Source organism: Amborella trichopoda, chromosome 2, assembly GCF_054954075.1.
Source record: "Amborella trichopoda isolate Santa Cruz 75 chromosome 2, AtrichopodaSantaCruz75HAP2 v2.0, whole genome shotgun sequence".
Lineage (NCBI taxonomy): Eukaryota > Viridiplantae > Streptophyta > Magnoliopsida > Amborellales > Amborellaceae > Amborella > Amborella trichopoda.
This window is the reverse complement of record NC_142337.1, coordinates 1,946,260-2,011,290: the sequence shown is the minus strand read 5'-3', so window position 1 is coordinate 2,011,290 and position 65,031 is coordinate 1,946,260. Positions and strand designations below refer to the sequence as shown.

Below are 65,031 nucleotides of genomic sequence, written 5' to 3'. Positions count from 1 at the left end.
AAAGTTTGGGTTCCAAGGCTTCCCGGGAACTTAAAACGTCTCATTTTAAAAGGCGAAAAGAAACTTTGGGGAAATTTGGGGTTCCCACTACTATAGCAGTTCCCGCATAGCCAAACACGGAAATGTTACAGTATGAGAAACATTATATTTCGAAAAGTTTTCTTTCCTGCAAACAATCACGTATTAAGAGAGACAAAATGTAGTGAATATCAACCGTCCATTTAAAAAAAGAAATAATGATGTAAATCAATGCCTTAGGGTACTTGTTTAACCCACAAATTTTGTATAGTCGAATTTAGGAAAATAAGAGATCGATTTCAAGTTCTTGAAAGGCTAGATATAGCCAGTTATGAAATGGACAGCCTCTGATCCTCGAATTCAAAAAGAGTTGTATTTTAAATTATTTCTCTGAGATTATCTACAAAGAAATTATTTATTTTTCGTACATGGAGATCTCAATTTTTCTTGTCTCTTAAATTTCAAAGTAAGCATTCGTAAGAATGTCATTAAATAGGTACAAAATTCTAAAAAAATATTCTTGGATTTCGTGACTCACCAAGCCATCCAATTTGATATCAAATGAGTGGAAATGATTATGATATCCAAGTACAAAAGATAAATGGCATTTTTGTAGATAATCCCTATTTTTCTTCACCTTCTTCATCATAGCAAGAATAAGGTTTGTGCCAAAATTTAAGGTTATTAAATGCCCTTTAAGGCCCTCAAAATAAATGGGGAATACTGCAGGAATCTACCCAAGACAAAATGCTTTTTGGGATTTCCAACATTGTTATTAGAGGTTGAAATGAGAACCCTATATACCACCCAAGCCGAGAAGGAAGTTTGAAAACCCCACCTTAGCTGCCATATTTATTTATTTTTATTTTTTATTACTATTATTTTATCTTTTAGGGTAGGCACTATCAAACTTTGAAACACCCTAGTCTGGGATATCTCCTCTTATTATAGGGAGTAAAACCTAGTAGTTAGATTTTTAAACATCAAAATGAGGATTAATAGTTTTATTTTAGGATTATATACCATGAGACCATTTATCTTTGTTAGATAGAAGTCACAATTGATACAAGCCATTAGATGTTAAATTGAATAGCTTGCGGCCTAACATAAAGTTCGAGAAATTTTTATTGAACTTTAAGTCTAGTCAATGACATACTTAAAACCTGATGGACATGAGAAATGGTCTCTTTATATACTTTTTCTTTTAAAATTAGAAATATAGAGCTTGCAAAAACATAAGATTATATATTGTGAGACTACTTTCCTTTAAGATAAAAAGGTTACACCCTTACCCATCAAATACAAAATCATTGGCCTAGCGCTGTTTCACAAAGTATGAGAAAAACTTTCTTAAACTTCAAGTGCCATCAATGGCAAATCCCCCATCTGCTCATTTGCCTCGATGGCTATTGTGATTGTTACAATTCAAAATTTTTGGACAATTCGATCTAAAAGTTTTGGAATACAAATCTAATTTTATTTTATTTTTTCGAAATACTTAGATATTGATTCTGAAGTGGATCTCAAGAAATTTTGGATAAAAAATCATGTTCTTTGACTGAGGGAGTAAATGTATAGTACGCTCCTCCGTGACTTTTCTATACGCATTCGAAATAAAATATTGCCCTGAGAAATGGTGTTCTAATTTATGGCTGGTTCTTGAATTAAAATTGTTCTTTATGTTGATAGATAAAACAATTAATATAAAATTATTTTCAATTTGCAGCTTGGAGATATGGTATTCTCAAGGGTTGGTGCTTATCTCAGGACTCCTACCTAATGCAGAAGTATCCTTGGATTCCATTTCAGTTTGGTAAGTTCCTTTCTTCTTTTTTTTTCTCTTTCTGGCAAGAAAAGAAAAGAAAATGTATTTAATATGGAAATTTGTCAAAATGCATCACATTATATTCATTTTTTAATTAAATTGGAAAAGATCCGAATCAAAATACATGTAATCAAGATTAATGAGTTGGAATAGTTGAATGTGGGTAAAATGTTACATAATTGATAAGTTGGGTATATTATGATTAGTTACCCTTATTTAATTTTTACAAATTTAATTTTATTGTATTGTTTATTTCATTTTAACTTAATTTCCTATTGTTCATGTTTAACTCCTGTTTTTTCTAATTTAAAAATTGAGAGAGAAGTGAAGGAACCAATCTAGAATTTGAAAGGTGGATTTTATTTTTTAAAATTATGATTTAATGGGTGACATGTTTGTTGTTTATTTTATGGGAAAGTATATGATGAGACTATTTATCTTTGGTGTAAGGTGGTCACAATACATCTTGACCACTGGATGGGAAATTGGGTGGCTGCATTTATTTCATTGACCAAGCTCAAAATTAAAAAGAATTTTTCTTGAACTTGTGATACACCCAAAGTATCAACTTTCACATTGGATGATTGTAAGTAATTGTGACCTCCCTATTTTAAAAGTAAATGATCTCATTGTATACAGTTCTTTATAATAAATGTACATGTTAGACAACTTATACTCTTGATTGTTTCAATTATACATTATGAACTACCTTAACTGGGATATGATGCTCATGTTGGGCATAAGTTATGCAGCAAGGTATATATGCATTATAGAATCTCCCATAATTTGTTTTTGCCCGTGTATATTTGATATATGTATGATACCTACCTATATTTAAGTTCCCCTACCCTAAGTTTCTCCTTCTCTCTAGTTATTAATGAAAATCGGATAGAGACCTTCTCTCTCACTGACTTACCCAAAAAAAAAAAAATTCCCCTTCTCTAAACGGTGAAAACAGGCATCCCGAGGCAATTTGACTTTCACCTGGTCGGGTTTTTTTGCTACCTTCCAGTGATTGTGAACTTAGAAATTTCTAGTCCTAAAAATTTTCATTATTAAATTTTTTAATAAAGATTATATTTATTATTCTAAATTATTTCCAAAATCTAGGCACTAATAAGAAAAAAGTAAGGAATTACTTTAATTTAGCGTTTATTTTTAAAATATATTTTATAGTGGAAACATTTGGAGTAGGAAATTCGAAGTTCACCAATAAAGTAGTGAACTCTAAACTTGGATTAGGTGGACTACAACCCGACCATGTTAGTCCAGGACATGATCGAAACCCAGTTGGGCCTAGGTCAAGTAGACCTAGACTCTGTTGGGTCCAAGTCAAGTGTCAAGTGGAGCCAGACCAAACCTTGCCCTTCACAACTTTGCTTAATATCTCAAGTTGGAATACATACACATGTTATTCTTGGGCTGCATGCCTTATTTATGTATATATGCATATATGTACGTATATGTATGTATATATGTATTATGCGGGTGGAAAACTTGTAAATTATTTGTTGATATAAAGAATAATTTGCAGCATCCGAGTCGGGAACGAGCTCAGGGCGCAGAGGCCGCGAACCGCAAAATTCTCAGTGGTGGTGGTGACAACTACATGTTTTATTATCAGCTTGATTTTGAGCATTGCAGTTTTGGTGTTGAAGAGACCATTGAGTTTAGCCTTCACTAGTTCTGATGAAGTGATTGAGGCTGTTCAAACCATGACTCCTCTTCTTGCATTATCCGTGCTCCTTAATGGAACACAACCCATTCTCTCTGGTACACTAACAAATCCTTCAAGCTTGTGTATGCATATATCTTTTACATCCGGCTTTCAGTATTTATTGTTAGTAAAGTCCGTCCATGAGAGAGAGGACTTCCACTTTTGACTCATCAAGGGCAATATCGGAATGTATGCCATTAGACTGTTGTAGTGAATAAGAGAATAAAATGGGAGAGATAAATTTAGGGAAAATTACAAATAACTCGTAAGGTTAGAATTTTTATGCAAGGTACATCAAATTTTTTCTCACTTTTAACCTCAAAGTATACTTTTTTGACAAATACACAGAATAAAAAATAAAAAATAGTCTAAACTACCCTCCTTGGCTTTTACCCACACTTCTCTCTCCTCAGTCCCACAAAAAGGCAGTCCGGCGTACTCTTTGGGTGGTTTAGCAGTGTAATGTCAGTTCAGTAAATAACAGTGGTGGTCAAGCACTGATAAAGAACGGTCTGGCAATAGGCCCATGTGTCTGATACTACCAAGAAGCGGTCCGGCAATAGGCCCAAACTGCGGTCGGGCAATGTCAAAGAGCGGTCCGACACTTTTTTTAGTTTGATGGGGTCTAGCAATGTCAAAGAGCGATCCGACAACCCATGTAAGCACACGTGAATGTCCAGTCAAAATTAAATTTTATATACAAAAAATGTATTTTTTTTATACTTTGGGGTATTTGCTAGAAAAATATATTTTAGGAAAAAAATGAGAAACAAAAATTTGATTGGAGGTAACTTGCCTAAAAAGTCTAGTCTTGAAGTTATTTGTAATTTTCCCATAAACTTAGTAGTCGACAGCTTCATTAGAGATATGCTCATGTGGCCCCTTTCACTCTCTCCTCTCCTCTCTCTCCCTTTCACTCTCTCTCTCTCTTTTCACTCTTTCTTTTTTTCTCTCTCTCTTTTTCCCTCTTCTCTCTATCTCTTTCTTTCTCTCTCTTCTCTCTCTCTAATTTCTAAAAAATACACTTTAACTATCTTAACAGGCAAAAGAGAGGACTTTATAGATGTCAAATTTTGGGATCCAGTTTAGAGTTACTAGTGAAAAAAAAACCTACGAATTCTTAAGAACTAATGCATGATTGTTTAAAAATTGGATGGTCTCTCTTCAATCTTTTTGAAAGCTTTTTTCCTCAAGTACATGGAGAACGTGTATCAATTTATTCACCTTTTTTCTTTTTGTCCTTTTTTTTCTTTTTTATTTTTTATTTATGTTTGTTGCATGGTTTAGGAGGTTACGGCCCCAAAATTTTGTGCCATAGAGTTACACCTAGACAAGGTTTTACCCAAGGGAGTAAATATACTATGGGAAAAGTATCCAATAAGATTGTATGTTTTTGACACAAGGAGGTCACAATTGACATTGATCATTAGATATAAATTTTAGCTAAGGGTGTGCAACTGGTTAGGTACAAAAATCAAATAAATTTTCTCGAATTATATGATACAACTATAGCTTTCAGATATCACATCCAATGGTTGAAAGTGATTGTGATCTTCTTAAACTAAAAATAAATGGTTTTATAGCATACAATTACTATACATATGCTCCGACATATAATCTTTTAGCTTACTATAAAGACCAGCTAAGGAATTATAAATTTGTTAATGCAGGAGTTGCTATTGGTTGTGGATGGCAAGCCTTGGTGGCCTATGTTAATTTGGCAACTTATTACCTAATTGGCCTTCCCATTGGATGTTTTCTTGGCTTTAAGACTGAACTAGATGAAGCTGTAAGTTGGCATACAAAAACTTGAGAAATAATTAATGCATATTAATTTTTATTTTTATTTTATTTTATTAAATTTATTAATATACACATTTTAGATGAACTATTTAACATTTTACCTGATCTCATTGATTTAATTTAAAAAAACTTATTGGAATAATTGAAAATGGATAGAACGTAAAATACTTGATAAATCCGACATATTTTGATGAATTCTACTTTTATTTTTATGTTCAATTCTCCTTTTATTCTTAATTTATTTACTTTTTATTTTTAATTCAATTTGGACTGGGGATTTGGTGGGGGCTGATTAATGGAGTGGGACTACAAACTGCAATTCTTATTGTTCTAACAGCCAGGACCAACTGGGATAAAGAGGTAAATCTAGTAGTAAGCATGATTTCAAAGTTTTTCTCTCTTCTGCCTGTTTCCAATGAGAAATCCGACCATCCAAGAATGAAAACAATCCCCTATCCTTTCCTTCTTTCTCTCTCCAATAGCCTCAAATTGTTTAAACTCTCTCTCTTAACCTCACTTTGTTTAAATTTACTCACTCTAGTAACCTCACATTGTTTAAATTTACTCTCACTCTATCTATTGGGCAAGCTTTTTATGATTCCTCTACAATACAGAAGTTCTATCTTTCCCTTTATCCAACTGTCCATTCTGAATAAAGGGCTAAGATTGCCCCAATCTCAATGTCACGTCTCTATACTATTATATTTTAAATTTTTTTTTATAAACCATTTTAACACCAAATTTTAGCCGTCCATTCTTCTATTAAACTTGCGCTAGTGAAAAATATAAAAAAAATATTTTCAATAAAATAAAATAACCAAAATACCCTTGAAAGATTCAATGGGTATTTTAGTCATTATATTTTATCAAAAAATTATTTTAAATATTTTTTATAGATGTGCCCCAATGAGAAGATTCCATGTACCAAATTTCATATTCATACAATTTGTATAAAAAAAAACTAAAAATAAAATATTTTGAGACATCGGATCTAATATCAAACGGTGAGTGACTCTCTTGATCAAAATTGGATGGTTGGATGGTAGGGAGAGGATAGAATTTCTATGTTGTAGGGGAAGCATAGAAACCTTCCCCTATCTAATAATCTCACCTTATTTATATTTACTCTGTCTCCTCCCCCTGTAAACCAAAAAAATAATCTCACATTGGTTTCCATAAGGCTTATGAAACCAAAATAAAGCCTCATCTCAAATCCTTGTCCGGAAAGCACTTTTGGCAACGAAATTAAATTTGAAACTAAAAAATCAATAAAGATCTTGTAGATCTATTAACACTTATATTTAGGGCAAAATGGCGGTCTAAATAATTTGTTACTGTTGGGCTCACCCAATTGAGAGCCATCTTGCACGAATGAGGATGGATATATGGAATAAATATATGCCAAAATTGATATGTGTGTATGAGTAGAAAAAAATTGCAATAAAGTAAATAACTTATTGGCATCGAGATTTTACGTCGTTTACCTTTTGAGTCTATGTCCATGGGAAAAAAGAAACAAATCCACTATAAAAATTATGGTTACAATGTTTTTTTAAGAAACAAGTTTTTTTAGACTCTCTGATTTCTTCCATAAGCTTTTCTCTCTCTCTCTCTCTGAGGTTCTTTTATCTGTTAGATGTTTTTTTGTTCTTTTCTAGAGGTTTTATCTCTCTTTTTGAAAAAAATGGTCTCACTCTCTCTTTTCTTCTTTCTTCTCTCTTTAAAAACATTGTAACTTTCTCTCTTTTCTTCTTCTCTATAAGAAAATGTTCTCTATATTTTTCTAATACACCAAGAAAAATCTCACATTCAATAGAGGAATACACAAACTAAAAAAAACCTAAACGCCCATATTTTCACATTTTATATAGGTCAATGAGATGAGTATCTCGTAACCTTTCTATCCCTTTTTAATTAATAGATAAGAGAAGAAACTCTACCCCAACAAAACCATCATCACCTGAGATCTTATTTGGGGAAGATGGCTTGGTCAATGAGTAATTTTTTTTGACTTTTCAAAACTACCCTTTAGGACAATTTCCCCTTCCACAATGGTATGGGGCATCCAACAATTACAATATATATATTTTTAGAGTTTAAAATCCTAGTTTTTTCTATTCAAACCAAGATAAACGATGTAATGGTTTTTCAATGCTTAAAATGTAATTTTTAATGAGTTATGAGATGAGGCTTTACTAATTTTGATAGAGTTACAGCTCTATCAATCCATTTTCCTTCACTCACACACTCTCTCCTAACCTCACATTATTTAAATTTACTCTCACTCTAATAACCTCACATTGTTTAAATTTAGTCTCTCTTTTAACCTCACTTTGTTTATATCTACTCTCTCTCATAAGTTCACATTATTTAAATTTATTCTCTTTTTTGGGTAAATTATTTAAATTTACTCTCTCTTCTATAATAACCTCTAATAACTTTTTATATTTTTTTCCTTTTCTTTTTCAGGTTGACAAGGCGGCTGCAGGAATAAAGCGCTCGAATGATGAAGCAACATTTGAAAATGGGGCGGCGGCTTAAAAGATTGTGTACAGCTTCTCTCTTTGGCGGTTGCTGATTATGTAACCGTGTTGTTATGATCTTGATCATTCTTGATTGATTAATAAAAAGTATGGAATATTGTCAAGAAAAAAAGAAAAAGAAAAAAAAGAGGACAAGTCCAATAGGCATGTACCCTGCCAAAAAAAAAACACAAAAAAAAAAAAAGATAAAAAAAAAAAAGTTAAAATAAACCAAACTAAACAAAAAAACCAAACTAAACAAAAAATAACATAAAAAATCAAATTACATATAAAAACCAAACTAAACAAAAAATAACATAAAAAATCCACATGAGCTAAAAAAAAATGTAAAACATGAATTTAGGAGAACTAAATATGAAAGTCCAAACGTTAGGGATACGTCAAAAAATTCAAAAAAAAGAAAGAAAATATATATAAAAAAGGACCTATGACAATAACAAGTAAAATATTACCATAAAAAATCCAAATTACATAGAAAAACGTATACATTGGTTTTATAATTTAATACATTTTTTATATGACAATAACAACTCACAAATTACCGTAAGAAAAATCCAAATTACATATAAAAACTTATATGTTGGTTTTATAATTTAAGAAATTTTTGATAATTTTGTAATAACCCCTACTTTTACCCGAATACTCGGCTCGGAAATTGATTGGTGGGTTACTTGGGGCTATCAACTCCAAAAACGTGGATTAAGAGAGCGGTGGAGGAGAGAAGAAGGGGCAAAGATTTTCTTCTTTGGAGATGCAAGAGAGAGAGTGAAGGGGAAGGAGGGCTTAGAAAGAGAGAAAGTAGGGTGGCAATGGACTTAGACCCGGGTTCGAACCCGACCTGGGTCCGGGCATGGGTCCAAGAGTTGGAACCCCCATAGTCCAGTTGCCACCCCTAAACAGAAGGAGATGATTTTTCACTTAATGAGAGAATTTTAGTATAAATTCTGAGGCAAAGTTCACTAGTCAATGAATAAGAAAACTTTTTCAGGGTAATTGATGTATGAGACTTTGTACTGGAGGCATTATAGGGAGTATAGTTTGTCTGGGGGTGATTCAATAATTTTTCCTTTTTCCAAGTTTCACTTCAAGCTCCACTCCCATATATGTATAAATATACAGGAGCATATGTTTGTGACCCCTCTGCTTATGAAACTAGGACTAACACCTCATATTCAATCTACCATATCTGAAAAACCTATGTATTTTCATGCTATTTTATTTTAATATTTTTTTATAAGACGTTTTTATCTAAAATTTTTGGGTGGCGTGCACTTGACATGCACCCACCAATAGTAAATATATAAAAAAACGAAAAATATTAAAAACGCCTGTAGGTAAAATGTTACCGTTTTTCGCCACAGCCACAAACTTGCTATGTCTGTAGTGGTTTATTGAATGGTTTCACGTGATTTTTTGACCGTCATAGACCTAGTATGTCCGTAACGGTTCCACCACAAACATGTTAGGTCTGTTGCGGTCGAAAAATACACGCCACTTGATTTTTTTGGACGGTGATGAGCCTATGGGCGAAAACACTGTTTATTTTCACCCATAGGCATTACATAGTGTCTTCCATAAAAAAATACACCAAAAATAAGGGTGTGGTTTGCATAAGGTTACAACGTTAAACAATCAAAGTAAAGTGCACTTCCAAACATTGTCATGAAATGCAATTTAAGTATAAAAAATTCTTAGGATGGTGCGAAGATATATTTTTATTTCGAATTATAAAATTTTAAACTCTAAAAATGGTTCAAATCAAGTACATCTATATCATCATCATTTTAGCTTTTTTCTAATTAATTGAGATCTGTTACATGAATTATGATTCTCTATTCTATTCTCTTCTATCGAAGGATGTGGTTTGTATAAGGCCGAGGCTCACCTTCAAATAGTATTAAAAGATTTTGTTTCAATACCGGAAATCTTTATTTTGGCCTGAACATCTATTTTCTATCTTTAATTATAAAATTTAAAGCTTCAAAATTACTGTAGATCAAGCACATCTACGAACACTTGAAAATCTTGAAACTTGACACTCAAAAAATGCATTACAAGATGCATTATTTCCAAAACTTAAAATATATTTTTTCTCATGTCCATGCATTTTGAGGTTGAGATGATCAATTTAAAGATTTCTGGACATCAAAACAACCTCTTCAAGTGAAATTTGTGAGATCCACCTTAATTTGATTTTTTTAGAGTCTCACACTTATATAGACCTTTTCCTTTTTGGAATGATTTCATAGGCGAACCTTAAGTGGCCACTTTGTTTGAACTTTTTCCAAAAACTAATGACTAAAACTTACCCTCCATGTCAGTGAATGTTGACCGTCGTATGGTTCGATTTGGGCCTTCACGCTCACAATTGTTACCCATAAACATGCATGGAAATATGAACGCAAGTGGAACGCACCTGCGGGAGTATGCTGTACAACAACTCCTTTAGGCAAAAGAGTAACATGGAAAGATTTTTATGTTCCAAAAGTTTGAGATCCATCTAAATATGGTTAAATGAATATTTTCAAGGAAATAAATTTATTTTTTAAGTTCTTGAACACCTAGATCTCACTTTTTGAAGATTAAACAGTTCTTGTTTAATCTCGGGGCATTGATTTCTTTTTTGTTTAGACACATAGAGGATCCTATTTATTTATTTCTTTTCTTTGGGGCTGGTTATTAGGTTCTAAATCTGCATTCCAAAAACTTAAGGTCCAAAAAATATTCCGAACATGAAGTTTTACCCCAAGGGAATATGCAGTATGCTCGCCTAGGAGTTACAAATCTTTTCACTAGAAGTATTTCTCCTCTCAACAAAAATAGTTTTAATAGAGGCAATGACCAAATTGGGCCAACTAAAATAGAAGTTGGACCTAACTTATTGAAAAGTGGGGCAAAATTTCATCTATTATCCAAGTTATAGCCACTAAAATTTCATCGATTATCCAATGTATAGCCTTTAGACTTTGGTCTAAAAAGGTGATGATCTTAAATTGTCCCTAAGCTTATCTCATGCTTGGGTAAAAAAAGACTAGGTTGTTTGAGGTTGACAGCCAATGTAAAATTTTGTCAAAACTTAAGCCGATCTCAAATAATATAATGATGATGGTGATGATGATCCAATGTATGGTTGACATCCTAGCCATGAGACTGAAACAAAATAAAAGTCAAATGACAGTTTTTCATTGGGAATCATCTCATTAGAAATTATTGATGTTTACCAAAAATATTAAAAAGAAAATCGCATGTGTGATAGTCTTGTAGAGCACACAAGGCACTTCTTCGGCAAAAGATGGATTATTTTTAGTACTTCCAACTCCATTTCTTTTTCGGATGCATTATCATTGTGCAGTTAATATATATCAACCAGATATGAGAATTGATAGGCTTTGATGTTGTTTGCCGTTGTTTCTTTTTCCAATGCATATCAATAATCTTCTCTCCTGTAATTATTCTCTGAATATATATGCTATTATGGCACTGGAACTAGTTTGAGTGTTGAGTTTTATTTTGCCTATCCAAAATGCCTTTTGCTCCAAGATCACTCACTTTTGATTTTCAGATCTATCTAAGCTACGGGCCCACAAGCACAAGAAACGAAAAAAAGACCTACATAGGTTTTCTCTTTCCACGATCGCAAAAAATCACTTTTTTTTTTTCATTCACCAAAATTCCTGCTTGTGATTTCTGTTTTTGTTTTTTATCTCTCTGATACGCGGTTATTTTGCTGGGTGCTAGTCATCGGTAATCTTAAACTGCGTCACGATCTCTACTTTATTTGTCTATGGAAGGTGCTTTATTGTCTCAAGCAAGCTCCATGTGCTTGGTTTATCAGTTTCGTCTAATGAACTGCCAAAAGGGGAAAATCGTCTCAACATATTTAAGAACAATACGTTCTGATGAAGCATCCAGGCTATAGCTTTCTTATTTCTTTGAGCTTGTAGCTCTTCACCACAATTATGTTATCCTCACCATTCAATGGCAACACATGAGCATCTTGAGTTCAACTTACAAATAATGAGGTGATCGATACACTTATCAAGCTGAATATTCAGCATGAACAGAGTATAGTTTTACCTTTCTGATAGACTACATATACAAGTGTTTGTATTGTAGAATTGTGTCGCTATCTCAAGAATCAATGTCTGTTATGCAAGTCATGTAATCAGTCCCTTCAGTCACCTCAGATATCTCTCTTGATGGTTGCCTTCTTATCATGTAATGCATTTGTCAATGCATGGCATGAGGGCTTCATGTGCAGTTCTCTTAAGATCTTCACTTGACAGCCTATGCATATTTCGATTGGACAGCAGCCCAGATAGAAGGGAATCCACAACTTGGTACTGTCATATCTTTGCGATTTTGCACCTTATTGAAATGTTACCATTTGTCCCTTGTTGTCTTCTCAGGCCAACTCGTAAAGCATATGTTATTCTACTTAACACATTCGCCTTAACTGGGATGGTAGAGGAGGCTAGGACTCTGTTCAAAAGCATGAGAAGAGATAAGTAATATTTTCTTCTCATTTAATTTCTGTTTTGCATGAGCATCAATCCATGATTGATCGACCCTATTAATGCTCGACTCTCTCTCTCTCTCTCACTCCAGGTGCCACCCTGATCTACATTCATATACCACCATGTTAGCTGCATATGTGAATGCATCTGATATGGAGGGAGCAGAGAAGTTCTTCGTGAGAATGAAGAGCGATGGTTTTGAAACCAATATAGTGACATATGGAACACTCATGAAAGGTAGCCAAAGAGAACAATCTAGAGAAGATGCTGGTTATATATAATGAGATGAGGATGAATGGGATCAAGGCAAATGAGACCATCTTTACAATTCTTATGGCAAGCAAGATTTGGGAAGTGCCATTGTATGGTACAAGGAGATGGAGTCCAATGGGTGCATGCCTGACCAAAAAGCAAAGAATATCTTCTAGTCTCTGGCAAAAACACCAGAGGAACAAAAGGAAGCCAAGGAACTGGTGAGAGATGCCATGAAAGAACACCTTGATGGAACGGTTAATGAATTGTATCTTGTGTCCGATGACGATGATAATAGCAATGGTGATGGTGGTGATGATGACGATGACGGTGATGATGACATTGCAGCAGAATATCCTTTTGTGGGCGACTTTGAAAAAGTTGCACAAGAATAGAGGCGACAACTATCCATAGTTCCTGTTGACACTAAAAGGCAAGAATCTCTATAGTATAGCAGAGCTGATTTGAACTAGTTTCCATGTAACATAGTCACAAACTGATTTTCCTGATATCTTCAGCTATTCACCTTTTTGAGAAGCCTTTTTTTTTTTTAAGAAAATATTTTGTGGAATTTGATGTGAGAGTCACACATGGATGCCTACATATTTGCATGGATTTATTGGAATTTAGTCACATGATGGCAACTTGTTGGGAATTTCTCTATCAAGTTTCATCAAAGAAATGACAATCACAGGGAGTTAACTACAATGGTATTTGGATCCATTCTTTGATATCATTTTGTAGGACATCATTTTTGTCCAACAACTGTTTCTTCTATCATAATCTTTTCTTCATAAAATGACAAGTCATTCAAGAAATTTGTGAAATGAGGGGGCATAAAACTAACAATAGGACAACACATTCACGTGCCTTTTAGATACTTAGGTGAAGTATTTCTAATTTTGAAGCTAATATTTGCTGCTTATCTGGAGTCTACACACTTCCATTGAAGTCTGGTATTTAAAGAGATGTATTAGGGAACTGTTGATTCTATATCTTAAAACATCTCTAAATGAAGTATGCAAAACTGTGTCCGAGGTGTAGGGTTAAAAAACTAAAGGTTGTATCCAAATCAAATCATGATAATCTGTCATTTTTCTTTTTACATCTAGATCATTTGATATAACTTTGATTCCCTTGAAACAAAGATCATATGAACAATTGGTGAAAGTTAAAAAGAAATTTTAGGGGTACTCCCTAATATCATGTGAAAGATCTAGCTTTCGATCATCCATTTTTCTTATACCTACATAATTAAAAATCACTTTGATTATCCTTAAAACAAATATTACATGATAAAAATGGTGAAAATAAAAACATAACTTAGGAATCCTCTCTAATATCATGGAGAATATCAATCTTTGGATCATATCCTATAGACTTCAATGACTCTGTTAACCCACTTAACACTTCAAAGATCTCAATTGATCTTGAGTTCCTCTTGTCTGAAGAGTAAAACTTAGCAACACGACCACTCACCTCAGTTGAACTCCACCCTGGTATCTTTTGAATCCCTCTCTCTCTCATCACCACCTTCATTCTTGCCGCCTCTTTCCACCTCCCTGCCGCTGCATAAATGTTAGATAGCAACACGTAATTTGCAGGGTTTGTAGGCTCTATCTTAATAAGTTGCTCTATAGCATATTCAGCAACAATGACATTACCAAATGTACGACAAGCTCCAAGTAATGAGCTCCAAACTACATTATCCACTTCAATAGGCATCCCTTTTATCAACTCCAGTGCCTCTTCAAGCCTTCCGGCTCGGCCCAAAAGATCAACCATACATCCATAATGCTCAATTGTAGGTGTAATATGGTAGTCATGGGTCATAGAATGGAAGTGTCTAGAGCCTTCATCAACCAAACCGGCATGTGTACATGCACATAAGATCCCGACAAAGGTTATGCCATCCAGTCTTTCTCTCTCCTCTCTCATCCTTCTAAAGATTGCTAATGCTTGCAGTCCATGGCCATGCATTGCGAGCCCACCGATCATAACATTCCAAGTGACCAAGTCTCTCTCTCTCATCTCCTCGAACACACAAACCGCTTTCTCTATACACCCACACTTTGCATACATATCGATCAATCCATTAGAAATGAGTAAGTTTCCCTTAAATCCATTATTGTTAGCATAATTAAAGATCCATTCACCCATCTCCAGAGCCCCTAATCTAGCAGAAGCTGACAATACAATCACCAGAGTCGCATCGTTAGGCTTTGTATTCAACCTCAGCATCTCTCTAAACATATCCAGAACCTCACAGTGAAAACCACCATGTGCATAGCCCCCAAGTATAGTGCTCCAAGAAAACACATTCCTCTCATTCATCTCTCCGAAAACCTTTAAAGCTGACCCCAAATCTCCATTTTCAACATAACCCACCAAAAGTGTGTTCCAAGAAATTACATCTCTCTCCCCCATTGAATCAAAAAGCTCTCGAGCCGCACACATGTCCCCCACTTTCGCATAACCCGCAACCATGACATTTGAAGAGATCACATCATTCTCGGGCGCAATATCGTAAAGGTAACGAGCAGATACCAAATCATTAGAAAGTATATTGCCCTGTATAATTGCGGTCCAAGAAACCACATTTCTTTGAGGCATTTGATCAAACACCCAATGAGCCGAGATAATCCTTCCACAATTTGAGTACATATCAATCAATGTTGTGCCCACAAATATGTTATCTTCGAGCCCGGTCTTAACAATTATACAATGAATCCATTCTCCTTCTTTAATGGCCAATAATTTAGCACAGGCTCTCAGAACGAAAGGGAAGGTGAAATTATTAGGTCCAACATCTCTAGAATGCATGCATTTGTACAACTCTAGTGTTTCTAAGAAAAATCCATTCTCTACATATCCTTTGAACATGGTGTTATAGAGGACCACATTTGGTTGAAGCATTTTGTCGAAGAACTGACGTGCGTAATCCATGCTATGTTTAATGGCACAAAAGGCGACGATTTTCGGGGGTAAGAAGCAATTCTGAGAGAGATTTTGAGTGAAAATTTGGGCATGAATCTGGTAGAGTTGCTTAAGGGTGCTACATCTTTGCAAGAGGGAGGTGAGTCTCTCTTCTATGAGCCTACCATGTGAGAGCTTAGCTAGTTTTAGAGTGATCTTCCCTATTTTAGCAGAGGTGGAGTAATTGAGAGGAGGTAATGCCTTGAAACAGTGAAATTTCCTCCGGGTTAGTAAGTGGAAATACCCATAATCATTTATATAACCGTCTCTAAAATTTAGATTGGTTGCCCTTGATTCATGGACTCTTCAAGAGATTGCAAACCCTATGAAAGGGTCGGGTCAGGGTCCAGTTAACCTGTACCCTACAAGATCCAGAGTTAGGTTTGTGTCCTACAAGGTCCCGAGTTAGGTCCATGACTTACACATTGCAGCGCTGTTGCTCACGGGAGCATGCGTTTATATTATGTTCTCAAGGGAGTATACTGTACATTTACTCCTTTGGTTAGAAGACTTACTTGGAAAATTTCTGCTCGAGCTGCCTAAAAATACCTCCGGATTTTTTTCATGGTAGGATTATTTTCGTAGTGTTGTTTATGTAGTGTACCATCTCTATTTGTAAAAAGAAGGTTGCAATGTTTTAGACTATTTATTTAGTTAGAAAATAAAGATTTAACATGTCTTTTAAGACAATATAAAAATATGAGCAGCTTTTTAAGATATTATCAAATCTATGTCGTCTAAATAAAATTGATTATTTCTACAATGTTATAATTTTATATAAACTTTTTCATTTTTCACTAGAAAAATTTAGATTTTTAGTTTTCTACACTTGATCTCACCCTTCAAAAATTAAACCGTCTCTATTTAATCTTGAAACATTATTTATTTCAAGCCCATAGAGAATGCAATTTAGAAACGGGTGAGGTTTGTATAAAGAATCAAACCTCAAATGGTCAAAGTAATGCGTACTTCAAAACTATACCAAAAGATGTAATTTGGGTACTAGAAAGCCGGTGGAATAAAACATATTCTCGGCTTTAATTATGAAATTTAACGCTCTAGAAATAATTCCAATCTATTAGATCTATAAACAATTAAAATTTTAAAAAATGGAGGATAATGCATCACATCGTACAATATTTTCCTGCATGACACCTTGATGTCGAGATGATCAATTTAAAGGCTTTTTAACATTAGAATAAACTTTTCTGTTCGGCTTTTGAGGTGCATATTACTTCCATGGTGTAAGATTGACACATTATACAAACTTTTTCTTTTGGAAAATTTTTAATTGAGTTCTCATCTGGATGAAGAGTTTACATCTTATAAAAAAATGAGGTCCTAACCCTACATGGACAATATCCTCTTTGCCATTTTCAAATGCAAGTGTACTTTTTTTTGGCTGTATGTTAGTTGAATAACCATGGCATGTTTTATTCTGTTGGCTAAGGGAGTCATTTGTGTAAACACAGGGGCAACTTGTGTCAACCAAAACTCACAGCTAACATTTTAGTTGGAGCCCCAGTTTTAAAGTCCGGGTTTCCATGAAGCAGGAAACTTTGAATGGACGGTCAAGATTCTCCAGGACGCGGGAATCGTGAATGGACGGTCGAGATTCTCTGGTTGGAATTTTCCCTATCAAATTTAGCCCTATTAATTTGAAGGCGCCGCATTATTTACTCTTTTTTTTTTCTTTTTATAGCACCCATCAAGAAATAAATTTTCTCTAAAAAAAAAAAAAAAAAGTAGAACCCATCTAAAAAATGATTTTCTCAATAATAATAACAAAGCACCCATCTATAAAATAATTTTCTCAAAAAAGAAAAGAAAAAAAAAAAAAAAAAAGCAACAATCTATAAAACAATCTCACAAAAAAAAAGAAAAGTAAAGAGCACCCATCTGAAAAACAAAATGGATTATTTTAATGACTTGTAAAGACCACATGGTAGTTGATGTCCACCCCTTGAATGTTTGGTATGAACACAAAGTCCAAGTAAGTAGATGTCTGAGGGATTTCCTAAAGGTAGTTAGTTGTGAAGCAATTCATAAATTGCCGTGAACCAGACCTTAACCCATTTGAGCACAGCACTAGAGAGGCATAGAGAGGGCTTCTAAGGAGGTCCAAGCTCAGTCTTCAATGGGTGATCAAGCTGAGCCATTACTATCTCATGGCGTTTTGGACACAGACCGACTCGAGGACCTATTATCGAGCCATCAGCTCACGTGGGTTCAGCTCGGGAAGGCAGCGTGGATGGAGTCCAAGTCCTTGTGGATTCTCTCAGGTCCATCTATTGTAGTCTCTCTCTTCAATTTCATGCTAAGTGTTGTCTCTCAAATGTTCACTGGCCAACTTGGTGAACTTGAGCTTGCTGGTGCCTCCATTGCTAGTGTTGGGATCCAGGGTCTTGCCTATGGGATCATGGTAGTGTGATGTTTTCACTCATTATCTTCCTTCTCTTTTTAAAATTAGGTAATTAGTCAATTTTTATCTATTTTTTTATTGTGATACTAATGCAGAGCCTTATAATTAGGGCCGGCAACAGGCCTGGCTTGGGCCAGGCCAGGCCAGCCCTAGTCCCCATAGGACCAAATTGGGCTTGCCCCAGCCCTAACGGGCCAAAGATGCCATGCCCCAGGCCCTACCCTACTCTATCAGGGCCTGAAAGGAAAAATTAACAAAAAAGAGGGCCGGACCAGGCCAGGTCGGACCGGGCTGGCCTTAGCCCAAACCCCACCCGGCCCTGCCCAGCCCTGCTCAGCCCTCAGGCTGCATTTTGTGGCCCAAGCCCTAGTTTTTAGGGTCATATTGTGATGAATTAAATTTGTCATAACATTACAAAATTGCTATCAGCAATAAACCTTATAGCGATAAAATAAAAATAAATTCAATTTATCATTGCTATCAGCAATAAACCTTATAGCGATAAAATAAAAATAAATTCAATTTATCAGGTATTTAAATGACCTATGCTAATTCAGACGACATTCAAGTTCCATTAATTCAATTAATCGGACAATTTAGTATCGACCTGTAAAGAATTATTTGAGTTTCTACAGGGCAGCCATGACCGGGCCAAAGATTTTATAGTTAATCCTTCGGGCCAGCCATGAACAGGCCTAAGATTTTATAGTTAATCTTTCAGGGCCAGCTATGACCAGGCCTAGGCAAGGGACTATGTTCCAGCCCTACTTGGTCGGGCTCTTCCCCTTTGTTGTTTTCAAATAAATCAATAAATTTTGAGAAATTTATCAAAATGCAACTGAAAGATTAACTATTTAACACTTCCCATTTGTGTTTAATTCCAAAGAGCACATCATTATCAGAACATACATAATTATGAGTTGGAATAATTGAAAAATGAGTAAATCGTTAAATAGTTCTTAAGTGTATTTTGATAAATTTACCTAAATTTTGAAATTATAGGTGAACATTATTCAAGTTTCCAAAATCCACAAAAATCAGTAGAAATCTTCTTAATTTTGAAGAAATTGGTATTAAAACTCAATTATGGCTCTAACTGCGGCATTCTTTGAAAAAAAAAAACAGTTGGGCATGGCAAGTGCTGTACAAACAGTATGTGGGCAAGCTTACGGAGCGAAAAAATATAGCATGATGGGGATCATATGCCAAAAGGCCATGATCATCATGCTCCTGACCTCCTTCGTGCTCTCGTTCGTCTACTGGTTCTCTGGGCCCGTGTTGATAGCCATAGGCCAAACAGAGGACATTGCAGCTCAAGGCCAGATATTTGCTAGAGGTCTCATCCCTCAGCTCTTTGCATTTGCTCTGAACTGTCCCCTGCAAAGATTCTTACAGGCTCAAAATGTGGTGAACCCCTTAGCCTACATGGCCGTAGGGACATTTGTGCTCCATGTGCTCCTGACCTGGGTTGTGGTCTATGTCCTAAGTTGGGGGCTGTTAGGGGCAGCCCTTACACTGAGCTTCTCATGGTGGGTGCTTGTGCTCCTCACCTGGTTCTACATTGTCTTCTCTAACAAGTGCAAGGAGACATGGACCGGGTTCTCGTGGCGGGCGTTTTCTGGGCTTTGGGCCTATTTCAAGCTCACAATCGCGTCCGCGGTCATGCTATGGTGCGTATAGATATGTGTTATTTACCAAACTTTAAGTTTTAAAAAAATATATATTTGAACTTCATAGCACTCCCCAATACATCCAATTTGATATCTAATGACTTGAAATAATTGTGACATCTTTATACTAAAGATTAATGGTCTCATAAGATACAATCCCTTTTGTATACCTCACTATCACCAAATGAACAAATTTAAGAAAACAAGAAACCAATTTCAAGTTCTTAGAAGACTAGATGTAGTCACTTATGAGATGGACAGCCTATATTCCTCGAGTTCAAAAACCAGTTTTATTTCAAATATTTTACTTGACCTCCATCATGGCTAGAACAAGGTGCGCCCCAAATTTAAGGTGAATTAAGTGCCTCTTAAGGCCTTTAAGGCCCTCAAAATAAAGAGGGCGCACTTTAGAGGTCTGCCCAAGGGCGGATAAAATGCTTGATTCAAATATTGTTATTAGAGGTTAAAATAATAATAATGATAATAATAACTAATAAATAAATAAACACTATGCCACCAAGCAAGGAAGGAAGTTGAAAAAAAAACGCCTTAGGACGGCTAGGAAGTTGAAAAAGAAACACCTTAAAACCACCATTTTTTTTGTCTTTTAGCTAGGCACTATCGAATTTTGAAGGAAAAGTTTCATATAAGGTGTTAATTTTATTTTGTCTTTAAGGGAGGGACTATCGAACTTTGAAGGAACAGGTTCATATAAGGTGTTAATTTTATATTATAAAAGTAAGGTACACCTAAAAGACCCACTAGAGAAGGTTGTTCTTGTGCTGGAAATCCCTCAAATCGATCATCTCGACTTTGAGATTCATAGACATAAAAAATTGGGATTTCCGGTCCTAAAAATAGTTCATCTTCTAACACATTATATGGACCGTCCACTTTCAAGCGTTTATAGATTTGCTTGATCGTCACCATTTATGAAACTTTAAATTTCATAATTGGGGGCAACAATAGATTTCATATCAATCGCAAGGCTTTGCGATACCAACACTGCATTTTCAGCATAGCTTTGAGGTGCACCCTACTTCAATAGTATAAGGTTGACACTTTGTAGAAACCTCACCCCACCTTAAAACTGCCATTTTTTTTATCTTTTAGGACGTGTTTGATAATAAGAAGCAAGAACATGAACTGGAAATTGGAGTTACTGAAGAACTGTAAATTAGAAGTTCCTTAAGAAGTTAATGGTTTATGTGTTTGATAACCTCCCTTGGAAAGTTAAGAAGTTTATAGTTTCTATGTTTGATAACTCTTGAGATATATGGTAAATATATTATATTTATATTTACATAGATAATAATTTAAATAGAAATATATAATATTTATAACATACTATAATACATGATATACTGTATTTTATATTTATTTTTAATATATATATATATCTTATATTACATAAAATAATATAATATATTTTTATTATATATAATATATTATACATTGTATATATAATATATTATATATATATATATAATAATATATAATATTATTATATTATATATAATAATATATATTATATTACTATATTATATTATATTATATTATATATATATTATTATATTATATTATATATATTATTATATTATATTTATATATATAATATAATATATTATTTTATATGTATATATACTCGAGCTTAAAAGGTGGGAACTTCAACAATAAAAAGGAGTTCTCAAATTATCTTCCACTTTTTATCATTTTTTATCAAACACACAACATGAATAATAATAGGTAAAGTTCATTCTTCCTCTTCTAACTTCCTGTTATCAAACGCACCCTTAGGGTAGGCGCTACCAAACTTTGAAACGACCTAGTCTGAGGTATCTCCTCTTATTATAGGGAGTAACCCCATGAATTAGTCTGGGGTATCTCCTCTTATTATAGGGAGTAACCCCATGATTTAGTATGGGGTATCTCCTCTAATTATAGGGAGTAACCCTATGAATTAGATTTTTTAATGCTCAAATGAGGATTGCTAATTTTAAATTAAAAATATATAGTAAAATGTTTATCTTGTCAAAAACAATAGTGTATATTATGAGACTTTCGGTACGAAGTCATAATCATTATTAGTCATCAAATTCAAAATCGGTTGCCTAAATGTGTCACAAAGTTTGACAAAAAAAAAAAAAAAAAACTTTCTTAAAACTAGGCACCATCAATGGCAAATCCCCAACTGTTCACTTACATATCAATGGCTAAGGGTGACCAAAGATAAACACTCTTATTGTTTACTCTCTCCAAAAAGACAACATTGAGTCGAAACCCCTTTTTCCCTTCCTTCTTTTTTTTTTGGTTTCTTCTTCTTTTGGTGTATGCATATCAAACATTCACTCCCCTGGAAAACCCTGTTTGGGAGTGTTTTCAGGGCCCTAAATTTTAGAAATGCAACCCATAAAGAATTTTAAAAACAGCAGTAATAATAACAATATCCAAATATTGAATTTGAAATTTTTGGACAATTAGATCTAAAAGTTTAAGAATACATATCTAATTTTATTTTTATTTTGAAATCCTCATGAGGTGATTCTAAAGTGTATGTCCCGAATTTTGGATCAAGAAAATCTTCTGTAGTAAGTCTTTTGACTGAGGAAGTAAATATATAGTATGCTCCTAGGGGGAGTATGCTATACACATTCGAAATGGAATATTGCTTAACATGTATATGAGAAATTGTATTCTAAGTTCTATTATGCAAATTGTGGCGGGTAGGAATCGGGCTTGGATCAAGTCGGTAGAGGCTAGGTTTTCATCGCACAATATCTCAAATTCCATTCCTAGGCAACCTTGTCAAAAAAAAAAATTATAGCTGGTGCATGAATTAAAATTGTTCTTATATGTTGATAGATAAAACAATAATATAAAATTTATTTCAACTTGCAGCTTGGAGATATGGTATTTTCAAGGGTTGGTGCTTATCTCAGGACTCCTACCTGATCCCGAAGTTTCCTTAGATTCCATTTCAGTTTGGTAAGTTCCATTTTTTTTTTCTTTTAGTTGGCCACGACATAAAGAGTTTTCCAAAATATTGTATTTGATAGGGCAATTCGTTAAAATGCATCACATTTTATTCATTTTTTAATTAAATTGGATAAGATACTATCAAAAATACACGTGATCATGATTTATGAGTTGGAATAGTTTAAAATGGGTAAAATGTTTCATAATTATTAAGTTGGGTATATTATGATAAGTTACCCTTATTTAATTGCTATAAATTTAAATTTGTCATGACAATTGTATTTTTTTATTTCATTTTAAATATAATTTCCTTTTGTGAGTTTCTCTACCTTGATTTCCTGTTGTTCATGTTTAACTCCTGTTTTTTCTAATTTAAAAATTGATAGAGATGTGAGGGACAATTTGAAAGGCGTGATGTTTTTATTTTTTATTTTTTAAAAAAAAATTTGATTTAATAGGGGACTTGTTGCTGTTTATGTTAATTATGTGCCTAGAGTGAAAATCGTCGCCATTTATGACATTTGCTCTTTTAAACGTGCCTCTTTTACAACAATCGCATCCTAAACTAAACCAAAGCTTCACAATTTATCAACAATCATTGGATTAACAAAAAGAAAAAAAAATTCATGTTCCACTTCTAGAGATTATATAATAAAATTATAAAATTAATTATCTTTGGTACAAAGAGTCACAATTACTATTAGTTGTTGGATGTGAAATTGGGTGATTAAGCATGTACAATAGACGTATCAAATTCAACAAAAAAGTTTGAGTTGCGATACATACCCCAGACCATTGAAATTCATATATGATGGTCAAAGGTGACTATAACCTCGTTGAACCAAAAATAAATTATATTACATATGCATGTTAGATAACTTATACACCAGTGTTTCAATTATGCAGTATGAACTACCTAAACTGGGATATGCAGCTCATGTTGGGCCTAAGTTATGCAGCAAGGTATGTATGCATTCATTAGGGAATCTCCCATTATTTGTGGTTTGCCCTTGTATGAGTATTATATATGGAAAGAGTTTGCATAAGGTTGCAACCTTAAAATGTAGAATTAAAAATGCACTTCAAAAAATCATCGAAAAAAGTAGTTTTAATGTTGAAAAGCCGTCTAATTGATCATCTCAACATCGAGAAGTACGAATATGAAAAAAAATGATTTTGAGTCCCAGAAGTAGTGTATCTTGCAACACATTATCTAGACCGTCCATTTTCAATATTTCCATATGTTTATAGATCTACTTGATTTTAACCATTTTAGGAGTTTAAAATTTTATAATTAGATATGAAAATAGATTTTGAGATAATCCTAATAATTTTTTACACCAAAATTACATGTTATGATGAAATTTAGAAGTGCACCTTAATTGGATTGTTTAAAGTCACAACCTTATAGAAACCATACCCATTATATATATATATATATATATATATATATATATATATATATATATATATATATATATATATATATAAATTGTTTCATGTTGGCCGGACCACATTTCTACATATGTGGTCCAGGAAGTGTACAGCATCCATCTTAAAGATGGATGCAATTAGGTGCTCCATCTATAAACAAGGAAACTAACGGCCCAAATGTTTTCTTACTAGAATTATTATTTTTAATTTTAAAAATTTATTTATTTTTTCATATTCATGATCTCCATGTTAGAGATTACATATCCTTAAAAATTAAGTCTTAAAATCCATTTCAAAAGTAGATTTATTAAGGGGCCCGCATTTCTACATATACGGGCTTGGCCACATAGAAATGGGTCAGGTGGACTCCGACCCAACCTTGTTAAGTCCAGGCTGGGCAGGATCAAAACCTAGTTGCGTCTAGGTCAAGTGGACCTGGACTCTGTAGGGTCCAGGTCAAATGGATCCAAACCGAACCCCGCCTATTTACCAGTTGGAATGCACGCTCGTTTTGCTTTTCTTGGGGTGCATGCCTTACTCTTTTATATATATATATATAGGATGCGCGCATGTGTATAGTTGAAAACTAATAAATTCTTTGCTGCTATTAAACATAAATTTGCAGCATCCGAGTCGGAAATGAGCTCGGGGCACAGAAGCCGCGAACCACGAAATTCTCAGTGGTGGTGGTTACAACTACATGTTTTATTATAAGCTTGGTTTTGAGCATTGCAGTTTTGTTGTTGAAGAGACAATTGAGTTTAGCCTTCACTAGCACTGCTGAAGTGATTGAGGCTGTTCAAGCCATGACTCCTCTTCTTGCATTATCTGTTCTCCTTAATGGAACACAACCCATTCTCTCTGGTATATTACCAAACCCTTCAAGCTTGTATATGCAAAAAAAATTTACATTCTGTTTCTACTGTTCATGTTTTCTTCAGTTCTTTTTCTTTTGTTCTTTTTCTTAACAAAAATGGACGACTAACAAAAGCCCAATGGGACTTCGCTTCCTAGCCCAAGCATTGGGCATTTATCAAGCCAAACCAAGCTCAAAAGCACCAACTAGAGAGGTCAATGCCAAGGCCCATATGGGCTCAATCCTCACTTGGCCCATCAATACTATGGCCAAAATGAGAAAACTGCAATAGAAGTTGGAGCAAATTTTAGTCAAATTTGGCTCAAATTACATATAATTCATGGAGAATGTGTATCAGTTTCTTTTCTTTTCTTTTTTCCTTTTCTTTTTTCCTTTTCATGTTTGATGCTTGGTTGAGGAGGTAACATCTCCAAGATTTAGTGCCATTGAGATACACCTAGAAAAGGTTTTAGCCAAGGGAGTGAATATAAAATAGGAAAAGTATCCAATAAGACCGTTTATTTTTTTAAGGAAGGAGGTCACAATTGTGATTGATCATTAAATATAAAATTGGGTGGCTAAGGGTTTATGCTTGGTCGGGTACAAAAATCAAAATAAAGTTTGTTGAGTTGTGTGATACAACTCTAGCTATCGGATATCACATCCAAGGATCGAAGGTAATTATGATCTCCTTATACTAAAAATAAATGAAATTTTGCTTACCGTAAAGAGCAGCTGAAGAATTATAAATTTGTTAATGCAGGAGTTGCTATTGGATGTGGATGGCAAGCCTTGGTGGCTTATGTTAATTTGGCAACTTATTACATAATTGGCCTTCCCATTGGATGTGTTCTTGGCTTTAAGGCTGGACTAGATGCAGCTGTAAGTTGGCTTACAAAAACATAAATACTTAATGTGGTAGATTAGATAGTAATTTCTCTTTTTTTTATTTTATTTTAATAAAGTTATTAAAATACACCTCATAGATGAACTATTTAATGTTAAACCTGATCTCATTTGATTTAATTTCAAAAAGTCCAAAATACACATGATGATACAATTTAGAAAAAAAAAAAAAAACACGTGATAATGAGTAGGAATAGTTGAAAATGGATAGAATGCTAAATACTTGATAAATCCGACGTATTTTGATGAATTCTACTTTTATTTTTATGTTAATTTCTTATTTTATTCTTAATTTAGTTACTTTTTATTCTTAATTCAATATGGACAGGGAATTTGGTGGGGGATGATTATTGGAGTGGGACTACAAACTGCAATTCTTATTGTTCTAACAGCTAGAACCAACTGGGACAAAGAGGTAATTCTAGTAGTAAGCATGATTTCAAAGTTTTCCTCTGTTCTACTTACTTTCAATGAGAAATCTGACCAACCAATAATTAACATGATCCCCCATCCTTTCCTTCTCTCTCTCCAATGGCCTCACATTGTTTAAGTACACACTCTCTCTCTCTCTCATAACCTCACATTGTTAAATTTACTCTCACTCTATCTAATAACCTCACTTTGTTTATATTCTCTCTCTCTCCTCCCCCCGGGGTCCCAAAACCAAAAATAATAATATCTCATTGTTTAAATGTACTCTCTCTCCTCCCCCGGGTCCCAAAACCAAAAAAATAATCTCACATTGCTTAAATGTACTCTCTCTCTCTCAACCTCACATAGTTTAAATAAATTTACTCTCACATTATTTAAATTTAGTCCCAGTCTCTCTAACAACCTCACTTTGTTTACATTTACTCTCTCTCCTAACCTCACATTATTCAAAGGATGTGGTTTGTATAAGTTTGAGTTCCTAAATCATCAAAGTAAGGCACGCTTTTAAATAGTGTGGAAAGATATTTTAATACTGAAAATGTTTGTGATGGCCTGAAATTTATTTTTATCTCTAATTATAAATTTTAAAGTTTCAAAAATAGTGTAGATCGAGCAAATCTACGAACACTTGAAAGTTTTGAAAATTGACAGTCTAATACTGCATTACAATATGCAATATTTGCAATACTTAAAATCCTTTTTTTTTATGTCTATATATCTTGAGGTTGAGATGATCAATTTAAGGATTTTGAGCATTGAAAAAGCCTCGTTTGATAAACTTTTGAGGTACACCTTAATTGATTGTTTAGGGCCTCGCCCTTATATATTTAAATTTACTCTCTTTTTTTGGGGAAATCGTTTAAATTTACTATCTCTTGTGCCAATCTTGAAAATAGGGTTCTCCTGAAATTGGGTTATCCTAAAACTTGTTTGTCCTTGGATAGAGGTGTGTGTTGTTTAGATAGCACCTGATAAGAAATAGGGAATATGCATGTCCCTTGTCTGGATTGTCAAGAATATGTGAATCAATAGATAATTCAGTTGCGGTTTTTATATTACTACTCTACATTTAATTTTATACTTATTAACTTCTCCTATTGATTCCAAACTTCAATATTATTTATTAATTAAGATGAAATTTTTATTTTTTTATTCTTTTCTGTTGTATAATATTATATAAATATATAATATTATATGGTAATAATACAATATAATATAAATAAAAAATAGTATATTATATATATATATATATATATATAATTTGCATTATATTATATTTCATTATATGTATTATATTTTTATATTTTTTTATTAATGTAATTATATTATTTTTAACATATATTTATTCTGTATGATATATGTAATGAGAAATGATCTTATAGGACCCTCCCCCACCCATGTATGTAGTACCTAAAAGGATCACCATTAAAGTTGGCACAAATCTCTAGAAAAATCAAATCTCACACCCATGTGATAATTTTTCTAGAGATCCGTGTTAACTTTAATGGTAATCAATTGGGATCCTACGCACACGGCTTATAGGATCATTATTCATATAATATATAGTATACAAATATCATATATTACATATGAGTAATGATCCTATATGACCATCTCCCACGTATGTGTGTAGGATCCCAAATGATCACCATTAACGTTGCTACGGATCTCTAAAAAAGTTATCACGTGGGTATGAGACTTGATGGGACTTGACTTTTCCATAGATCTATGCCAAATTTAATAGTGATTCATTAATGTCTTCCACACATGGATGGGAGAGGGTCCTATAAGATCATTTATCTTTATATATTTATAATATTATTATATATTTTATATATATAATATACATGTTCATTATATTATATGTAGTATATAATATAATATTTAAATAAGATGCCTTTGTGATTCGCATACCTCAATGTTTCAAATTAACTTAAATGAATTGTAAAATTTCGGTCCAACATGAATTGGCAAATCAAAAAAACCGTGGATAACCCTATACCACCTATTTTAGTAGAAAAGCGATATCCACAATTTTTGCCCAAAAACGTGGATTAGCCACTCTCTCGAATTAAGCTATCCACTCATAAATGTTTTACCCAAACAAGAGATAAAAGCCCAGTACCATGATAGCCTCTCTCTCTAATAACTTTTTTTTTTTCTTTTTTCTTTTTTTTTGTCTTTTTTTCTTATCTTTTCAGGTTGAAAAGGCGGCTGTGAGAATAAAGCGCTCAAATGACGAAGAAACATTTGAAAATGGGCGGGCTTAAAGGATTGTATTTAGTGAGTGTCGCCATTGTTCTTCCAATGCTTTTACAAGCATTAGCCTTTTTGATGGAGTTGTGGAAAGAAGGAATCTCATGTTTTGAGTTGGTGGTTGCTGATGATGTAACCGTGCTGTTATGATCTGATCTTTGTAATTCTCCGATTGATTAATAATATATGGAATATTGTCAAAAAAAAAAGCAAGTACAATGTTTAGAATATCGGCTCGAGACTTGCTTCCATAAAGTAACTTGGGCAAGTCCGACAGAATAGCCAGCGTAGTGTACAATGCCCAAAAATGCTTTTAAAATAAATAAAAAAAATAAAAAAAATATTAAAAATTAAATAGAAATAATAAAAAACAAACTAAACAAAAAACAACATAAAACGTTCAAACATGCTAAAAATATATAAAACATGGATTTAAGAGAACTAATTTACACTTGGGGATATTTCAGAAAATTCAAAAAAATAGGAAAATGTAAATATAGGACATATGACTGTTGGGTTTATGTGGAGTTTAAATGCCTTATGAGTGCTTGTAAAATGAAAAGATAGAGTGGAACATGAACTCAGTGGGAGTGTGGTCCCTCGTTGACCATACTAAGCAAACGATGGTTTGCCGATACCAATCTGTGCTTAACGATCTAGGCCAATCGGTTGAAAAAAACCCATATTACCTTGACATGAAGAACAAACCAATGAGGGTTTACGGGTTAGCTCTTGATGAGGTTAGAGAATATGCCCGGATGAGTGAGCTGAGTGACTGTATGACCCATGTGTGTGATGGTGGCCTACAAAGACAGGAGTTAAAACCTCATCCATGTACCATCACATGGCGTGCATATCGATAGATCGTTCGGAAAAGCCAGAAATCCACCTTTTGGGTGAAGCGTATGCATGTGCGAGATATACCCCTATGCGCCATAGAGCTGTGGTCGCATAAGGTCTTGGTGGGGAAGACCTGAAATCCACAGACTGGGATTGTAATCCCTTGGCTCATCGGTCGGACTTTGGTGACCCGCTAATGAGCCTATGCTTGAACTCTGGGTCATGGGAAACACTGGGTCGGTCTGATAAAGCAAATGCGTTATGTAGTCCACAGTTGAAGGTGGAGTGCCCATGATTGTTGATTCCTAAACAATATGGATCATTTTCCCATCAAATTAATTTAATTGTGTTTGTTTTATGATGGAAATTATTTTAAGATTATTATTTGAGTTTTTATGAACCCATGGATATTTTATTTATAATTTTTGGATTTATAAAATTAAATATATTGATTTGACAGTTGTTTAAATATTCAAATAATATTTTAAAATCTTTTTATTAATTTTAAATATATAAAAATATCATGGGAGCCCATTGTACACATGGGCCGGCCATATTTTTAAAGGGTGGGACGCATGAGTGCCTCCCTTGGGTGGCATGCCCCACCCTTATTCTCTTTCTTATTTTTTGGTGTCATGATATGTACAATATTTTGATTAGATTTAATTTATTTAATTTCTATTGATGGGAAAATGGTTTAGAAAAGGGGGATAATAGTTCATGCACCTTCCATAATATTGATGATCCATATATGGAATGGATGGCTCAGATCTCTCACCCCACAAGTCACCCTTGATCGACGGTCTATATTCAATCTCACAAGAAGAGGCAAGCCAAAGAAAATGCTAAGAAACCCTAATATTATTCAAAGCCTATAAAAAATGATTGTCTCTACCAAAAAATCTCTACACCTTATTTTTCTATTTCGCTCTCTTAAGAAAGTTTATCTCTCTCATATTTTATCTCTCTCTCCCACATTGTGAAAGAACCTAAGGGTTTAGGTTATGGAGTTCTTCTCTCCTATCTCTCAAATATGGATTTATAGCCAACAGTTTTAAGGTTTAGCAAAAAGAGAATCCATCTCTCTCAAACTAGATTGCTAAGAGAATTCACCTAAAGTTTGAGTTTGTGATCAAAAGGGTTCATATTTCATTAGTGTGGCTTGGCCGAAATTTGTTTTTTCGGTTCGAGATTAAAGCTAGACCGTTGATCCCGCGTCATCGGATGGTGGTGACTCGGTGTGGGGTGTAATAAGCCCGTTGAGGTAATCTCTGACACTCTTCCTTTTGTTTCTTGCAATCTTATCTTTTATTCTCAAGCATAGTGCATAGTTGTTTCAATGGCATCAAGTTGTTAAGATCTTGGTTTTATTGTTATGTTGATTTTATTTTGAAATTTATCTTATTATAATAGAGACTATATGTAAGTGATCTTTTGCCAAAAGAAATGGGTGAAGAAAAAAAAAAGAATGTATTCCCCAATAAAAGATCACATAGGTCTTTCTTTCAATGACAATAACAACTCATAGATTACCTTAGAAAAATTGGCAAAATCCAAGAAACTTGGCTTAGCCCAAGTCAACTCAACCGAGTCCTTGAATAAGGAGAAAGAAAGAGAGAGAGAGAGAGGGGGGGGACAATGGCCAATGCTCCATGGGTAGTCGTAAAGGACAAAGCTACCAAAGGTGAAACTTATAAGGGCCATTTAGATACCTGGAAATATATTGTCCGTGAAATATATTACAGCCGTAATACCCCAGCTTGTTGTCCGGCCTTTTGGGGTTCAATCTGCTCGAAAGTCCCCCAACTAGCACATAACATACAGATCCACCTATCATATTGTGTCTGATTGTCCAGCCAATCCATTTTCTCTTTCAAAGCCTTGCCTACTGGGTAGAGAGATGGATATTTCTGTCTTATAGGGAACAAGAAATTCGAAGCCTATAGAACCTTTTTTTCCCGTCATTCCGCCTCATTTTCAAAATCGATTGGTTGGGGAGAGAGAGCAAATAGAGATACATTGTGGGGAGATGGAGAAGAATTTCGCCACCCTAACTATTGATCTGGAACGGAACCGGAAGAGGGGGAAGTCGATTCGATGAGTGGAGATCTATGAATGCACCTCTCTTGAATCGGCGTCAGAAGATCGATAAGAATTCAATCCAGAGCTACATTACCTACAAATGGACTGTCGCTATTTGGGTAGTATTTAGATGCAACTTGGAAAATACATTGTTGGTGTTTGGCTATGTTGGAAGAAATATGAGAATTGCATTACCATCTAAATATGAAAAATATGGCTATCTTTGGCGAACATGATTAGATTTTGATTTCAACATGATAAGTCATTGGAATAATATGATTGGAATCAAATGATTTTATTGTGATAAGCTTTATTTTTTTTTATTTTTTATAGAAGTCCTTCAAATGTCTCTCTATATATAATTTCAAATAAGCAATAAATTTATGATACCAAAATCAAAATCTTTATGGTACAAGTTAAAAATGGGAAGAAGCTTGATTAGTTAACTAGAAGGTTTGGTAATTGCAGTAGAAAATTTTAAAGCATTGGAGGAGACTAAAGAGGTATCTTATTTCAATTGAGCTTTTCCAAATCTCTTATGAGGATTATATTATGTGAAATTTTTTATTATGATTATGTTGTATAATTTCTCATCGATTACCGATTATTATTTTTATCATTTTTTTTTTATAGAGAGCTGAATCTTATTTCAAGTGAGCTTTTTCTAATCTTTTATGAGGATTATATTGTGTGAAATTTTTTATTATGATTGTGTTGTGTAATTTCTTATCGATTACCAATTATTATTTTTATTATTTTTGTTTTTATACGAGAGCTGTGAGCGGGCTACAACCCAAATTGGAGATAGAGGGATGTAGAAATTTTTTTATTATGATTGCAGTAGAAAATTGTCCCTCATCAACAATTGTTCAAATCAATTTAAATTCAATTATTAAAAAATTTTGTTTTTATATGAGAGTCAGATGAGGGCTACAACCCAAATTGGGGATAGAGGGATGTAAAAAAAATTTATTATGATTGAAATAGAAAATTGTCCTCGTATACATGTTCAAATCAATTTAGATTCCCTTTTTCATATCCCGACTTTTACTTTCTATTTACCTTAATAATTATACAATACAACATATACTTGAGAGAGGGAAATGTTTTTTCAGCGGGAATAGGCAGAGAGACGCATTCGTAAGATTTCCAAAGTTTACTCGTCAATTTCGTAGTATATTTTTCAATCATCACCGTACGTAATGGATTTCATGATTTTTGAGGAAATCTCAGGTAATGTCTTTCCATTTCTTTTACTATTAAATGTACCCAAACAATGTAAATATCATATTTCCTTGTAATCTATTGTGATGTAATAGATTTTCATGTACCCAAACGGGCCCATAATGAATAATAATACATGTGAAATCTCAGCCATCAGATCTTGAGCGAGTAGTTATAAATGCATGTCATCATTTAAATTTTAATCTTTTCTCTATAAATAAGATTGAGATGAAAGTTTACATGTATATACCTAACACCATCATGCGCTACAAAAATATTAAAAAAAAAAAATTTCAAAACTTTAAAATGACCAAATTACCCTCATTATTTTTTGAGTATTTTGGTGATATTCGCTTTATAATTTTTCTTGTGCGCTTATTTTTTTAGTATAGACACTCACATCATGATCCTATTTGTAGAAAAAAATTAAAATTCAAATAATGACATACATTTTCAACTATCTGATTAAGATATGATGGGTGGGGTTCTACCTATATTATCATATATGATGGGTGGGGTTCTACCTATATTACTATTCATTATCGGTGCTATATTTTGGCAGCTTTTTCGTCATAAAATATCGAGTTCGACGATTCTTAAAAAAAATTACTGTTAGAGAACAAAATGTCATAAACTAGTCTTTGAAAAGAGAGAGAGAGAGAGAGTGAGTGATTGAACAATGGGAAATTCCTCGTTGAGGATTAGAATGTCAAAACAAAACTTCGTTGCCCATTGGGCCCGTCTTAACAGAGTATAGATGAATCATGCTTTTTTTAATGAATCCCATTGGATAGCTCATTATTTGGAATAAGATTTCAGGTTCTTGTGGGAGCATATTGTACACTTACTTCTTCAGCTAAAATTCAGCTACTAAGTGGTTTAGGACATCAAAATTTTGAGGGATGTAACCTACTCTGGTAACCAAAAGAAAATAAGAAATAAATCAATGCATAGTTTTCCTTTTTTTACTAAAAAAATGTGAAATTTTTTTGTTCAAAATAAATATGTGTTCAAAATAAATATGGGCCCCCACACTATGCTCCCATAGGAGCATTGTTGGTATCCACTCCCTTGCTCAAAACACCTAGGAATATTTATCGTCTAAAATTTTGGGAACCACACAAGAATCACCAAAATGATTGTTTTCAAAAGAAACAATTAAAATTCTGAGTTAGTTTCAAAAGAAAAACAATCAAAATTTTGAGTTACATGACTTTTCCTTATTGTCCCTTTTCTTCAAATAGGTGGAGGAACTAAATGATTGTCTTCAAGGAAATAAATTTATTTTTTAAGTTCTTGAACAGCTAGATCTCGCCTTCCAAAAATTAAATGGTTCTTGTTCAATCTCGAGGCATTGATTATTTTTTTTTAGGCACAAAGATAATCTTATTTATTTATTTTCTTTGGACCAAAATTTCATCCATTATCCAAGTTATAGCCTAAATTGGGCAAAATTTTAACATCTATTGTCCAATGAATAGCCCTAACGGTCGACATCCTAGCCATGAGAATGAAAAAAAGTAAGTGAAAATATTTATTTTGGGAACAATCTCACTAGAAATTATTGATGTTTACCAAAAATATTAAAAAGAAAACAGCATGTAGTTGTAGGAGCACACAACGCACTTTTTTCGGCAAAAAATGGAATACTTTTAGTGCTTGAACTCCATGTTTTTTGGGATTCATTATCTTTGTTGCGGACATGATTGATTTTGAGGTTTTTAGAGCCTAAAATGCATTTTTCTATGAAATTTGAGTTGCAGTTGTATAAAGTCATATTTTTATTACAATCAACCTTAACTATCAGATTTGGCATCGAGGTAATGCATTATTGACAGTGCATGTTTCCTCAAACTGATGTGGAGACATAAAACATCCCAACCATCAAATTTTTCATCCGACGACTTTCTGTGTTTGTGATATTTGCATATGAAAAATAGAAGTGTGTTTATCCAATCCTGAATTAAAGGACACGGTTTCTATGAGTCCATGTAGAAATAATGCACATCTTAAAAATCTATTTTTGAGATAGATTTTTTTACCTAATTTTTAAGGACATGTAATCTCTTATCATAAATATGAAAAAAATAAATAAATTTTGAAATTTGAAATAATACTTTTATTAAGAAAACATTTGAACCGTTAGTTTCAATTGTTTTTAGATATACCAAACTTGTTTTTAGATGGAACACCTATTTGCATCCATCTAAAACCCATTTGACATATGAACAGTGGGTAAATATGTCATATGAACAGTGGTTAAATATCCACACGCCCGATGCATGAAACAATTTTCCTAATCCAAAATCCATTTGACATATGAACAGTGATTAAATATCCACAAAATATGAAAAATCAATACCAATACAAATAGAAACAAAAGACCCATAAGAAGGAATTTGTTATTCAATAACCCAGAAAGAGCGGGCAATGATTTCATGTAATGGTTGTATCATAATATAATGCAATTACATTAAAAAACAATGTTAGACATATTTGTTTGACACAATTTTGTGGATATATACTTTTTTCATTCTAAAGAACAATCACAAAAAAGAAAATTTATAAAGAAACACACAAGAAAGTATTTTTCTAGCCCAATTAATATAAGCCTTCCAATTTAGTGAGATGGTTAGATATAAGCCTCAGAAGGATTTTTTATTTCCAACATTTTTAGATAGCGTTATCATCATTAGATTAACAATGCTAAAAAAAAAAAAAGTGATTTTGAATTTAGCAAGGACTAGATCTTGAAATTCACCAAATGGATGGTCGAGATTCATTGTTGTAGGGTACTAATTTTGACTATATCTAGAGTGCAAAATGAATTTTTTTTCCGTAAGATTGATTATGAGGATGAAGAGAATGTATGTGCAAAAATTGGGGTCATACATATGCTAAAAACATAGTTTTCTAGAAGTATGGTTGCATTATACTATGATACAACAGTTGCATGAAATCACTACCCTTCATGAACATTGGCATGTCATGTTTACGAAACTGGAGGCCGGCTTGGGTTGAATTGTACGAAGCCTTTTCATGTACAGACCACAAATCAACTGACACGATTTTGATGAGTCAGCCAACTCATATATTTATATACATCTTCCTCCAAAATTTATCTTAGAAGTGGATTTTGGATTCAAAATTTTAGGGGTTGATAATTTCAACCATGATAATCATAGATTTTTAGATAAATAAATCTAAAACATTAAAATTAATATTGATTTTTTCTATATGAAAAAGTATATAATGAGACCATTTACTTTTTGTTCAAGGTGGTCACAATTAATCTTGACTATTTGATATGAAATTGGATGGTTGTATTTACATTGACCAAGCTCAAACTTCAAAAGAAAATTTTTTCGAACTTTGTGATATGCCCAAGCTATCAGATTTCACATCTAATGGTTGCAAGTAATTGTAACCTCTTTGTATTAAAAGTAGATGGTCTCACGAAGATACACCTTTTTATTACAATCCATTTTAAAGATAGATGTTTGACGCATCAGGGGATGCAGCCGACTTGAAAGCGAAATAAATCTTGTGGCAATCTTAATTGAAGCTACACTATGGTGACTAAATTTTTCTTCTGAGAAGTGACCTTAGCCGCTAACTCTAATATGTTTTAATTGCTTTTGGTGCCGTAAACATTGATGATAGCCCAGAATATTATTTTTGAAGCTTCAAGTAGATTAAGCAGATCTATGAACACTTAAAAATATTTAAAATCGATGATGCACTATTTCTGAGACTTGATTTTAATTTTTCCTCATGTCCATACATCTTAAAGCCGAGATGATCGATTTGAGGATTTTTTATAATCAAAACAACCTTTTCTAGTGAATTTTTTAGGTGCGTCTTAATTTGATTGTTTAGGAACTCACCCTTATATAAATTTTTTCTAGATATATATATATATATAGCAATGATCCAATGCAACGGTTGTATCATAGTATAATGCAACGATACTACTAGAAAACCATGTTTGTGGCACACTATCTCTTCATCTCAATAATCAATCTCCCAAAAAAAATAGAAGTTCAATTTGAACCCCAGATATGGTCAAAATGAGTCCCCTCTACCAACAAATCTAAACCATTCATTTTGTGAATTTCAAGATCGTAGCCTTTATAAACTCAAAATCATTTGTTTCTTTTTTTAACATTGTTCATCTAATGATACTAAAGCCATCCAAACAAATTGGAAATGAAAAAATCCTAAGGCCTAAATCTAAGCATCTCACTAAAATGAACGGCCTATGTTAACTTGGCTAAAAAAATACTTTCTAGGTTATGTTTTCAATTTTTTCTTTGTTTGTGATTGTTCATTAAAATGAAAAGAACGTATATTTCAAAATTTGGATCAAACAAATGGCCATAAGATAGTTTTTTAATGTTGTTGCATCATATTACGATACGACGGTTGCATGAAATCATTGCTTATATATATATATATATATGAAAAAGTTTATATAAGGATGCTACCTTATAATGTAGAACTACAGATGCCCCTAAAAAATCTATCGAAAAAGGTACTTTTAATGTTGAAAAACCTTTTGATTGATCATCTCGACATCGAGATGTATGACTATGAAAAATAAAACGGTTTTAAGTCTCAGAAATAGTGCATTTTACAATATATTATCTACACCGTCCATTTTCAAGATTTTCATATATTTATAGATCTACTTGATTTTAATTATTTTTTAAATTTAAAATTTTATAATTAGATATAAAAATAGATTTTGAGATAATCCTAAGAACATTTTACATCAAAAGTATATACCATAATAAAATTTGAAGGTGCACCTTACCTCTATACCTACGGATGCATCTGTATGCCAACTGCACCCATATATATATATATATATATATATATATATATATATATATATATATATATATATATGAAAACACTACACATTGCCTATAAGCAAAAATAAACAGTGATTTCGTCTATGCTCATCACCGTCCAAAGTTCATCCGATGATCACAATTGTCAAGTGGTGTTACATGTTTCATTTTTTTTTCTATAAATCGGAATGATCTGAAATTTGGAGCGTGTGTTTATCAAAAATAGGAGAATCTAATAAAAATATAAAAACAATAATTCGTAAAATATACCAAAATACCTCTTTAAATTTTCAGGGGTATTTTGATCAATTTATATTTTATAAATTATTTTTTTCATATTTTTATTAGGTGCATCTCACTAAGACGTACACACGCTCCAAATTTCAGATTATTCCAATTTATAAAAAAAAATAAAAATTGAAACACTACCAAACAATCGTGACCGTACGATGAAGTTTGGACGGTGATGAGCATATGTAAAATCATTGTTCATTCCATATATATATATATATATATATATATATATATATATATATATATATATATATATATATATATATATATATATATAGTAATGATCCTATAAGACCCTCACCCACCCATGTCTGTAGGACCCCAAAGTATCACCATTAAAATTAATACGGATCTCTAGAAAAGTTATCACAAGGGTGTGAGACTTGACCTTTCTATAGATCCATGCCAAATTTAATGGTGATCCTTTGGGGTCCTACACACATGGGTAGGGTAGGGTCCTATAGGATCATTTCTCATATATATGAAAAATTCTTCCCAACGCCTATAGGCGAAAATGAACCGTGATTTCGCTTACCCTCTTCATCGTTCAAAGTTCATCGCACGGTCACGATTGTCCATTAGTATTTCTTTTTTCTCTTTCTTTTTCTTTTTTTTACAAATTGGAATGACCTAAAATTTGGAGCGTGTGGACATCTTAGTGATGCACACCTAATAAAAATATAAAAATAATAATTCGTGAAAAAAATTGATCGAAATACCCCTGAAATTTTTCAGGGGTATTTTGATCAATTATTTTCATGTAAATTTTGTTCTTAATATTTTTCGTAGATTCACCTATTTTTTATGAACACACGCTCCAAATTTCAAGTCATTTCAATTTGTAGGAAAAAAATAAGAAATAAAACACTACCAGACAATCGTGACCGTGCGATGAACTTTGGATGTTGAAGAGGGTAGGCGAAATTACTGTTTATTTTGGCCTATAGGTGTTTTGTAGTATATATATATATATATATATATATATATATATATATATATATATATATATATATATATATATATATATATATATATATATATATATATATATATATATAACACTACAAAACGCATATAGGTGAAGTTCTGCAGTACTTCACTTACGGTTTTACCACGGTTCGAAGTTTATCACACAGTCGCAGATGTCTAATAGTGTTTGAAATTTAATATTTTTTTCACAAATCATAATGATCTGAAATTTTGTAGATGTGTGCGCCTTAATGAGATTTACATGAATAAAATATAAAACAAATAATTTGAATGATAAATATTATGCAAAATACCCTTATAAAGTTTCAAAGGTAATTTAGTCATTTTATTTTATGCCTATTAATTTTTTAATATTTTATTTTAGTGTGACTTGGTCATATGTACACACCTCCCAAATTTTAGATAAATCTCAGTAGTATGATAATTATAAAAATTTAAATAATACGAGATAATTATGACCGTGTGACGAACTTTGGACGGTGATAAAGTGTTTAAGTAAAGTACTGTAGAACATCACCTATAGACTTTTGTAGATGGTTCTTCTCCTCTTTCTCTCTTGATATATATATATATATATATATATATATATATATATATATATATATATACCTGATCACTTCTTTTTTTCGTGTGAAAATTAAAATTTATTTGGAGATTGAGGGACCGTGATATCTCAAAATTAAAATCATTCTGGCTATGAGGGACCTTGATATCTCATTTGTCCATGTTCATGTGATGCTAACGGATTCTCTAACTAAGCCGGCTACTTCTTAGCCTATATTTGTTGGCCTTTCTCTCTCTTCTTCTTTCTTTTTTTTTTTTTGTTCTTTTTTTTTTTTTTTTGGTTTTCTTTCTTCTTCTTTTCTTTTTCTTTCTCCTTTTTTTTCGTTATCTTAATGAATATCACATTTTTTATAAAAAAATTTAAAATTTAATTATTATTGTCGGTCATGATTTCTTTACTAGCAAAAATAAAAAGCTTGAATAAATATCTAGTTATCATTAATGTTTCTTGGATCCATAAAGATCACAATCCATATGAATCAAATACCCATAGAAGTTGAAGAGGCAATAGAATATTCTAACTTAATTTAATTCTGCTTACAATTATTTACCATTTGGCAAAAAGAAAAACAGAGAAAAGAGAAGAAAAAAAAAAAGTAAACAATAAAAAATACAAAAGAAAAGGGAAAATGATATCCTAGCTAGAATCCTCTCTCTAACTACACATCTTACTTACTTTTTAAAAATTAAGCATCCTTAATTCCTCCAAATAAATAAAAAACAAACAGAAATAATGGACAAGAAAATACAGAATTTATGACCCCGTCACGCGCATGGGCAATTCATGTTGTATGCCTTGAAACTCGGTTTCGCCTGAAGAAAACAGGAAGCTTTGGATGAGGATGAAGAAGAAGATGAGAGAGGTGGGATCTCGGGACCTTCGACCACCGCCACCTCCTCTTCGACAATGGTGTCGAGGGAAGAAACGGAATTTCGCCTCCAAGGGCGGTTATATCGAGGGGGCACCACCTCCTCTATACAAGAGAATTTAGGGGAGCCCATGAGGGTGGGAGACTCAGGCTTTGGGCCTTGAGATTCAAGAGCTTGAGCCATTGTTTCTAGAGAGAGAATCACAATAGCTCTAAGGAAGGAGGCCCAGGCTCTAGAGAGAGAACGGGACGAGGTAATGAAGAATTCACAAGAGGGGCCTTATATATAGGAACTTTCTCTCTCCTCTCTCTCTCTCTCTCCTTGAGGAGCGGATGCCTATTGGGCAGTGGTCATGGGTCCCTCGCTTTTTCTCTCTTAATTAAGGAGGAGAGAGAGACTCTGTCTCTCTTATGTTGAGGAGAGAGAATCTATTTCTCTCTCTAAATTTGGGGGGGAGGCAGCTGTGTAGGAGCAAAATGGTCGGCCGGGAATTGCTTTACGAAATAAATGCTTGGTTTGGAGTCTTTAGAGGGGTCGTATTCAGTTATAGCTACGGGCGTGAAAAAAAGTGAAATTTGTCCCAGTTCATGATTTCTAGAGAGAGACACACACATATTTTTAGAGAGAGAAAGTTGAGAGACGTATTTAGAGAGAGAGAGAGAAAGTTTGAAAGGCACGAGACCTTTCTAGTCCCCACCCTCTTGAAGTCATGGTGGCTTTTGCGTGGATAAGTCTGAGCACTTTTTGTGACCAATTTTTCTTTTTAGGGGTTTCCACATAGAGAGAGAGGGACAAAGACCTTATCGTGTGTGCCATTGTTTAGAGAGAGAATGTGTCCATATGTGAGTGTTTTAGAGAGAGACACAAATATGTTTGTGTGAATGCCACCCTCCCTCTCTTTATAGAAAGAATGGAACAACTTATCAAGGGATAGAAATGCATGTGAAGAGAAAGAGATACCTGAATGCGCTTGTGCGTGTTTAGAGAGAGAGAGAACCGAATGTGTGTGTCAGTGTTTAAAGAGAGACCCAAATGTGTGTGCATACAATTCTCTCCATCTTTAAAGAGAGAGTAAAATATATTCATAGAGACATATCGGCATAAATAAAAGGATTCGTTATATATATATATATATATAATCTAAACTTCACAACCCTTCAAATTATAACGTTTCAAGATAGATAAACTTGTGAAAGGTAGATTTACTAATTTTGTAGTCTATTTTTTTAAAAATGTTGTTTTTGTGAGGCAATTTTATAAATATTACAATAAATAGCACTTTTGTCATCTCCATAAAGAGTAAAATTGAAACTTTAACTAAAGGACAATGGCACCCTACAAATAAATTTTCAAGACATTAACTCTTAAAATACCATTATATTTTTATAAAAATTACAAATTTGCTCTTACTTAATGGTAAAGTAACCTATTTAAATAATTTTTTAATAAAAATAATCAATGTTTTGATAAATACACCTATCACAATAAAAAATAATCATTGTTTTGATAAAAGCACCCATCACAATCCTTTCTAACTTGAACATTTGTATTTTGAGGGATTGTTAATTCTAGACAAATTTATATATACATATGTCGAAAAAATGGGATTAGCCCACTAGCTCATATGAGCCCAACGGCCCATATTGAATCTAGACCGATCTGACAATCACGGATATCCGGTAGTGCTTGAATTTTATTTATTTTTCTACAAATCTAAATTACTTGAAATTTTAGATGCATGTTCTTCTCATTAGGCGCACCTAATAAAAATATTAAAAAAAAAATTATTCCTGAAAAATAAAATGATCAAAATACCCCCGAAACATTTTGGGGGTATTTTGATCAATTTATTTCATGTAAAATATTTTTTTGATATTTTTTGAAGATTCATCTATTTTTTATGAACACACACCTAAAATTTCAAGTGATTTAGATTTGTAGAAAAAAAAACTAAAATTCAAAAAGTACCAGACATCTGTGATCGTTAGATCGGCCCAGATTCAATCTCGAACTTTGGGCTCAAATGTTCATATGAGCTAGTGGACTAGTCCCATCTTTTCCCATATATATATATATATATATATATATATATCACGTATATGGATAATTAATCATTTTGTCGATATACGTGATTATCATTGTTTGTTTGAAAAATTAGTATTTGAATTTAAGATAAGAAAAATAATACAAAAATAAAGAAATCAAATTTATTCTTTTCAAGATTTATGTATATACAATGAGACCATTTACTTTTGATATAAGGTGCTCACAATTTTCATTAACAGTTAAAGTTGTAATCAAGTGATTGAAGATGTGTCATTGTTTAAACAAGAAGTCCCAAAACAAATTTTCTTGAATGTTGTGGCATATTTTTATATATTGGATTTCACATCCAATAGTTAATATTTATTGTGACCTCGTTATACTAAAAATAAATGGTCTACTAGTATATAATCTCGTACAAATGGGATACCATGCTCCCACAACATTCGCGAATGCTTTGCGGATTATATTAGGTTATAAAATTTGAACTAAAAAAAACCTACTTATGCAAAGATGAAATTTTAAATATGTATTGAAGAAAAATAAGAAAATTACGCTTAAATTACACATTTCCTATGCTTGTTGCAAAAAATATAAAAATAGGCTTCAATTGAACAAATGAATTACTATGCTTGTTGCTTGCTTCCCACTTTTTCTTCAAAAGACTATGCGCTATGTGGATGTCTCTCTCTCTCTATTTATGTTCTCCTCGGTAATGGGGTTCAGGCATTATTAGTGGGTAGGGGGTGGATACCTCAACGTAACGTTCCACCCTACATTCTAAATAGACGGTTGAGATGGTCTTAATTATAATGCTAAATCTCTACATTATTTATTTTTAATTTTTTTACAAAACATTTTGATACCAAATGTTAGGCATCCACCCCTCTATTAAATTCGAATTGACAAAAAAATTTTAAAAAAAAAAATCCCAATAAAATAAAATGAGCAAAATGCCCTTAAAAGTTTTAAAGGTATTTTAGTCATTGTATTTTATCGAAAATATTTTTTTTTTTTTTTAGATGCAGTCCATTGAGATGATGGCACATTCAAATTCATATAATTTGTAGAAAAAAATTAAAAATGAAATATTTTGAAGCGACAAATCTAGATCAAACGGTCAGTGGCTCACTTGATTTAAATTAGACAACTGGATATGAGGGAAAGTATATGTCTTCTATGCAGTAGAGGAAGTATAGAAGCCCTTCCCATAGATATATACATGTGTATCATCTATTTAAATAGCTTATCTACTAAATAAATGTGTTCAAAATTCCTTATAGTAAAAATCCCACCTTTTTGTTTTGATTTTCAAAGTCCATTATAGGGAGACAGTTGATTAGACAAGTGAGTTTCTTACCCTATAATCCAATAAAGTCGTTATTGGAGGAGATTCCCTTAATGCCAATAAGTAATGCTCAAATATAGCCAATGTTCCCTGGAAGTTCCGGCCTATTTTATATGAAATTGAAGGGTTATATGCAACAAAGCAAGTTGAATTACACATGTTTTTAGGGAAGCAAATAGAGAAGTAGATACTATTGCCAAAAAAAAAAAAAAATGAGGTTTATAATGCAAAACTTTTTTTATGTTTCCTATCATTAGAGTATGATGATAGCTATCTTTTTTAGAATTTAATATATATGGTATTTTACATTTTTAAAAATTTTTGGATATGTAGGATCATAAAATTTAGTAAATATTATCACATTGAATGAAATGATATTGACACATTTGGCTATGAGGTCCCACGTTGCTTTATTTATTTTTATTAATCTCATGGGAGGCATCCCATGTATGCTTATCTATTTGTAAATAAGTTTTATTAAATGTAATATAAATAAATAAATAGTTTATATTTTAATTGATATTTTCAATGTTCACATAGAAAAAATCCCTGAGATCAGAGAGTCCATTTCTCATAGACGTTTTGAGAAAAAATGGAATGTTAGCGCATCTTCCTATAAATATGGAAAGTTGGAGAGAGGAGAAGATACAACAAAAGAAAAATACATAGCCTCCTGTAAACAGAAAGCTACTCTTCTCTCTATTCGATTTTTAATTAAAATTCAGATTTTACGATCACCAGCCTCATGGCATACACCTCTCTAATCTCGGGTTTGGTGTTCATCTTTGCTCCATCAAATTTACTAACATATGATACAAGTTAACATTCAAGAGAGAGATTATTACCACAATGAATGGAACGGTAAATGCTGTTTTGGTGCTTGAGGGAAGGGGTATCTGTCAAAAGTACCTATCAAACAGTATGGCAATAATTAAGGCTTTTAACCATGGGATTCAAGTACATTCTTGAACAAATCTCAGGTATTGGTTCAAATTTGATCAAAATTTTGCCATTATATTATGTTTTGTACGCTCACAATTACATTTTGGCATGTTTGAACTTCATCATCATCTTTTCGTATGTTTGAACTCAACTTTGTCAAAACTGAAACAGGATTTCAAGCTTGAAAGTATGTCTAAGTTTTGGTCGCGATTAAGCATTTTCGTACCGTGATGATCCCAAATCACTCCAAATTGATGGATGAACTCTACTACTGTTTTGATCTTCCTTATCATATTTGAGTTCATTTGAAAGATTTTTTCTTTGATTGTATGATTGTGGCACTAATTAATCACATAATACAAATGTCCACACACACACAAAAAAATATTGGATGGCTTGGGCTAGTCACAAAGCCCAAGAATTTTTTTTGGGACATTTGAGGCCTTTCAATTACGTTTTTACAATAATTCTCATTTTAAATTCAAGGAACAAAAGTGATTGTGATCTCTTTATACAAAAAAATAAATGGTTTTTTTGTATACTTTCATATATATATATATATATATATATATATATATATAAAAGCATTCTCAACGCCTATAGGCAAAAATAAACAATGATTTTACTTATGTTTACCACCGTTCAAAGTTTTTCGCACGATCACAAATATTTGACAGTATTTTACTTTTTATTTATTTTTATAAGTCGGTATGACAATAGAGAGAAAGAGCATGACATGTTATTGAGAGAGAGAGAGTGACATGTGATTGTCACACACATGGGGGAGGGGGAGATCTGTACATTAAAAGCCAAACATAATATTATTTCATTGTCATTTATCGTTTCCTTGCCCTTTATGTGAGGGTCATAGAAAGATTTGGATGAGGAATGATGTGATTGGAAGTGTAAGGGCAGGATGTGATCCCAAATGGATAATCATCCAACTCCTAATTGATGATAAGGATCCGTACCATGACTGCAAATTATTGAGGATTTTCATTCTTTCCTTTTGTTGGTGGTTATACTTCTAACATAAATCATGCGGGGGTACATTCAAACTAGTTACAGCTACTTGTTTTAATATAAAATGTTAGGGAAATCTTTATAGAACCCCTATAAGAAGTCTGATGTTCCTTTTTATCCAACCGTCTATTTTTAAATGAAGGATTAAGATTGTCCCAATCATAATATCATGTCTCTATACTGTTTTACTTTAAAAAAAAATTTCTATAAATTGTTTTGACACCAAATTTTGAATATACATTCTTATATTAAACTCGCACTAACAAAAAATATAAAAAAAAATATTTTCAATAAAATAAAATGACCAAAATACTCTTAAAAGATTCAAGACGTATTTTGGTCATTATTTTTTATCGAAAAATTATTGTTAATATTTTTTATAGGTGTGCCCCAATGAGAAGATGGCATGTACTAAATTTCATATTCAAAACGATTGTATTAAAAAAAACTAAAAATAAAATACTTTGAGACGTCAGATCTAAGATCAAACGATGAGTGGCTCTCTTCATAAAAAATGGACGGCTGGATGGTAAGGGGAACATAGAACTTCTATGTTGTAGGCGGAACATAAAAAGGTTTTCCAAAATTTTAGCCCTTTTTTCTCTTTTAGAATATGTTCATTCTTTTCTTTTCTTTTTTTGTTTTTTTTTTTTTTGCAAGGAGAGACAAAAATGGGGTTTTCGTGTGTTAATCGATCCCCCTATTCAAGTGCAATCTCATTTAAAAATCTATTTAGATATAAACTTTGGACATAAAATTCGCACATGGTCAAATCAGGTCTCCTGATTATCCATTAAGATCAAACAGTTGGAGCTAGGACTGTTGACAGGCCGGCCTAGGCCCAAATGTTAAATTTCGAGGCTGGCCCGGGCCTAGCTTAAAATCTTGCATGCAAGGCCCGAACCCCAAAACAATGGGTTGGGATTGGCTGGGCCTTTTATAAATATACAAAAAAAATTGTTTTAAAAAGCTTATGAAAAACTTCAGGTTGGTTCAGGCAAGCCCAACCCATTGCCCGAAAATGCACTGGCCAGATCTGGCTCGATTTGGGCCGGACCCCTTAAACTCCTAGTTGGAGCATAAATAAAATCATTGTCCATTTCAGGTCACAACATTACATATAACTGTGTGTGGTGGGTTGGGGGGTGGGGGGTTATTAGGCTACTCTATTCGGGATTGTATACATTTTTATTTTTTTTTTATAGTACAAAGAGGGCAAAATCACTTTTAGCCATTAGATCTGAAATCTAATGCATGAAAGTTTGTCACAACATTCGAGAAATTTTGTTTTTGACTTTATGCCTAAATAATAATATAACACACCTTTAACTAACCAATTTTAAATCTAACGGTTAATAGTTATTGTGACATCTTTGTATCAAAAGTAAATGGTCTCATTATATACATTTCTACTCTATTTACTTAACTCACTCAATAAAAACTATTGTAATTTCAAGAGCCCGAACTCAACTGTATTGCCGATGATGAACCATTCCTCCATTCAAACTAGGCAGGTTCAAGATGTAATGTAGGTCATCTCAGCCATCCACCATTCAGTACGAACGAATATTTTTTAAAAAAATATTTCTCGTGAAAATAAATAACAAAAATGTCCCAAAAATTTGTAGGGGTATTTTAGTAAAAAAAATATGCAGCAAAATGATTTATAGAATAAATTTTAAAAATAAAACACTTTGAGCCGTCGGATAATAATCTGATTCTCAAGAGCTAGCTTGTGACTTTACGGCTCAAGCCATCTCTACCATCTACTCAAATATGCAGGCTAAGATATGGGATCATATGTACTTTAGATGTAAGTGGGGTCACATAGAAAGCTTTTCCATTTGAAATTAATTTATATCGGTTGGGTAAAATGGAAAGCTTTTCCACTTCGAATCAAACCAAAACAAATGTGGGTAAGATACTAAATAGTTCAAATCATAGGTGTATTTTGATAGGAAAAATATATAATGAGATCATTTACTTTTAATGCAAGGTGGTCACAATTAATCTTGACCATTGGATGTGAAATTGAGTTGGTTGTATTGAATTGCCCGCATTTGTTTTATTAACCAAGCTCAAAGTTCAAAAGAAATTTTTTCGGACTTTTTGACCCCCCCAAGCTATCAGATTTCACATCATATGGTTACAAATAATTGAAACCTCTTTGTACCAAAAACAAATAGTCTCATTGAATACAATCGCATAATTAAAATAAAATAAAACAAAATAAAAGGAGCTCCGGTTTCTCTTGTAGGGCCATATTATATATTTGCTCTCTTGGGCAAATGATCTATAAAGAGGATATCTTTTCTTTTTTTAGTTGTTCAAATATTCTAGGATCTACTTTAGAATTATGAGAGGAGTACTTAAACCTCAGATCTAACTTTGACGATCTCTATCCAATCTGAAGATGAAAGTTATTCAGTCAGATGCAAAGTGCATATGAAAATTTTCATATGAGGTTTGTTGGTTGCAAATGTGAAGTTACATCCCAAATTTCGTGTGCTAAATATACTCCTAGATAGGGTTTCACCAGGACTGAACATATGGTAATGCTGCAACAAGAGCATATAATCTCTTAGGAATAAAGAAAGGGGAAATCTTTCTATGTTCCCACTACAACATAGAAGTCCTATATTCCCCCTATCATCCAGCCATCCCTTTTTTATCAAGAGAGTCACTCACTGTTTGATCATAGATCCGACGTCTCAAAGTATTTTATTTTTTTAATACAATTTTTTTAATATGAAATTTGGTACGTGCTATCTTCTCATTGGGGCGCACCTATAAAAAATATTAACAATAATTTTTCTATAAAAAATAATGACCAAAATACCCCTTAAATTTTTTAGGGGTATTTTGGTCATTTTATTTTATTGAAAATATTTTTTTTATTTTTCGTTACTGCAAGTTTAATGTAGAAATGGACGTCCAACTTTGGAGTCAAAAAGGTTTATAGAAAAAAAATTAAAAATAAAACAGTGTAGAGACGTGACATTGTGATTGGGGGCAATCTTAGCCCTCCATTAAAAAATGGACGGTTGGATAAAGGAAAACGTAGAATTTCACGTCGAAGGGGAACATAGAAAGCTTTCCCTAAAGAAAGTATGAAGTTTCTATAAGACCTAGGGTTTTTGAAAACAAAATAAAGCCTCACCTCAAATCCTCTTTCAGAAGGTACTTTGAGACATAGAAATCTCTAGGATGACTCTAAAATCAATTTCCAAAACCAAGAATAAAACTTGAAACTAAAAAAATGGTAGAGATCTTGTGGAACTATGAACACTTATTTTTAATGTGAAATGGAAGGTCTAGATAAATGTTACAATATACATTATTTTTTTATCTTGAAATCCTAAATTTTTTCATAACCATAATGTTCGAAGCCGAGATGATTGATGTAAAGTTTTTCAATACTTGAATCGCAATTTTCAATGAGTTATTAGGTTAAAATTTACTTATTTTGACCACGCTGCAACCCTATCAAACTATTTTCCAAAAATAAAAATAAAAAAGCAAAAATATATTGTTGATTGGTGAGAGATACACATCTCCAAAGGCGGCCCATGCTTGCCTTAGCCATGAGGCAACAACCAAATCGCTCGTCCAATTTTTCAATGGACGGTCTAGATTAATTAATATTGGTCTTTTTTGTAGAGGGCATGAGCTGTGCGCTCGTATGGGGACAGATGCGCGTCAAGATCGCGCATGTGACAGCATAGACACAAATTTTCATATATTTAAGGGTTATTTATTAAGGATAAGTTTATATAAAGCTGAGGCTCTAAACAATCATATTTGAACCTACCCAAAAATTTCACTAGAAGAGGTTGTTTTGATACCCAAATATCGTCAAATTGATCATCTGGGCATCAAGATGCACGGACATGAGAAAAAAATGGATTTCAAGTTTCGGAAATAGCGTATTTTGTAATACATTTTTTTACCGTCAATTTTCAAGATTTTCAAGATTTCTTAATCTATCGATCTACATTGTTTTTGAAGCTTTAAACTTAATAAATAAATATGAAAATATATTTTAAGGCTATCACAAAGATTTCCAATATCAAAACCATATTCTCGATACTATTTAAAGGTAGGCTCTAATTTGATTGTTTAGAGCCTAGGCTCTATACAAACCGTACCCATTTATTAAAGGAAAAGTTTATAATTGCAATAATTAAAGATGCATCTCAAAAATCTATCCAAAAAGATTCTTTTAATGTTGAACCCTCAAATTGATCATTTCGACATTGAGACAAATGAACATGAAAAGAAAAAAAAAGATTTTAAATCATAGAAATAGTGCATCTTGCAACACATTATCTAGACCGCCCATTTTCAAGATTTTCATATGTTTATAGATCTATTTGATTCTAACCATTTTTGGAGTTTAAAATTTTATAGTTTAGATATAAAAATAGATTTTTAGATAATCCTAAAAAAAATTTATACCAAAATTATATGTTATGATAAAATTTAGAGGTGCACCTTAATTGGATTGTTTAAGGTTGCAACCTTATAGAAACCACACTTTTTATTAAAATATACCTAACTTCTCAATTATTTAATAGTTTACACATTTTTAACTATTTCAACTTATTATCATGTGCATTTTGATGGGAAAAAAGTTACAAGTAAAATTTTAAATAGTTCATCTGCTAAATACATTTTGATAAATTTTTCTAATTAAATTGTTTGATATTTTATCCATTTTCAACTATTTCAATTCATGATAATCATAACTGTTTTGATAAGCTTTTTAATACTACATTAAAAAAATGGGTAAAATGTTAAACAGTAAATCTCTTAGGCGAATATTGATCAATATCCCTATTTATAGATTATCGCCACACAGGCACACATATCGACTTTAACATGTTTTTGCATATGGATAAAAACTATGTATTGTTTGAAAATAATATCGCTTATAAAATTATAGTTTAGAAAAAGTTGATTTATAGCTAAACAATTTCAATTTTTTTTGTCATGGAATAAAGGAAAGAGACGCATAAACCACACCCTCTTCATGCATAGGTGTGCATTCACACTTCAACTAACTTATCGGAATTTAAATTTAAAGATTTCAAATCTATGAAGAGAAGGAAAATTTCAGGAAAATTTAAAAATGAGGACATTAAAACAGAAGAAGATTTCCTGACTACCTTTTTAAAAAAAAATAGATAAAATGAGCAATTATAATTCCATCACAAAAAACGTGATTTTATGACGATCATTTTTAAAAACTCATAGTTTTTAACATAATTCAAAAACTCATAAACTTTTTGAATAAAACACGTTTTACTAGAGGTTTAAAGCATCTCTCTCAAAAAACACAAAAAAATGCTGGGATGCAGACCCAAAAAAAAAACGCAGAGATGCAAAGCCTGGTTGAGAAATTGGAAAAAAATAATAATAATAATTTATTTTTATATTATTTAGTATATTGTTATATTTTATAGTATATTTTTTATATTTTATTACAGGATCGGGTCAATCAAGATCCCAACCCAACTCAATAGGGTCCATGCTAGGGTCCAAGTCATTTGGACCAATTCCCGACCCGCCAAGTCCAAAACATAGGCCTAAATCCGCGGACCGGACACAAATGCCACCTCCAAGCATATATTCTCTCTCTCTCTCGCATGTATGATGCTGTAAACTCTTTCTTCCATCTCTCCAGGATTCACGCCTCATGGTCCCTCTTCTTTCCCTATCCTTCCTTTTTAATCTTAGCAAGTAATTTCAATATATAAAGGGGGCAGTTTGTATAGAGCCTAGGCTCTAATCAATCAAATTAGAGCTTACCTTCAAATAGTATCGAGAAATGTGGTTTCAATACTGGAAAGCTTAGTGATAGCTTTAAAATATATTTTCATTCTTATTTATGAAGTTCAAAACTTCAAAAATAGTGATCGACGTATCCATGAAAACTTGTAAATTGACTGTCAAAAAATGCGTTACAAAATACACTATTTTCAAAACTTAAAATCCGTTTTTTTTATCATGTTCATGCATCTTGATGTCGAGATGATCAATTTGAGGATATTTGAGCATCAAAACAGCTTCTTCTAATAAAATTTTTGAGATGGGCTCAAATTTGAGCCTCGGCTCTATACAAACTTTTACCTTAGATAAGCAAAGCTCAATGAGTACAACACTAAATAAAAAGCAGTAGATTAATACAAAAGGTACTCCGGGATGATCCCCTCGAGATTTCTAAACACAACCTTTACCCTCACCTCGAAGGCTTCCTCAGGAGTCCCTTAAGACCACAACTAAACTACGCAAAGTATTTCCAAAGGGCAAAAGTTTTTATAGAGTCGAGGCTCTAACAATCAAATTAGAGCCTATCTCAAAATTTTCATTAGAAGATGTTATTTTGATGCTTAAATATCCTCAAATTAATCATTTCGATATCCAGATGCATTGACATGAGAAAAAAAATGGATTTGAAGTTCTGAAAATAGTGTATTTTGTAACTCATTTTTAGACCGTCAATTTTTAAGATTTTCAAGTTTTTATAGATATGTCGATCCACACTATTTTTAAAACATTAAATTTTATAGATAAAAGTATATTTTAAGATTGCCAAAAAGATTTTCAATATTAAAACTGCATTTTTCAAACACTACTTCAAAATAAGCTCTCTAATTTGATTGTTTAGAACGTAGTCCCTATACAAACCTCACCCTTCCCAACGAGATCCCCTAAAACACGCCCACACCCAAACTCTCCATTTGGATACCCCATAACCACATTCCCATCAATCAACATCCCACACATGTCGCGGTTGGGTCGGTGCCCAATAAAATAAGCATGAAACAGAGTGTTCTTTCCCCATCATGCGCAATCGTGCGCCATACACCCCATGTGGGTAGAAACACTAAAAGCGAGGAGAAGCATGAACACCACATAATCCTTTTAACCATGTATGGCCCCACCTAACTTAATTACTTTCAAAAAAAAAAAAAAGGAAAAGTCACATGAAAATATTATTTCGTAAGAATAACGTCACCCATAAATCACCAAATAATAATAGCGGCAAAGTTCCAAACAAAAATAAGAGAAAAGTTTTATTAAGGTTGCAACCTTAAAATGTAGAATCATAGATACACCTTAAAAATCTATTAGACATTTTTTAATGTTGGAAAAACCTTCTAATCGATCATCTCGAAATCAAGATGTATGAATATGAAAAAAAAATGTTTTTGAGTCCCGGAAATAGTGCATCTTGCAACACTTTATCTAGAGCGCCCATTTTCAAGATTTTCATAAATTTTTAGATCTACATGATTTTAACCATTTTTGGAATTTAAAATTTTCTAATTAGGTATGGAAATAGATTTTAAGATAATACTAAGAATTTTTTATAACAAAATTACATGTTATGATAAAATTTTAAGGTGCGCCTTAATTGGATTGTTGAAGGTTGCAACCAGTGTTTTAAAAAACGCCGAGTCGAACCGGACTCACCCAGTTCGACTTAGGAATCGGCACAGTCCGTGCCGGTTCTGGTATTTTACACGAAATCGCCCGATTCCAGAGAGAACCAGGCAATTCTGAATAGTGAATCGCCGGTTCACTGTACCGAATCAACGAGTCTCGTGAAGAACACGGGCTGAACAGTGTTCTTCACGGGTTTCTTAAAATTTTGTCTTTTTTTATCATTTTTCTTCTTTTTTTTTGCCATGTGATCGAATATTTAGGCTTTATGCAGCTTTTTTCAGCCTTTTCACGCATTAAATGGTGGAAAAAATTCAATTTTTTTTATCATCAAAGTTGCAGGTTTTAGGGTTTTTGCTTTTCATTTTGTTTCATGCCAAATAGGGCATGAATGTGTTCAATAGAAATTTTGAGCCATATTGATCATAAATGTGTTCAATAGAAATTTCTGTCACGAATTTGTGATTATCTTTAAGAAAAACAGATTAATTTGGAGATTGAAGCCACGGGTTCACGAAACCAGGTAAGAACTCTGCGTTGTTTTTTTTTTCCGCCATTTGATCAATTTCAGTCCGTATTTTGAAAACAATCAACTAAATTTATAGGGTTTTAAATCTTTATCATGTCTTTTATCATTTACCATATTCAATTTTATTTAATTTACTCAATTACAGCCTAGGTTTTTAAAAGAACACAGTGATGTCTGTGAAAAAAAAAATTCTGTTGTTTTCTTTATTTTTTCCGCCTTTCGATCTATTGTTCACGATATATTACAAATAGTGTGTTAGATTTCTAGGGTTTTAAATCGTTATAGTCTTGTTTATAATCAGATGTACTCAATTTGATTTGATTTATTCAATTTGAGCTTCATTTTTTTAGATTCAATGACTGTTGTCTGTGAAGAACTGCGTTTTTTTTTTTTTGCTCAATTTAATCGATTTGATATGATTCATTAATGATAATGTGTTCATAATTTAGGGTTTTCATTCATTATAGTATTGTTTATCAAAACATGTACTCAATTGGATGTAATTTATTCGTTTGGAGGTGGATTTTTTAGTTGAAATGGCTGATGAAATGTGGCTCTGTGAAGAAACGATTTTTTTTTTGTAATCCATGATCGAATTTTTTGAAAATTTGTGATTTTTCGAAGAGATGTGAAAATCGTGACAAGGTTTTGATTATCATCAGGTATTAAACCATATTTTTTATTTTTTGAGTTTGCTGTATTTTTTTTTTTTTATTTTTATTCATGATAGAATTTTTTGAAAAATGATGATTTTCCTAAAAGATATAAAAATTGTGACCAGGTTTTGATTATCATGAGGTATTAAACTATATTTTTAATTTTTATTGTTAAAGTTTTTGTTGAAAAAATTGTATGTTGATAGATTATTTATGCAAAAAAATGCATGTTATTATATTTTTAATGCAAAACTGTATTTTTTTAATTTGTTGTTAATGCATTTTTGAGTTGGAATGACTGATGTTAGGTGGCTCTGTGAAGAATTGTTTTTATTTGTTTTTTTTTTAATACATGATCGATGTTTTTTGAAAAATCGTGATTTTCCGAAAAGATGTGAAAATAGTGACCAGGTTTTGATTATCATGAAGTATTAAACCATATTTTTAATTTTTATTGTTAAAGTTTTTGTTGAAAAAATTGTATATTGATATACTTATTCCATGATAATTTTATGTTTATCCTTTTGTGTGACGCAAATTAAATGGTAAATAGTAGTTCATGCAGTGAAAAAACATATCAATATTCGCATATTCATGTAAATAAATGAAAATTCTTAATGGAATGCCCTCATTTCTTATTGAATTCCTAAAAAAACAATATTTATAATGAATTTTAATAATTTTTTCGGATTTTTTTGAAGCTTTAATCTAACCGATTCAGCTGATTCCCGATGCGAATCGCCGATTCGTCAATCCGGATCGGTTTTTTAGTTGCTCAATCCGGATTACCGATCCGCTTTTTAAACCATTGGTTGCAACCTTATGGAAACCGCACCTAAAAAATAAATTACCAAAAAAAAAGAGGAAACGTTTAGATTGGATCTGGGCTGATGTGTGGGCCATAAATTGATTTTTCTTTTTATTTTTACTTCTTATATATAATTTTGTTTTTTATTTTTAAATTTTAAATTGGGTGAGGTTTGTATGAAGCGCCTTACTTAGAAGTAAGGTGCACATTTAAATTTTACTTTAATATGTAGTTTTGGTGTTAGAAACCTTAAGATAGCTTGAAAATCTATTTTTATCCTTATTTATAAAATCAAAATTTCAAAAATATTATAATTCGAGCACATCTATATACACTTGAAAATCTTAAAATTAAAGATGTATTATTTTTAAAAAAATTTGTTTCATGCAGGCAAGACCGAATTTTTACAATATGTGATCCAGAAGTATAAAGCATCCATCTTTATGATAGATGCAAATAGGTGGTCCATCTAAAAACAATTGTAACTAACGGTCCAAATGTTTTTTTAATAAATTATTATTATGATTTCATATTCATGATCTCCATGTTAAAGATTATATATATTTTTAAAATTAATATCAAATTATATCTAATATATATATATATTGTCAAGCCCGTATTTCTACAATATGCGGGCTGGCCGCATAGAAACCGTGTCCTTATTTTTAAGACTTGAACTTCTTCTTGTTTTTCTTCGCATCCTATTATCTTGAGGTCTCGAAAATCAATTAAAGCGTTCTCAAAAGTCTAAATACTCCCTCTGAGAGGATTTTTGAGGTCTACATCACTTCAATAGGATACTGTTTCCTTATAAAATCATGTTAACATGAATATTAGAGCGTATATGAATTTTTATAGCAAATATAATAAAAATAAAAACAAAATGATTTGAATAAAAAATTTAAGAGATACCCCTAAAACATCCAAGGTTATTTTGATTAACCTTTTCTATTGAATTATTTTTTCTATTTTTGCGCGTTCACTCTTATTAGATGCATGGAGGTACCCATTCTGAAGAAAATAAAAGTCATACATTTTGACTGGCAAAATATAGTTAAAAAGCTTATGTTAATATATTTTTTATTCTTAAACTATTATTTTTAAGAAAAATATGTAATGAGATTATTTATCTTTGGTACAATGTGGTCATAATTGATCTTGACCATTGGATGTGATATTGGGTAGCTACAAATATTTTATTAAAAAATCCAAAAGAAATTTTTTCAAACTTTGTGACACATCCAAACTGTCAAATTTCACATCGGATGGTTATAAGTAATTGTGACCTCCATATATAAAAGGTAAATGGTCTCAGTGTATATAATCTATTATTTTTATACTTTATATTTTGGCCATTAATAGAAGAGAATGTTAATAGAATTTATATAGACAACTCAAAATAGTTGGGATAAAGTTCATATGCTAATAATCATCATCATCGTCAAAGGTTTTTCTCAATTAATTAGGGTCGGCTACACTAATCCTAGTCCGTCATTCCACTCTATTAAAGGTCATACCTTTAGTAAGGCTATATGTCCTAGTATATTTTCTCACTATTACGACCATGTCCTTTTAGGTATTTTTCTTGTCATTTTTAGCCATTCACACATCCTAATAAGTGTAACGATGGGTATTGGCCACATATGGTTAGCCCATCTGAATCTATCATCGTTCATTTCATTACCTATTAGTGCCACACTTAAATTTTTTTAGTGTATTCATTTTGAATTCTATCTCTTCTTGTCGTGCCACTTATCCATCTCAACATTATCATCTCCACTACACTCATTTTAAAAATATATTGAAGCTCATATGCTAATAATGATAATCTCAAACCAATTATAATTAGACCTTTCACCGGTCCAGTAGGCAATCTAGTCCGATCAACTTTTCCAACGGAGGAAATTCACCCACGTATCATCAAACAATCGAACCGTCCAAATTAACCAGTGTATTGACATGGAACTTCGACGTCTAGGGCCACACACGTGGTACAATGGCCCGCGTGCACGTGTAGACAAATCGGTTCTTTTTCTTCTTACGTAATCAAGCCGAACTTTTTAGAGAAAAGACACCGCCTAAAAAGGCCACCCAGACCTTTATCGACGTGTCAAAATATCGTTGGGATAAACTGCCACTTGTCACACAGATGCAAAACAAGCGAATGACCCGTATAGAAGACAGCCGCCCATTAAAATAGAAAAGCTCAATTAATTAACCTATGGTTGAGTTAACCATAGGATTTAACCCAAGTTCTAACCCTAGGGCCTCATCTATAAGATAGAGAAACCCTGAGCCCTTTTTAACACATCTCTCTTCCATTTCTTTTTCTCTCTCTTATTCTCCTTGTTTTTTAGAGAGAGAAATAGGGAAAAACTCATATAACTTCCTTCTAGGAGGTGATTTCTCTCTCTTCTTTCTCTCTTTAAGAGGATTTATAACTTCCTCCCTTCTAAGACGTGATTTCTCTCTCTTTTTTCTCTCTTTAAGAGGATTTCCTAGTTGTACCTTTCTCTCTCTTGTTGGGTTTTCTCTCTCTAGGAGACTCTGGAAGCTTGCTTTTCCTCAGGAGAATTCACATCACATACATTGTGTTTTTAGGTTCTCTTTCTTCATATCTTCTAAGTGGTGTTTCTCTCTCAAGATCTCTTGAGCTTATATACACCCAAGTTGTGTTTCTCTCTCTAGATTTCTTGGGCTCTGTTGAGGCATCCATGATGGCAAAGGTTAGAGTTGGTAAGATGGTTTTTGAGGTTGCACCACCCACTTTTGTGTCAGTGGTTAGAAGGCAAACCCAGAGGAGTTTGGATACCATTTTTGAGGAAGATAGGGTGGACTTTGGTGAGAATTCACATTCTCTCTCTAAAAATTCATCTTCTCACTCATCATTTTCATCTTCTGTTTCTTCTTCCTCAACTTCTTCAAAGAAATCAGCATATATGGAAGGAGAGAGAAGCTTCAAAGCACACTGTAGAAAGTGGCCACTCACTCATTAGTGGAACTTTCAACTGTGTGTTTTTGCTTGCAAGATGTACACATGATGGAAGTAGTAGGAGGAGGTTACAATTCCTCTCTCTATTTTTCTTAAGTAAGGTAAACATCCATTAGGGAAGGGCAGGGCCCAAAAAAAAATTTCTTCTTTTTTTCTTGGAACAAGTCAAGACTCTTGAACTTGGAACCTGCAAGGCACATGAGAGATTCTCCCTCTCCCTCTCCCTCTCTCTCTCTCTCTCTCTGCAGTTGAGCTCCTCCCCTCCCTTCCCCCAACCCTCTCTCTCTCTCTCTCTCTCTCTCTCTCTCTCTCTCTCTCTCTCTCTCTCTCTCTCTCTCTCTTGCCTGTGAAAGTGGGTCCTAGAGTTAACCAGTGATGTTCATGTATCAAGGCCAGTTGTGTGGATGTTGAAATAGAGGCAACTTGCCTAAGTGGGTCTTCAAGGACTTAATCCATGCACATCTCAACCAGTAAATTTATGTACATCTATGTGATGTTTATGTATATATTTGGCCACATTTGGGACTTTTGTAATGCATATTACATTTTTGTAATGCAAATTACATATTAGTCTCTGTGAAAAGGCTTAGGCCCTGTTTGGAGCTCTGCTCATTGTTTTACAATAATGCCACTTACTTTCTCTCTCCACCCATCCTCTCTTTCTCTCTCTACCCATTTCTCGTTCTCTCTCTCTCTACCCTCCCTCACTTTCTCTCTCTACTCTCCCTCATACTCTCTCTACCACTACCCAATTTTTTTTTTTTTGCGGTCCAGCAACATCAAAGTGATAGAATTCAAATTTTTAAATTTTTTAAAATAATCTTGAAATAGTACGTTATATAAGGTTGGAAGCTGTTATTATTGGAACTAAGTTAAACCTTAAAAATCTTTCAGAAGAGAGTATTTCGATACTGGAGAGTCCTTCATCAATCATGGCAACGTCGAGGTGTATGGGCATATATATTATAAAAAATTATAAAATATATTTTATATTATATAATATTCTTAACGTATTTCTATACTAATATATACCCCGACCATTGGCAGTTCTTCATCCAACGACTTTAATTTGACTCTCATGCAATGCCTAATAACGAATTAATTGATTGCAGTAATAGGCAAAGTAGTTATAAGTGGCTTATATGGTGACAAAAGGAAATCAGTCTAACCCTCCAATCCAATCAATCAATCAAAATTTTATTTTCATACTTTATCGCCATCTAGTCCATTGATTTATTTATTTGTTATTGAAGACCCTTTCTGTTGGCCCCCAAAGTCAATTTGTTTGCTGTAAAATCTCCTTTTGGGTTTGCCTTCCAAAGACCTCGGATTTGCAATCAAATCAAAGCAAACCAAATCAATAATATATTCCAATAAATTCTCAAACAATTCACTTTTTATCCACTCAAACTCAATAGGCAAGAGCTCAATGATTGCGCCAGCTGTTCAAGGAAAAATATCCACCATGTCTTAAACATTTTAAAAAAAGTCTTTAATTATTATCACCATTTTATCATTTTTCTGATTAATTGAGATCGACTACTACGTAGATTATGATTTTTCATTTTGTTTTATTAAAAGTTATATCCTCAATGTAACCATAAATCTCTATATTTTATGAGGACTAAAAAAGGTGATGATTTTAAACTTTCTCTTAACTCATCCAATTCCTAGATGTCATTCCCAAATAAATGGGCATAGTTATGTTTGGTGGACAGCCACCGTCAAAATTTGTTAAAACCCGTTCTTAATAATTCATATTTTATGTGCATGCCTCTTTTATAAAAGGACATTTGTAGATTGGGTTGAGCTCAAATGTTGGATTTCCATGTTTTTACCGATAATGGACCTATAAAAGATATAATAATAATAATTTTTAATAAATAAAATGATAAAGATACCCCTTAATATTGTGAAAGATATTTTCTTAATTTTATTTTTATTTAATTATATTGTATTTTTTTACAAATGCGCAATGGTGAGAAGTATAGAGATATACAGAAATTGAGCACAATATGATATGGGCCTTTCAAAGACTTGTGATTTTTTTATTTGATTATGAAAAACTACTGCCTCTTAAAGACTTGTGATTTTTTATTATTATCATAAAAAACTACCTTTATTTATACAGCAAACTACACTACCAAACTATCATGCCCGATGCAATTCTTTGTCCCCACTAGAAATGAGAGTCGCCTTCTACGTTAAGTAAAGGGAGTGAAAGCAGTGTTAGAAGTGTGAGGACGGACTTAAGTGAGTATTCTAAAAGAAAAGGCTTGGCTTCAATGCTAAATAGAGAAAAAAAAATGAAGTACTGTCCTTTTCGAATATAGGACAAATGTACTATATGACATATTAAGCATATCATTAAATGTCAAAAAGGATAGGCGATAATTATGTAAATTTATCATTAAAACATATATATTCAAAGTTTGGTACAGCACTTCAAAGATATTAAAAACTCTTGACACGTACGTCCTAATATTCTGAATCCATATTAATATATTTTCAATTGTTCATATTGATACCATTTTGCATGTACTTTTTAAAGTTTTAAATACATCGGATGGCTTTCCCAAATGAGCTGAGAGAAAATGAGAACCCCCATTGGAACAAATCCAATAACAGGAGATTGCGATTGGATGCATTCATCATCTATTCAATATTCAACATAATCAAATAAGGACTTATTTGTCGTATGATTATGTCCGACTCCAAACTTAGCAGTTAGATTTTCATACAGAGCACAATCTTTTAGGCTCTCTTTCCCTCTCTGATTGTCTGACTGCTGATTTATAGTTAGATTTTCATACAAAGAACTATCCTTAAGGCTCTCTCTCTCTCTCTTTATAATTAGATTTTCATACAAAATACTCTCTTTAAGGCTCTCTCTCTCTCTCAACCACACATTGTTTAATATTACTCCGGTAACCCTGCAGTCTCTCTCTCTAAAAACCTCATTATTTAAATTTGGAAAAAGTGTACGTTGGGCTGCAACCAAAAAAGGCACTTCAAATGTTAAAACCCTCTAAATAATCATCTAGACATTCGGATGTACGCCTATATAAAACTGTATAAAATAAAAAACCTTGAGTCCAAAAAATAACATATCTTGAAATACATTAGCTAGACCATCCATTTTCAAGATTTTGGTATGTTTATAGATTCACTTGATTTGAACCACTTCTTAAAATAAAAATTTTTATAGCTACAAGATAACAAGTACACATTATTTTGATTGTTCAAGGTTGCAACTTTATACAAACCACACTCATTAAGGTTAACTTTATACAAACCACACCCATTAAAATTATCCTCTTGTAACCTCACATTAAACAAATTTATATGCCAATCAGATAGAGAAACACCACACACCGTTTTCGTTGGAATCGGCAAATCCAGCTCATAATATACGTTTTGTTGGAATTGGCAATTCCACCTCATAATATATAATGTGCTCAATTTGTAATAAAATGTCCAGTAATTTTATTGGCAGACAGCAGACTTTTAGCTTAAAAGATAAGGGGCCACAATTGTAAACATCTTGACGAATTATCTAATAGCAAAAATTTATACAACGAAAAAGTTTATATACGGATGCAATCTTAGAATGTAGAATTAAGGTGTACCAAAATATCCATTAGAAGAGGTTTCGATATTAGAAAGCCATCTAATTGATCATCTTGACAAAAAAAATGGATATGAAAAAAAATTAATTTCAAGTTTCAAAAACACGGTGCATCTTACGACAATTTACTGGAAGTTATGCTAAGAATTTTTGGCACCAAAATTACAACTAATAATAAAATTTAGAGGTGCGACTTAATTTCCTTGTTTGGGTGCGCCTTAATTTGATCGACTTATGCAAACCAAACCCTTGATAGTTGATACAAAGCACCAACCGTATACAAAGCAACAAATAAGATGCTTCAAAAACCACGGATTGTTTGAAAATCTTTTAAGTGACAATATCGGATAGAAATCCTCTAATTAAACATATCGAACTCATGATGCATAGATACAAATAAAAAAGACTTCAAGTCCTAGAATAGACATCTCGTATTATATTATCTATAAATCTATTTTCAATATTGTCCTATCGGATTAATCGAAGCCATTTTTTTCGCTTTAAATTTCATAGTGGGATGTGGGAATAAATTTTCAAGGCATCATAACGATGGACACCTTATACAAATCGCACCATTATTTAATATAACTTCTCCCGACCCCCTCTTTAACAATGATCCAAACGATCTGGATGGCCTACTAGGCCACTCCAGACTAGGATCAATTGGTGGGGAATCCATCTGACAGATCCATGTTTTAAAATAGTGATACATCGAAATCCAACCAGAGCCTTGAGGGTTTTATGTGAAACCTTCATATTTTCTTGATAAAGGCCAAAAGCAATTAACTCCATAATGTAACTAAAGAAGCTTTTTTCTGTGAACTTCTCAAGAGATGATTTATGTTTAAAAGAGTATGGCTGAAACCTAAACTAGAAAATATCCCAATCAATGAGAGACAATTCTCGGGTACAAAAAAAAGAAGAGATGGATACATATGAATCAGTATCTAGGAAATTACCCCTCCGTTTGCTCCCTCAACCTTCTAATGGTGCTCCTCACTGTCACAGCACTCGCAGTGCTACAAGTATAGAGAGGAAGAGAGAGGTCAGACTCACGACCAGTAAATTAATCTAGTAAAAAAAACCACTGAAAATATAAATGAGCTTTTTTTTTTTTTTTTTGAAGAAACTTAAACCAGTTTTTGTAGCATCAGTGATATAATTAATATAGGACTAGAGGAAAGCCATGAATGTTGAGAAAAAACGAATCAAAACCCCAACATCAATACAAACCAGAGATCTAAAAATCGGACCGATAGGTCAAAAACCCATCACCAACGGGTCTGAATAAAAACGGCCAAGTTGATGACTTGGCTTGGCTGACTTACCCAGACCAAAAAACGTAACCAGATATGTTCAAATAAAGTGCAGCAACCTTAAATCATTCAAGATAAAATCAGACAGGCTACCTGCCAGTTCTGGGTCGACTCGACCAAATCAAACCTTCAATATAAACCAATAGGAACATGTACTCACTTTAGGGTATAAGCACCACCAGCCTTCACTTTGCCACAGTCCTTGCATCCCCATATTCCCACTGCCTTTCTCTTCACAGCATACTGCAGGATACCAAATTGAATCATAACTTTAACTCATTGTATCACTCCCACTTAACATTGAAGCAAAGAAACAACAGGGAAAAAAAAGAAAAATGGAGATATCTTTCAAGTATAAAAGCAAAGTTGAAGTAAGACTATAGAATGTGTATTTTGGAAGAGAAGCAAAGAACGATGCTATCATGAATCCTGAACCCATTATAGTATGGCCCTTGATATAGAAGAATGGAGGAACAGGATTCGTGTTGCCCAACCCAAATAATTGGAATAAGGATGGGAAGATGAAGCAAAGACTGATGCTAAACTTTCTCCCTCAGGTGTCTTATCCACAAAATATTTTCCTATTATTCTGTCCTTTCAATAATGAAGGCTCATTTCAAAAAGAAAAAATAAAACCTAGCACAAGAAAATCAACTCATATAAATGGTAAATAAATTCATTTGCATTCCCTTCCTATAACGAGATAGGCCTCAACAAGAATGATATAATGATACCTTTCCACAGAACTCGCAGAAGTACTTGGCGTGCTGGCTGACTTCCATCTTCTTGATCTGCTTACGCAAACTGGCACCATATCGGGTACCTGAAGTATTGTAATTTCCAAATTTATGATTTAAAAATAAGCAACAAGTAATCTGTCAATCAAAAAAAATGAGCTGACACATGTAAAACATAAATGCAACATTACAAAAATAAAAAATGAAATAACTTGTCAGCGTCAAAAATAAGCAAAAAGTTTCCAATAATAAGAAATACAATCCCAAACTCTAGGAAACTAGTCAGAGATAGATAGACACATAAATGCATTTCTGGTTGTGAATGCAATCATCACTGGTTTCCAGTGTAAATATCCCAAGGATGTATGTATCTCTGACTTATGAATGAAACCCATCGCTGTGTCCCAATTCTCCACTTTCCATACCCTAATCGTTTTGCAATCATCATAAACGTGTATCATATGTACATGAAAATGTATGTATGGCAATAGAGGTGTATGCATGTATATATTCACATTTTTACCCCTTTCACAGTTTATTTACTTCACCATGATTACACGTACATACTAGTTACGTAAATCACAAAATAAATGCATGTAAATATGTATGCATGACTAGCTCCCTTGTTAATGTAAATAGCTGAACAGACCGACTCCATGACACGCACAGACCATCAAAGAAGTAGGTTCAAGCATCCCTTTCAAAGCATGAAGAAACCGACTTACCATATTTGCCAACGATGCCAGCCTTCTTTGTGCGCTTGGTCTGCAAAAGAAGAAATGGAGATGTCACTGGGAATAGTAGCAACAACATCATGCAAAGAAATGTGAACATCACCTTTGACAAATATAGGAGTGAGTAGCACAAAAAATTCGATTCATAGAAACTGAAACATGTACTCACGGGAAAAAAAATTACAATTGATTAAAAAGTATGGGGAAAAAGGAGTTGAAAAAATAAAGCAACTCCATCAAATTTCCGTGTTTCGGAAATGATACTCAAGTTTAAGTGAGAAGACTCAAAAAGAACGCACATACAAGAATCTCACTGTAGAACATGAAAGGTAGTAACATTTATGGAAAAGCATGTGGCATCAGAATAGTGTCAGTGCCACTTGAAACTGTGATATAACAAATTTGAAATAAGAATACTGGCAAAGCAGTGACCATGGTAACCATCATATGAAGCTCAATTATCCCTCCAGAAGCACATCTATGAATATGACTACTTTTTCTAG

General features: G+C 32.8%; 4 protein-coding genes across 7 annotated transcripts in view; 2 read left to right on the top strand and 2 right to left on the bottom strand.

Moving 5' to 3' along the window:
- The first annotated feature begins 1,256 nt into the window (after positions 1–1,256).
- On the top strand, positions 1,257–8,001 carry LOC105420112 (protein DETOXIFICATION 41-like). Its single transcript, XM_011622514.2, has 6 exons — positions 1,257–1,831; positions 2,543–2,599; positions 3,378–3,616; positions 5,231–5,348; positions 5,636–5,723; positions 7,833–8,001. The coding sequence occupies exons 1-6, from the start codon at positions 1,698–1,700 to the stop codon at positions 7,902–7,904; spliced, it is 708 nt and encodes a 235-aa protein (XP_011620816.2). The 5' UTR covers positions 1,257–1,697; the 3' UTR covers positions 7,905–8,001.
- Positions 8,002–13,926: 5,925 nt separating this feature from the next.
- LOC18427220 (pentatricopeptide repeat-containing protein At1g08070, chloroplastic) lies at positions 13,927–16,260 on the bottom strand. The gene has a single exon (XM_011622515.3). It carries the CDS (start codon positions 15,619–15,621, stop codon positions 13,999–14,001), a length of 1,623 nt encoding a protein of 540 aa, XP_011620817.3. The 5' UTR covers positions 15,622–16,260; the 3' UTR covers positions 13,927–13,998.
- Positions 16,261–17,729: 1,469 nt separating this feature from the next.
- On the top strand, positions 17,730–28,682 carry TT12 (MATE efflux family protein). Of its 4 annotated transcripts, none has more exons than XM_020663063.2 (8): positions 17,730–17,933; positions 19,199–19,743; positions 22,642–22,728; positions 23,626–23,682; positions 24,779–25,017; positions 25,773–25,891; positions 26,244–26,330; positions 28,549–28,682. In XM_020663063.2, exons 1-8 carry the CDS (start codon positions 17,820–17,822, stop codon positions 28,615–28,617), a joined length of 1,317 nt encoding a protein of 438 aa, XP_020518722.1. In that variant the 5' UTR covers positions 17,730–17,819; the 3' UTR covers positions 28,618–28,682. The 4 variants fall into 4 exon arrangements, with proteins under 4 accessions (XP_020518722.1, XP_011620772.1, XP_088713462.1 ...); XM_011622470.3 differs by having other exon boundaries at positions 17,730–18,073; XM_088857336.1 differs by lacking the exon at positions 22,642–22,728.
- A 33,796-nt stretch (positions 28,683–62,478) lies between these two features.
- Positions 62,479–65,031, bottom strand: part of LOC18427223 (large ribosomal subunit protein eL43z) — a 6,031-nt gene continuing 3,478 nt past the window's right edge. The window contains exons 2-5 of the mRNA XM_006836277.3: positions 64,520–64,559; positions 63,792–63,880; positions 63,218–63,300; positions 62,479–62,760 (exon numbers count right to left, since the gene is read on the bottom strand). Of these exons, the coding sequence (XP_006836340.1) occupies positions 62,697–62,760; positions 63,218–63,300; positions 63,792–63,880; positions 64,520–64,559 (276 nt within the window). The 3' untranslated portion in view covers positions 62,479–62,696. The remainder of the gene's footprint in view (positions 62,761–63,217; positions 63,301–63,791; positions 63,881–64,519; positions 64,560–65,031) is intronic.

Coding starts and splice junctions, on each gene's coding strand:
- LOC18427220 (XM_011622515.3), bottom strand. CDS start 15,621: ATGGATTACGCACGTCAGTTCTTCGACAAAATGCTTCAACCAAATGTG.
- LOC105420112 (XM_011622514.2), top strand. CDS start 1,698: ATGTTGATAGATAAAACAATTAATATAAAATTATTTTCAATTTGCAGC. Junction 1,832..2,542: donor TTGGATTCCATTTCAGTTTG/GTAAGTTCCTTT, acceptor TCAATTATACAT/TATGAACTACCTTAACTGGG. Junction 5,349..5,635: donor AAGACTGAACTAGATGAAGC/TGTAAGTTGGCA, acceptor TCAATTTGGACT/GGGGATTTGGTGGGGGCTGA.
- TT12 (XM_011622470.3), top strand. CDS start 17,789: ATGGGTGATCAAGCTGAGCCATTACTATCTCATGGCGTTTTGGACACA. Junction 22,729..23,625: donor TTAGATTCCATTTCAGTTTG/GTAAGTTCCATT, acceptor TCAATTATGCAG/TATGAACTACCTAAACTGGG. Junction 25,892..26,243: donor AGGCTGGACTAGATGCAGCT/GTAAGTTGGCTT, acceptor CAATATGGACAG/GGAATTTGGTGGGGGATGAT.